The sequence below is a fragment of the Lathyrus oleraceus genome, chromosome 6, assembly GCF_024323335.1.
Source record: "Lathyrus oleraceus cultivar Zhongwan6 chromosome 6, CAAS_Psat_ZW6_1.0, whole genome shotgun sequence".
NCBI lineage: Eukaryota > Viridiplantae > Streptophyta > Magnoliopsida > Fabales > Fabaceae > Lathyrus > Lathyrus oleraceus.
This window is the reverse complement of record NC_066584.1, coordinates 430,534,686-430,606,774: the sequence shown is the minus strand read 5'-3', so window position 1 is coordinate 430,606,774 and position 72,089 is coordinate 430,534,686. Positions and strand designations below refer to the sequence as shown.

At 35.1% G+C, this 72,089-nt stretch overlaps 3 protein-coding genes across 4 annotated transcripts; all 3 read left to right on the top strand.

Moving 5' to 3' along the window:
* Positions 1-36,472: 36,472 nt before the first annotated feature.
* LOC127097466 (pectin acetylesterase 9) lies at positions 36,473-45,137 on the top strand. The gene is made up of 3 exons (XM_051035967.1): positions 36,473-36,715; positions 36,807-36,889; positions 43,669-45,137. The coding sequence occupies exons 1-3, from the start codon at positions 36,562-36,564 to the stop codon at positions 43,834-43,836; spliced, it is 405 nt and encodes a 134-aa protein (XP_050891924.1). The 5' UTR covers positions 36,473-36,561; the 3' UTR covers positions 43,837-45,137.
* Positions 45,138-52,203: 7,066 nt separating this feature from the next.
* Positions 52,204-56,395, top strand: LOC127096087 (pectin acetylesterase 9). Its single transcript, XM_051034707.1, has 10 exons — positions 52,204-52,258; positions 54,171-54,250; positions 54,722-54,808; positions 54,917-55,041; positions 55,127-55,187; positions 55,295-55,351; positions 55,433-55,510; positions 55,605-55,710; positions 55,833-55,981; positions 56,070-56,395. The coding sequence occupies exons 1-10, from the start codon at positions 52,204-52,206 to the stop codon at positions 56,091-56,093; spliced, it is 822 nt and encodes a 273-aa protein (XP_050890664.1). The 3' UTR covers positions 56,094-56,395.
* Positions 56,396-59,586: 3,191 nt separating this feature from the next.
* Positions 59,587-63,291, top strand: LOC127091830 (signal peptide peptidase-like 1). Of its 2 annotated transcripts, none has more exons than XM_051030541.1 (4): positions 59,587-59,816; positions 60,335-61,132; positions 61,762-61,962; positions 63,026-63,291. In XM_051030541.1, exons 2-4 carry the CDS (start codon positions 60,335-60,337, stop codon positions 63,140-63,142), a joined length of 1,116 nt encoding a protein of 371 aa, XP_050886498.1. In that variant the 5' UTR covers positions 59,587-59,816; the 3' UTR covers positions 63,143-63,291. The 2 variants fall into 2 exon arrangements, with proteins under 2 accessions (XP_050886498.1, XP_050886497.1); XM_051030540.1 differs by having other exon boundaries at positions 59,590-59,816; positions 60,200-61,132.
* Positions 63,292-72,089: the final 8,798 nt, after the last annotated feature.

The window sequence follows — 72,089 nt, the reverse complement described above, 5'->3', positions numbered from 1 at the left end:
AGCAAGTAACCCGTTAACACATTTTGGTTAACCCGTTAACACGAAAACATAATTCAATTCCTAGGCAGATTTTCAGCAAGTAACCCGTTAACACATTTTGGTTAACCCGTTAACACGAAAACATAATTCAATTCCTAGGCAGATTTTCAGCAAGTAACCCGTTAACACATTTTGGTTAACCCGTTAACACGAAAACATAATTTCTCTTAACGTTACCATTACTGTAATGAAATTTAATAAACTAAGTGGTTTCTCAATCTATCCCTCAATTCATCCATATATCCATTCCAAACGCAATTAAACATCACAAATCAAAGATTACTCATCAAAACCTAACAATTCCAAAACCATAAAAATTAGGGATTTCAACCTAAACATATTTCTACCTATTGACCCAATTATACTAACCCATAATAATAAGGATTCTCCCCTTTACCTCTTCAATTTTCTGGAAATCCTAGCTTCTCCCTTGTTCTTCCCTTTTTCTCCTTACTTTTTCCTCTTTTTCTTTCTCTCTTGCCTTGAAAATGACCAAATGAGTGCTACTTCTCACTCTCCCCACCTCTTACTATTCCAGTATTATATTTGGGCTTAATAAATAATACCTCTAATTTAATTATTAGGCCCAATAAGACATAGTATTATAATATATCTATTTAGTTCAAATAAATTAAACCAACACAATATACACACCAAGTTAATTAATGTAATCAATTATTATACTACCTAACAACCAATTAATTAATTAACACTCCAAATAAATAAAATAAAATATAATAATAATATAAGAAATAAATACTAAAAATTGGATTGTTACAGGTTACACAATTAAGATCGATCAAGTTATATATATGATATAAGTAATTCTGATGCAAAATACAGTATATATGATATATTGTTTCTATTTCGTTCATTCAAACACTTAATGATTGATATTCCTTTGAGAAATCAATGGTCATTTGCTTCGGAATCCAACATTAGTATGGTGAAGCAATGGCGTGTTGATCAATCATACTGAATTATCAATCGAGGTGTGTTTGACGGTATGAAATTGTTGTATTAGGGTTCATAACGGTACAAGGGTTGTGATGTCAAAGAGTTATGCGATTAGGATTGTGACTGCACAAGAGTTGTGCTTTAAAGTATCAAGTGTTGATCTCTTGCATTGAGTGACCTAGAGTTGTGTGATCAATCACCGAAATTTAATTTGGTTTATTTAATTAACAAAATTTAAATTAATAATAACAATGTGTTTATTATTATTGTTTTGTGGTGATCGGTTATGACCTTAGTTTCTGTTTATTTTGTTTTTGGGATTTTAAAATACGGTCTGCGTGTCGTGCCTCTCTTTTAATCTCTTAATGTAACTTCCTTTCTCATCTCACTCCCTCGTATGTAAAACAAGTTTCTTTTATGTAATGTAATATTATGAAGAAAGAGAAGAATACAATATCAAATGAGGACAACCTTGAAGATATTGCTTGGAGAAGCTTAGATCGTTATTAGGTTAGCTTAGGTTCTCTCATTGGCTTGGGAGAACAATTGCGCAAGGGGTCATAACTGTTTTATTTTGTATGTATATTAATGCATGTGAATGTATGTTGATGCATGTGAGAGACGATTTATATGATAAATAAGTCAGTGAGATCAAAATAATTGCAAAGTTTCTCAAATTAAATATTAAGTTTATGCTTTTCAAGCTTTAGCACTCACCAAGACTAGTATCGAATAATGTAGGTTTAGCCTACGCGAGGTGCATGTTCTAAATTAGTAAGGTGCGGTGAGATAATTGTAATATCCAATTGCTAAAACAATGAGTCAAACTTAACTAAACAAATTATAATAAGATTATATACATTTAGAAGCAAGAGTTGGAAATGACCCATATTATGGATTAGAATAAGGAGTTATTCATCCAACTAAAATATTCGATAGTTGTATTAGATACAATTGGAAGGAGTTCCTACCTAAATAACCTAGTTTTGTATAATCCGCCTACGTGAACTTAAAACAAAGTGAAATATGGATCTCGACCCACTAGAAAATCTTCCAATGGGATTTTCCGAATCAAATGGTGAGGGTCATTTGTTTTGAGAAAAATAGTGGGAGCATATTTAATTAAATGCCTAATTAAATATGTTATTTAGTGATACTTATATTTTCATATTTTTCATGTAGATTACCATGACAATAAACACCTCTAACAACATTTTGTGATCAATCCTTGGTAAGGAAAAATTGTCTGGGACAAATTTTCTGGATTGACACCGAAATCTGAGGATTGTCCTCAAGCATGATTGAAAGCTGCATGTCTTAGAGAAACCTGTTCCTGAAGAGGAACCTCCTAGTTATGCACCTAAGGCAGAAAAAGATACTTATAATAAGCATGTTGATGATGCCAATGAAACTGCTTGCCTCATGCTAGCTACCATGAACTCAGAGTTACAAAAGCAACATGAGAACATGGCAACATTCGATATGATCGGACACCTGAAAATGCTCTATCAAGAGCAGGCAAGGCATGAAAGTTTTGAAGTTTCAAAAGCTCTTTTTCAAGGCAAGTTAGTTGAGGGAGCCCCTGTAGGTCCCCATGTGCTCAAGATGATTGGGTATGTGGAGAAACTTGAGAGGTTGGATTTTCCCCTCGGAAAACTTGCGACTGATTTGATATTGCAATCGTTGCCAGATAGCTTCAGTCAATTTGTCCTTAATTTCAACATGAATGATATGGACAAAACTCTTCCTAACTGATAGGCATGTTAAGAACTGCTGAGCAGAATCTAAAGTCAAAAGGGAAGTCCATTCTGATGATCGGAAATGGAAAGAGACAGAACAAAAGGCCCACAAAACAGGATGGTAAAGGGAAAGGAAAGTAAGTTTCCAAACCCAAACCCACTTCTCCTGCTTTAAAGCCTATCGGAGGCATAACAAAGGAATGCACCTGCTTCCATTGCGGTAAGACCGGACACTGGAACAGAAATTGCCCAAAGTACCTGAAAGATAAGAAGAATGGAGTAAATACTTCAACTTCAGGTATTTTTATTATTGAAATTAATATATCTACTTCTGCATCATGAGTATTAGATACTGGATGCGGTTCTCACATTTTTACCAATGTGTATGGGCTAAAAAGGAGTAGAGATTTGGCAAAAGGTGACGTTGACCTACGAGTTGGCAATGGAGCAAAGGTTGCTGCTTTAGCTGTAGGAACTTATGTATTGACTTTACCCAGTGGTTTCATAATTCAGTTAGAGAACTGTTATTATGTACCTGCAATCATCAGGAATATTATTTATGTTTCTTGTTTGGACAAGTTTGGTTTTTCATTCATAATAAAGAACAATTGTTGCTCGATTTATTTGAATGATATATTCTATGCTACTGCACATATGAACAATGGACTATATGTCATTGATCTTGAAATGCCTATTTATAACATTAATACTAAAAGGATGAAACCCAATGAGTTAAATTCAACTTACCTTTGGCATTGTCGATTAGGCCACATAAATGAGAAACACATTTCCAAACTCCATAAAGATGGACTCTTAGACTCTTTTGATTATGAATCATATGAGACATGCAGATCTTGTTTAATTGGAAAGATGACAAAGTCTCTATTCATAGGAAAAGGTGAAAGAGCTAATGATCTTTTGGCCCTCATACATACTGATGTATGTGGACCACTGAACATACCTGCCAGATGAGGTTTTCAGTACTTCATCACATTTACTGATGATTTCAGCAGATATGGTTATGTGTATTTAATGAAACACAAATCAGTGTCCTTTGAAAAGTTCAAGGAATTCAAGAATGAAGTAAAAAACCAACTAGGTAAGAATATTAAAACTCTTCGATCAGATCGAGGTGGTGAATATTTAAGCCTAGAGTTTGATGACCATCTGAAAGAGTGTGGGATTCTATCCCAACTTACTCCTCTTGGAACACCCCAATGGAATAGTGTATCTGAGAGAAGAAATCGAACCTTGTTAAACATGGTCTGATCCATGACGAGTCACGCCGATCTTCCAAACTCCTTTTGGGGACATGCACTATTGACAGCAGCTTACACACTTAACTGTGTTCCATCCAAAAAGGTTGAGAAGACACCATATGAGATATGGAGTGGTAAGAAACCACATATGTCTTATATGAAGATTTGGGGTTGCGAAGTTTATGTGAAACGAAAAATTTCAACTAAGCTTGAGCCCAAATCTGACAAATGCTTATTTCTGGGGTATCCTAAAGAAACAATAGGGTATTACTTCTACAATCCTTCTGAGGGAAAAATGTTTGTTGCTCGAACTAGAGTCTTCCTAGAATCGAATTTTATTTCAAAAGGAATCAGTGGGAGGAAAGTAGAGCTTGAAGAAATTCAAGAATCACAAAGTATTTATACACCTATGGAGGAATTAGAGTAGGAAACACAAGTAGTTATGGAAGAGCAACCCGCTCAAGTTGAACAAGACCAACGTAGGTCAAGCAGGATATGTCACCTACCTGAGAGATATGAATATCTCATAACTGATCAAGGTGATGTATTACTCATGGATCAAGACGAGCCTGTGACCTACCAAGAGGCCATAACTGGTACTGAGTCTGAGAAGTGACTAGAAGCCATGAAATCTGAAATGGATTCCATGTACACAAACCAAGTTTGGACCTTGGTAGAGCCTCCTGTAGGAGTTAACCCTATAGGATGCAAGTGGATCTTCAAAAAGAAGACTAACATGGATGGTAAGGTACATACCTATAAGGCAAGACTTGTTGCAAAAGGATATAAAAGAATTCATGGGATTGCCTATGATGAAACCTTTTCACCAGTTGCAATGCTTAAATCTATTCGGATTTTACTTGCTATTCTTGAATATCATGATTATGAAATATGGCATATGGATGTTGTAACACCTCAAAATTTGCCCTCCTCTCTTGGGACTAGTTTAACATATTGCATATCATTTTTTAGGTCATTAGGCATTACATATTGCATATCATGTGGTTACATTGTGCAAGTCATCCTCACAAGTCTTGATCAGAAGATGGGAGGTCATGTGCAAGCTACGGTTTTATTGGACTGGTCATTAATCATCTGAGGATGTGGAAGTCCAAATTAGGGTTTTGTGATTCTCAAGGATATTGGTCTTCATCTTGATTACAATGATTCATCATCATCATGGTTTGACATCATCAAGTGTTGAAGCAGATTCCTTGAGATTAGGGTTTTGACCACTGGTCAACCCTAATCAGTTGCATTGGGCCAATCAGGGCATGATCAGGAGATGGGGTCTATGATGTATATGGGGATCATCCCATGGTTTTATTGAGATTATTGAGGCTAGGGTTTCATCCTTGGGCCATTTCATTAGAAGATTGGGGCTCAGATTGATCAGTGCATGGCTAAATTCATCTATCAGTTGAAAAAGTCAACTATGGTCAAATGTGCTTGATTTTATGGATTTGGAGGTGGGATTGAGTTGGATACACTTCATTCATGTTGGAACAAGTGTTATTTGACATTTCAAAGCTCAAGAATGGAGAAAATCAAGTCAGACAAAAAACTGCCAAAAATAGAAAGTGACTTGTAATGGAAGTTTCCAAAATTGGAAAGTTTTTCACCTCAAGACCACGTGTCCAAGAAAGCTTCAAATGAAAATTTGTTCAACATGAAAGTTGTAGATCTTGGTCTCACCTTTCCAAAAAGTCCAAGAACTTGAAATTCCCATGCATGGTTGGCAAGTTATGGTCCATTCAATTTCAAAAATGACTCATAATCAGAAGGGCATAACTTCCACATGGAGTGTCCAAATTGGATGATCTTTTTATGTGAAAACTCCATTTGACATGTACTTTCATGGTGCATAATTGGATTTTATCAAAAATGGTCAATGTAAAAAGTCAATTTTCAAGTGTACAGTTAAAAATCCAAGGGCAAAATGGTCCAAGTTGAGAAATAATGGGAATTTTGGCATGGGGATTTTTGCAACACCTCACAAATGCAAATTAGAAATTGTTTGAATGGTCATAAACTTCCAAGGTGCGATATTTGACCAAGTCATTTTTGAAGTGTACTTGAAAATGCACAATTTAGCATAGCATAGTGAAAATGAGAATTACAAGTCCAATGACCATAAGACCAATGCCAACTCATCATAACTGATATTTGGAGAGTGTGTGAGCTGTCATACAGCTGTTATGGGCCCCGGTGTGAAATGGCATTTTTGCCCTTGCTTTGTAAAATTTCACATGTTGCTAATTACATCATTTTTGTTAATTGGAGATTAAGAGTGGATTAAGCAAGGGTATACAACATTAATCCTAACTAACTTTGGATCAGAACCACAAATCTCAAGAATCCAACAGTTTTTCCCTCCATTTTTCTCCAAAGCTCAAGAACATTCATCAAGCATTTTGGATCCAAACTCTTCCAATTCTTCACCAAAGTGCAAAATTCTTTTTGCTTCATCTTCCATAAGCCTTAAGCTTGGACTGTTTTGGATCATTGGTGCCATAACATTGCGAATTCGTGGCTGTCCAAAGCATGTGCATTCATGGAGTTTTGTGATTTTTTTGCAATTGAAGCATCGTTGAGCTACCACAACTGTTCCAATCACCTTCCTGGACGATAATCTTCACCTGTTTCACACGAACTAAAGCTGGAACGCGCATGATCTCGTTCTGCCATCACAACAAGGTTAGAAATCAAACTCAACGATTCTCAAAATTGTGATGTGGTTTCTGTAGTTCATTCATTGCTGAGCATGCTGCAACTCGTAGTTTTTGATTTGGTTAATTATTGAGAAAGATATATCGATTTGAAGTTTTATGTTCATAACCTTTTTCGATCGATCTCGTGCGTACAGTAGGAATTAGGAAAAGATAATTACATATTCGTTATCCTTGCGGAAAAACGGTTCCAATGACTATAGGCTCGTGGATTTTGGTTGATATTTGTTCTTGAGTGTTGCTGGAGATTTTCTGGATTTTCTTGAGTGAAGAACGTGAACAGTAAGCGCTTTGATCCAAATATTGCCTTGGCGTTTTTGAAAAGTCGTTTACCGCCTGTGTTGACCAATGAGAACATTTCCTGGTCACTTATCAAAGTGACGTCGTTTTGGCCATTGCTTCAAGAATTACGCTTCTGCCATTACGCCTTTAATTAAATATTATTTCATTTTCTTTTTCTTATTTCAATTTCAATTTTGCTACCATAACTTAGAAAATTGATAACTCACTCAAAATTCATCCAAATTTTGTGAAAGTTTTTATGCCATGCTCATGAGAATGTGTAGAATTTTATGATGATTTTTGTGAAATTTTTGCACGTGTGGAAATTTAATTGGCCTATTGATTTTGTTCATGTGTACATTTTGTGTATGTTTCACCATATCCTTCATGAAATGCTCATACTTGTAAAGAAATGATTGAAATTGTTTGTGCTCATTCTAGACATGTTGATGGTGATTTCCATGTAAAGTTTATGATTTTTGGATACCTGATGATTGAGATATGATTTTTTGAATCTAGGTGTGACAATTTGTGTCACACCTAGCTAGGTCAACTTCATGAATTCATTTGCATGACCTATGATTGTTGGATTGGATTGAAATTTTGCATGAATGATTATTGATATGTCAAGATAACATGTGAATTGTTCTGGATTTTTCTATGACATTTTCAAATTGATTGATAATTTTCTTCTCTGTATGCTCATTTTGCAACATTGTGTGACACATGTTTGTATATTGTTTGTGAAATTCTCATATGGTTTTGGATGAAGATGAAATTTGGTGTGCTGATTGTAGACACATTATAGGACATCATAGTTTTGGTCCCATTCATTTCTTAATTGTTCTCACTGTTTTATGAATTTTTGAAGTGAATGCTTGTGTTGATGCTATGAATTGGCTTGAATAATTGTGTCTGGATTTCTTGATTTTCATTGACCTAGTTTCTTTTGTCCAATTGAGCTGAAAATTGACATGCTACTTGTTGATTGTGTCCTGTTTAGGTGTGAATTATTTGAGGATTTTTGGAATTGTTTTGGTATGCTTTTGATTGAAGTCATTCTGTTTGGACTTTTGATGTTGTATTTGACCTAGTTTGTACCAATTTGGTCATGAAATGATTATGGTAAATGATATAAATATGGGAACAATTGCATTTGCTTTCTATTTGCATTAATTTGGTTTTGGTTGAGAATGCTTTGCTGTTTAGAATTTTTTCTCCCTTTTGGACCCTAGGCTTGGCCTAGTGGTCCAGTTTCTCACATTTGGTTTGACTTTTCAGGATGAAATGCATAATGCTCAAGGAGAATGCTTCAAGTCAATTAAATTGAGATTGTTTGTTGTTGAGGAATAACACAACTTTGTTTTGTAGGTTGTGAAGCTTGAGCTTGAGCTTATAGCTTGCCTTTGTGTGCATTAATCTGTATAGTCTGACTGATTAACATTTGTTGTTTACTGTTTGTCTGTCTGAGTACTGATGATGCTTGATTGATTTCAGGTACATTTAGTTGCTTACAGTTCTTTAAGAACTTGCTTGCTGCTGCTTGGTTTTTAAACCACTTGAGGTAGGACTCCTATTCTTCATGTAGTCTGGAGACCCGGCCTGTTACTTGGCCGGGCAAACTGTCTGAAGTCCTCCTTAAGAGGCGATGTTTGTGATTGTTTAATTTTGTGCCTAAGCAGGTGAAGTCCTTAATCAAGGCAATTGGTGGAAGCCAAGGGATATGCAATCTATCCCCCACTACTCTGTGAGTCGTCCCTCTGCTCACACGGCTGTGTGTTGATGCATTGGGGCACAAACCCAAGATCTAGTGTTGTTGCACAATCGAGTCAGAGTCTTTGAGCGTAGAAGGGTCCCTCCATTCTGGACCCACGCTCCTTTGTCAGAAGCTCTCCCTGGTCAGGGATAAGAGCTGTGAGGTCTCATCCTCACTTCACTTTTCATCTGCTTCACCTTAGCCTCGCAATGGCAAGGTTAAGAGCGAGCAATACCCATGTACAGATGACTTGCTTCGGCAGTCAAACCCATTGTTTGAGCCCACTTGACTGGTTATAGTGTGTGCTATGTGGATACTTGCTTGAAATGCTTGTTTTGATCTGTGGATGCTGGTATGCTTGTATGCTTGCTTCTTTCCTGGATAGGATTAGCTTGCAGTTGCGCAAGTAGGTAGAAACCTCAACTTAGGGTAATGATGCATGACAACACTAGGCTCGAGTCCAGCTCCCTGGTAGTGTGTCTTCCCTTGGTTTCTGGCTAGATTTTCTTTCCCTTGAGGGGGAACTACATCGCCCTGATCCTTGTTCCAGACGAGGTATGTAGGCAGGAGGTCGTGCGAGACCTCTCCGGGCACTTTTTTTCTTTTTTGTGGGTGTTTACCTGTTATCTGATTGTGTGTTTTGGTTCGGATGCTGACGTAATTCCATCGAGTGGTTGTCGGGCTCCCCGTTTGCCTTCTGTTGTGTGTTTTGGTTCGGATGCTGACGTAATTCCATCGAGTGGTTGTCGGGCTCCCCGTTTGCCTTCTGGTGTGTGTTTTGGTTCGGATGCTGACATAATTCCATCAAGTGGTTGTCGGGCTCCATGTTTGCCATCTGTTTGTGCGTTTTGTGTTGTTTGGCGTGCGTAAGCCGAACTACAGTGGCTCTGATTCTCGTTCCAGACGAGATATGTAGGCATAGGATGCGATGTCCTATCGAGCTCCCTTCTCTTAACCCCACCTGCGTTCCCCTGTGTGTGTGTGATGTTTAGCAACCTTTTCTTTTCTTAGAACGTGGATCCCGTCGAGTACGACGGACGTGAGGGGTGCTAATACCTTCCCTTTGCGTAACCGACTCCCTTACCCTTTCTCTTTGGTCGCGAGACCATTTCCTTTCCAGGTTTCTCTGAGCGTTTCCTTTCCCTATTTTGGGATAAATAACGCGCAGTGGCGGCTCTGTGTTGTGTTTTTGTTTCAGCCCGCCGGTTGTTTTTTCGCGGATGCACAGCTGGCGACTCCACTAGGGACATAAAAGAATATGCTCAGAGGTGGAGGGAGTTGGCTGCCAGAGTTCAACCTCCACTGGTGGACAGAGAGATGTCTGATCTCTTCATGGGTACCCTGCAAGGGGTTTTTGCTGAAAGAATGGTGGGCTGTCCGGTAACCAACTTTGCAGACATTGTGGTGGCTGGGGAGAGAATTGAAAGTTGGTTGAAAATGGGGAAGATACAAGGAAATGCTTCGTCATCAGGATCGAAGAAGCCATTCGGGAATGGTCAGCGCAAGAATGAGGGTGAATCGAGTGCTGTGTATGCCCAGAGAGGACACGGTAGGGATCGTTACTACCAGCACACTGCTGCTGTAACCATCCCTGCTGGTAATCAGTCGGTCCGACAGCAACGTCAATCACCTCGACAGAGAGCTGGGTACCAGGTGAAAGGAAAAGGGATTGATCGCTATTTTGACAAGCCACCCGTGACATATGCGGTTCTGTTCAAAAAGTTGATGGATCTTGGGTTGGTTCAGCCGAGGGCGATGGTTCCGATGAGATTAGATCAGAGGCCACCCAATTATGATGAGAATGCCCAGTGTGAATTTCATTCTGGAACACCGGGACATAACATTGAGGGTTGTAGAGCATTCAAGAATGTTGTCCAGGACCTGGTGGATTCCAAAGCCATTAATTTTGCACCGTCTCCCAATGTTAATGTTAATCCCATGCCGGCGCATGGTCAGGTGATGGGGGTGTAAGCGCTGAAAATTCAGGTCACACCTGTGTGATGGATGAAGAGAATGACAGTAATTGCAAGTTTGATGGTTGGATAAAGCCGTGCGTACCAGGAAGCTGGAAGGCTTAAAAAGATCAGCACTGACACTCGTCCGGAAGAGTAATGATTTTTGTTTTCAGTTTTATCTGCATGAAAGCCATACGTGTTGCCCGACACGTAATGGTCCATTGTAAGGGCCACCTCATGTTTAAATTTGCATTTCTGCATCATTAATAAATGGATGTTTTTCAGTCAAAAAGCGGTGTTCCCTGTTTTTCATTTATTTTTGCAGTTTAAAAACAAATAAAAACGACAATGTTTGTTTTCATTTTTCTTTTTGTTTTTTTTTTTGATTTGTCTCATTCCGAATTCAAAAAAATAATTCTCCGGATCTCGTTGATAACAATTTGGTTACACCTCATATGACTTCGACAAACCGATCTACCATGCCGAAGAAGAAGGCGAAGAAGATTGTGATCTGCTGGAATTAGCCAGGTTGTCAAAACAAGAGGAGAAGGTGATTCAGCCGCATGAGGAGCGGATTGAGATTGTTATTCCAAGCACCGCCGAGGTCAGGAAAGGGAGTGAAATTTGGGCCGCTTCAGAGGCGAATCGAGAGCAGAATGGTAGCCTTGTTGAAAGAGCATGTGGATGCCTTCACCTGGTCATGTCGGGATATGCCAGGGTCGGATACCGGTGTCATTGCGCACAAGCTGTCATGGAGAGAAGACTGTCCTCTAAAGAAGCAGAACGCCAATGCCTGTATCAGAGAGCCATGGTGACTTTGTTTCATGATATGATTCATCATGAAGTTGAATGCTATGCTATGACATGATAGCAAAGTCCCAAACAGAAGAGGGGCATCTGGCAGATCTGGCCAAGTTATTTGACAGATTGAGACAGTTCAAACTGAGGTTGAATTCAGATAAGTGCACTATCAGAGTGCGGTCCGGTAAGATGATTGGGGTTCATTGTAAGGGAGGAATCGAGGTTCATCCTGCAAAAAAAAAAAAAAAAAAAAAAAAAAAAAAAAAAAAAACAAGAGAAAAAAAAAGAAATAAGAGAAACGCCTGAACCGAGAAAGAAAAAAAGAGGTTCGTGGTTCCTTAGAAAGATTGAACTACCTGTCATGGTTCACATCTCATCTAACAGCCACGTGGGAACCCATTCAAGAAAAAAAAACAAACGGTCAGGTGGAATAATGATTGCCAAGGGGTATTGAAAAAATAAAAGAATCAATTGCAGGAACCTCTGATTCTAATGCCTCCTGTGGAAGGAACAATTAGCAATTCTGTACTTGACGGCCTTCGAGGGGTCTATGAGGTGTATTGGGGCAGCATGACTAGTCTTGTTGAAAAGAGCATGCAATTTACCTTAGCAAAAAGTTTACCGACAGTGAAACAATACATTCACTGTTCGAGAAAACTTGATGTACTTTGGCATAGGCTGCTCGCCGACTGAGACAGTATGTGCTGGTTCATATCACTTTGTGGATTTCAAGATGGATCTGATCAGGTACATTCCTGAGAAACCAGCGTTAACCGGACAAGTTGCGAGAGTGCAAAAGAATGTTGACTGACCAGTATACTCTCAGAAAGCCATCAAAGGGGTATTGTCTGATTACATAGTCCCGCAACCCATTGAGGATTATCAACCAATGAAGTTTGAGTTCCCTGATGAGGACATCTCGAGGTACTCTAATCGAAAGATTGAGAGTAACCGATCCCGGAGGAGGGGCCTGACCCTGAATCCGAACGGATTCTGATGTCTGATGGGGAGGTTAAGGTGGATAAGCTTTCGTTGCCCGGATAACGTTTGAATGCACCGACGGTGTGATTGTGCAGAAAATGGTGGTAACTTACAAAGACTGGCATGAGATGTTGCCGTTTGCCTTGCATGGGTATTGAACGTCGATGCGCACATCTACTGGGGCAACTCCTTTCTCATTGGTGTATGGGATGGAGGTTGTATTACCAGTTGAGGTTCAGATTCCCTCTTTGAGAGTCCTGATGGACGTCAAGTTGCAAGAGGCTGAATGGGTAAGGACCCGGTATGAAGAGTTAAGCCTGATTGAAGAAAAGAGGCTAGCGGCCATCTGTCATGGGCAGTTATATCAGCAACGGATGAAACGTGCCTTTGACAAGAAGGTGCGACCTCGGGTATATCATGTTGGTGATATAGTGCTGAAAAGGATCCTTCCTCCTCAAAACGATCGAAGGGGCAAATGGACACCGAATTATGAAGGTCCATTCGTGGTCAAGAAGGTTTTCTCTGGCGGAGCCTTGTTGTTAACGACCATGGATGGCGAGGATTTTCCATCCCCTGGGAATGCGGACGCAGTTAAAAAATACTTCGTGTAAATATACCCGCTGGACGAAAAGAACAAAATAGTCCAGGCAAAAAAGGGCATCCCGGCGAACCAAAAAACAGAAAGAAAGGTTCGGGCAAAAATTAGGGATAAGAAGAAAAACTGTACACCCGGCAAGTCGAAAACCTGAAAAGGCGACTTGGGCAAAAAAGGGTATCCCGGTGGACTGAAAACCCGAAAGGGCGGTCCAGGCAAAAGAGGGATTGAAACGAACAACTGCGTCTAGCATGATCGTTTGCGCTTCAGTTAAAGCATCATGGATGATACCCGGTAGGGATCAATCAGAAACGTCTTGTTCAGAAGGCAGAAAGCATGGAGAGTCTGAGGACATATGGGGTGTAACCGAGTTGAAACTCGATGAGATCACGGGTTTCACTTTGCCATTAGGATAGATTTTTCTTTTGTGCGCAATTACCTCTTTTCAGGAATTGCTTCCTTTGTATTGCTCAATTTGAGCCACACTTTTCCAATCAATAAAATGCATATTCAGTCAAATAATTTTGTTTTTGTTTTCATTACCGCTTTGATTGCAAAAGCATCCAGATATTTTTGATAAAGAATCTTGCATTTTAAAACGTACAGGTCCCTTCCAATGCATGTTTATAAGATTGAAAGCTTGAAATCTTATTCGGAAGGTTGGGTGACCCAAGTGTTGAAATCTTGACACGCCTGGGGCACGGTTTTATCTAATGATCTGTTTGGCAGGTGCTGTTAGTTATTTTCACTCACTTGCAGGTTGTGATGTGGAAGCTGTTGACAAAACAATCCCCATGAGAGTCCAATCCGGGACGAATGTATGAAGGAATGACGAAGAGACGTCGAGACGTACGACGATCCTTGAATGATATCAAGAAGACTCTTCAAAATCGGAAGATTGGAAAGTCTGTAGAAATTCCCCGCAGGGTCCAATCAGGGACGAATGATGGGTAGAGAAGCGACGAAGAGACGTTGAGACGTCCGACGACCTTTGGAATTAATCAAGAAGACTCTTCAAAGGCGGAAAATTGAAAGTATGTATAAATCCCAGGAGTACGTTTCCGTCGAGCGCGGAATGATTGGGAATACAAGATGATGGAGCAGAAAAGGTCCAGACGAGTCTGGGAATTCTCAAAAGTGGAAAGTCGGTACGAGATTGGGAGGTGGATACCATGGTTCGACGAGTCGACAGGTGTTCGGTACCAACTTTTCTCATTTCCCCAGCTAGGTCCCCAAGCAGAATTAGAGGACCAAATCCCCTGCAGATCCGAGGTCTGTGGTTCCCAGCCGAGTCAGGATGGTTATCCCCGGCAGGTAAAACGGTATTTCCTCAGCAACTAGGCCTGAAGGTTGCTATTCCCCGAGTGGAGCGGGTTTCAATGAAATATATCTCCAGCAGTGTTCATCCTACCAGTGGATTGGACGAGTTTCCGTAGCAGACGGATTTTTGCATCCCCAGCTGAGTTGATTCTACCTATGGATTGCATGGGTTGTCCCCAGCGGAGTAGCATTCGCTTCCCTAGCAGGGTCAGGATGGTTATCCCCAGCAGGTGTCAGATCGGTGCTTCCCCAGTTGCCAGGCCTGGAGGTGGCTGTTTTCCCAGCAGAGTATCTGTGAGCATTTTCCCAGTGAAGTCGGCAGGTATCTGTGAGGGTTCTCCAAGCAGAGTCGGGATTGATGTCCCCAGCAAATCAAAGATTGTTGTATCCCCACAGAGCGTTGGTGGTGCTTATCCCCAGCAGTTTCTCGAGCGGATTGGGTGCAAAGGAGATTCTTCCCCAGCAAGGGTTACCTTTTCCCAGAAGCAGTGTTTTTCCCCAGCAGGGCGGAATCGGAGTATTGACGAGTTCCTCAGCAGAGTGTCTCGTGTTCCTCAGAAGAGTCCCTTGAGGGGGATACCTTTTATACATTCATCATGTAAAAAAATAGCATAGCATGTTGCATAGAAAAATAATAAAGCGCGTAGCATTTCCATAATTGTGGAGCATTACGCAGAAAAATCAATCATGCATCATTGCAAGCATAGGCTAGTCTCAGGCCGTGGATACCGTTTGAGAGGCGGTTTCGACAGAAGTTGGAAGATGTTACTCCGAGGAGTTTGGCCTCATGATTTGATCAAAGGTATTTCCCCAGTAGTGCGATACTGGAGGAGTTTTTCCGTCGGGCAGAGATGGAAAGGTTACGCGATCAGCGCGATTCAAGCCGTGGTTACCGCTTGAGGATTGGTTTTGCCGGACAGTGAAGACGATACTCCGAGGAGTTCAGCAGCGGGATTTTGGAGCAGCAGTATTTCCCAGTCATTGTTAAGTGTCTGGTCGAGTTTTCTTTGGTGTCAGTAAACATCATCATTCGATGTCCAGTAAACGTCAAGTTATTTCCCAGTCATTGTTTAATGTCTGGTCGATACTTGTTTGATGTCCTGTCAACATCCTTGTTTGATGTCTTGTCAACATCCTTGTTTGATGTCTTGTCAACATCCTTGTTTGATGTCCTGTCAACATCCTTGTTTGATGTCCTGTCAACATCATTGTTAGATGTCCTGTCAACATCATTGTTCGATGTCCTGTCAACATCATTGTTTGATGCCTGTAAACATCATTGCGTGATGCCTGTAAACATCATTGTTCGATGTCCTGTCAACATCCTTGTTCGATGTCCCGTCAACATCATTGTCCGATGTCCAGTAAACATCGAGTTTTCTCTCAGTCATTGTTTAATGTTTGGTCGAGTTTTCTTTGGTGTCCTGTAAAACATCATCGTTTGATGTCCAGTAAACGTCGAGTTTCTTCTCAGTCATCAGTCATTGTCTGGTTGAAAGTGTTACTCTGAGGAGTTCAGCATCATGACGTCAGATCAACAATGTTCCCCAGTAGTGCGATATTGGAGGAAATGTTTCCGTCGGACAGAGATGGAAATAATATCAGAAGACGTTACGCGATCAGCGCGATTCCGGGGTTCAAATGGAGAAAAGGAGATGTTGAGGCATTTTCTGGGGTTCAAATGGAGAAAAGGAGATGTTGCGACATTTTCTGGAGATCGGGGTTCAATCAGAGAAGAGTATATGCTGAGGCATTTTCTGGGGTTCAAATGAAGATTGGAGTTGAAGATTGTATCCAGGATGAGGTCCTCAGGATTATCTTCTGTTCATGTGTCACCTTAGACTCTGGCTGAGGCCGATGGAGGTCGTTATAGGTGTCTTCTGAGGAAGAGATACACATGCTACCTTCCTTTTGTGAAGGTATACCCTCTGACATGTCGCCCTCAAAGTGGTGTTGGTGTTATTTCCGGCGTTGCCAGCGGAATTATCACAAGAGATTGGAGACGGGGTTCAAATGGAGAAAAGGAAATGTTGAGGCATTTTCTGGAGACGGGGTTCAAATGGAGAAAGGGAAATGTTGCGACATTTTCTGGAGAGCGGGGTTCACATTGGCGATCGTGAGTTATCGTCAGGCGACTGGGGTTCAAATCGGAGAATGGGGTTCATTATTTGGCAAACGGGAGAGTGGGGTTCAAATGCAAAGGTCCGAGGATCGTTTGCGTAGGAAAATTTCGGGGTCCAAGAAAAGAAAAAATAGAGAAAATTTCGGGGTTCAAGCATAAAAAAGAAGAGAGATGATAATCCCAAGCGGATGTGGTGTTCAGGCCATGGTTATCCCTGCGTTACCATTTATTTTGGTATCCAGGTCGACGTTGTTTCGGTGATCAGGCCGACTTTCTCCGTACCAGACGGATTTTTCCTTCAAGATTGTTTCTTTGCCGGTTCTGACAGGCATTGATTAATTATTTTCCCATCAGAGTGCAAATTGTTCGTCTGTTCTTGGTATTCAATCACTCTTCATCCTGATCATCTGAAAGCCGAGGTTGTTCATATCGACAGGTTCACAGTGGATTGAATAGGGGCAGCTGTAACACCTCAAAATTTGCCCTCCTCTCTTGGGACTAGTTTAACATATTGCATATCATTTTTTAGGTCATTAGGAATTACATATTGCATATCATGTGGTTACATTGTGCAAGTCATCCTCACAAGTCTTGATCAGAAGATGGGAGGTCATGTGCAAGCTACGGTTTTATTGGACTGGTCATTAATCATCTGAGTATGTGGAAGTCCAAATTAGGGTTTTGTGATTCTCAAGGATATTGGTCTTCATCTTGATTACAATGATTCATCATCATCATGGTTTGACATCATCAAGTGTTGAAGCAGATTCCTTGAGATTAGGGTTTTGACCACTGGTCAACCCTAATCAGTTGCATTGGGCCAATCAGGGCATGATCAGGAGATGGGGTCTATGATGTATATGGGGATCATCCCATGGTTTTATTGAGATTATTGAGGCTAGGGTTTCATCCTTGGGCCATTTCATTAGAAGATTGGGGCTCAGATTGATCAGTGCATGGCTAAATTCATCTATCAGTTGAAAAAGTCAACTATGGTCAAATGTGCTTGATTTTATGGATTTGGAGGTGGGATTGAGTTGGATACACTTCATTCATGTTGGAACAAGTGTTATTTGACATTTCAAAGCTCAAGAATGGAGAAAATCAAGTCAGACAAAAAACTGCCAAAAATAGAAAGTGACTTGTAATGGAAGTTTCCAAAATTGGAAAGTTTTTCACCTCAAGACCACGTGTCCAAGGAAGCTTCAAATGAAAATTTGTTCAACATGAAAGTTGTAGATCTTGGTCTCACCTTTCCAAAAAGTCCAAGAACTTGAAATTCCCATGCATGGTTGGCAAGTTATGGTCCATTCAATTTCAAAAATGACTCATAATCAGAAGGGCATAACTTCCACATGGAGTGTCCAAATTGGATGATCTTTTTATGTGAAAACTCCATTTGACATGTACTTTCATGGTGTATAATTGGATTTCATCAAAAATGGTCAATGTAAAAAGTCAATTTTCAAGTGTACAGTTAAAAATCCAAGGGCAAAATGGTCCAAGTTGAGAAATAATGGGAATTTTGGCATGGGGATTTTTGCAACACCTCACAAATGCAAATTAGAAATTGTTTGAATGGTCATAAACTTCCAAGGTGCGATATTTGACCAAGTCATTTTTGAAGTGTACTTGAAAATGCACAATTTAGCATAGCATAGTGAAAATGAGAATTACAAGTCCAATGACCATAAGACCAATGCCAACTCATCATAACTGATATTTGGAGAGTGTGTGAGCTGTCATACAGCTGTCATGGGCCCCGGTGTGAAATGGCATTTTTGCCCTTGCTTTGTAAAATTTCACATGTTGCTAATTACATCATTTTTGTTAATTGGAGATTAAGAGTGGATTAAGCAAGGGTATACAACATTAATCCTAACTAACTTTGGATCAGAACCACAAATCTCAAGAATCCAACAGTTTTTCCCTCCATTTTTCTCCAAAGCTCAAGAACATTCATCAAGCATTTTGGATCCAAACTCTTCCAATTCTTCACCAAAGTGCAAAATTCTTTTTGCTTCATCTTCCATAAGCCTTAAGCTTGGACTGTTTTGGATCATTGGTGCCATAACATTGCGAATTCGTGACTGTCCAAAGCATGTGCATTCATGGAGTTTTGTGATTTTTTTGCAATTGAAGCATCGTTGAGCTACCACAACTGTTCCAATCACCTTCCTGGACGGTAATCTTCACCTGTTTCACACGAACTAAAGCTGGAACGCGCATGATCTCGTTCTGCCATCACAACAAGGTTAGAAATCAAACTCAACGATTCTCAAAATTGTGATGTGGTTTCTGTAGTTCATTCATTGTTGAGCATGCTGCAACTCGTAGTTTTTGATTTGGTTAATTATTGAGAAAGATATATCGATTTGAAGTTTTATGTTCATAACCTTTTTCGATCGATCCCGTGCGTACAGTAGGAATTAGGAAAAGATAATTACATATTCGTTATCCTTGCGTAAAAACGGTTCCAATGACTATAGGCTCGTGGATTTTGGTTGATATTTGTTCTTGAGTGTTGCTGGAGATTTTCTGGATTTTCTTGAGTGAAGAACGTGAACAGTAAGCGCTTTGATCCAAATATTGCCTTGGCGTTTTTGAAAAGTCGTTTACCGCCTGTGTTGACCAATGAGAACATTTCCTGGTCACTTATCAAAGTGACGTCGTTTTGGCCATTGCTTCAAGAATTACGCTTCTGCCATTACGCCTTTAATTAAATATTATTTCATTTTCTTTTTCTTATTTCAATTTCAATTTTGCTACCATAACTTAGAAAATTGATAACTCACTCAAAATTCATCCAAATTTTGTGAAAGTTTTTATGCCATGCTCATGAGAATGTGTAGAATTTTATGATGATTTTTGTGAAATTTTTGCACGTGTGGAAATTTAATTGGCCTATTGATTTTGTTCATGTGTACATTTTGTGTATGTTTCACCATATCCTTCATGAAATGCTCATACTTGTAAAGAAATGATTGAAATTTTTTGTGCTCATTCTAGACATGTTGATGGTGATTTCCATGTAAAGTTTATGATTTTTGGATACCTGATGATTGAGATATGATTTTTTGAATCTAGGTGTGACAATTTGTGTCACACCTAGCTAGGTCAACTTCATGAATTCATTTGCATGACCTATGATTGTTGGATTGGATTGAAATTTTGCATGAATGATTATTGATATGTCAAGATAACATGTGAGTTGTTCTGGATTTTTCTATGACATTTTCAAATTGATTGATAATTTTCTTCTCTGTATGCTCATTTTGCAACATTGTGTGACACGTGTTTGTATATTGTTTGTGAAATTCTCATATGGTTTTGGATGAAGATGAAATTTGGTGTGCTGATTGTAGACACATTATAGGACATCATAGTTTTAGTCCCATTCATTTCTTAATTGTTCTCACTGTTTTATGAATTTTTGAAGTGAATGCTTGTGTTGATGCTATGAATTGGCTTGAATAATTGTGTCTGGATTTCTTGATTTTCATTGACCTAGTTTCTTTTGTCCAATTGAGCTGAAAATTGACATGCTACTTGTTGATTGTGTCCTGTTTAGGTGTGAATTATTTGAGGATTTTTGGAATTGTTTTGGTATGCTTTTGATTGAAGTCATTCTGTTTGGACTTTTGATGTTGTATTTGACCTAGTTTGTACCAATTTGGTCATGAAATGTTTATGGTAAATGATATAAATATGGGAACAATTGCATTTGCTTTCTATTTGCATTAATTTGGTTTTGGTTGAGAATGCTTTGCTGTTTAGAATTTTTTCTCCCTTTTGGACCCTAGGCTTGGCCTAGTGGTCCAGTTTCTCACATTTGGTTTGACTTTTCAGGATGAAATGCATAATGCTCAAGGAGAATGCTTCAAGTCAATTAAATTGAGATTGTTTGTTGTTGAGGAATAACACAACTTTGTTTTGTAGGTTGTGAAGCTTGAGCTTGAGCTTATAGCTTGCCTTTGTGTGCATTAATCTGTATAGTCTGACTGATTAACATTTGCTGTTTACTGTTTGTCTGTCTGAGTACTGATGATGCTTGATTGATTTCAGGTACATTTAGTTGCTTACAGTTCTTTAAGAACTTGCTTGCTGCTGCTTGGTTTTTAAACCACTTGAGGTAGGACTCCTATTCTTCATGTAGTCTGGAGACCCGGCCTGTTACTTGGCCGGGCAAACTGTCTGAAGTCCTCCTTAAGAGGTGATGTTTGTGATTGTTTAATTTTGTGCCTAAGCAGGTGAAGTCCTTAATCAAGGCAATTGGTGGAAGCCAAGGGATATGCAATCTATCCCCCACTACTCTGTGAGTCATCCCTCTGCTCACACGGCTGTGTGTTGATGCATTGGGGCACAAACCCAAGATCTAGTGTTGTTGCACAATCGAGTCAGAGTCTTTGAGCGTAGAAGGGTCCCTCCATTCTGGACCCACGCTCCTTTGTCAGAAGCTCTCCCTGGTCAGGGATAAGAGCTGTGAGGTCTCATCCTCACTTCACTTTTCATCTGCTTCACCTTAGCCTCGCAATGGCAAGGTTAAGAGCGAGCAATACCCATGTACAGATGACTTGCTTCGGCAGTCAAACCCATTGTTTGAGCCCACTTGACTGGTTATAGTGTGTGCTATGTGGATACTTGCTTGAAATGCTTGTTTTGATCTGTGGATGCTGGTATGCTTGTATGCTTGCTTCTTTCCTGGATAGGATTAGCTTGCAGTTGCGCAAGTAGGTAGAAACCTCAACTTAGGGTAATGATGCATGACAACACTAGGCTCGAGTCCAGCTCCCTGGTAGTGTGTCTTCCCTTGGTTTCTGGCTAGATTTTCTTTCCCTTGAGGGGGAACTACATCGCCCTGATCCTTGTTCCAGACGAGGTATGTAGGCAGGAGGTCGTGCGAGACCTCTCCGGGCACTTTTTTTCTTTTTTGTGGGTGTTTACCTGTTATCTGATTGTGTGTTTTGGTTCGGATGCTGACGTAATTCCATCGAGTGGTTGTCGGGCTCCCCGTTTGCCTTCTGTTGTGTGTTTTGGTTCGGATGCTGACGTAATTCCATCGAGTGGTTGTCGGGCTCCCCGTTTGCCTTCTGGTGTGTGTTTTGGTTCGGATGCTGACATAATTCCATCAAGTGGTTGTCGGGCTCCATGTTTGCCATCTGTTTGTGCGTTTTGTGTTGTTTGGCGTGCGTAAGCCGAACTACAGTGGCTCTGATTCTCGTTCCAGACGAGATATGTAGGCATAGGATGCGATGTCCTATCGAGCTCCCTTCTCTTAACCCCACCTGCGTTCCCCTGTGTGTGTGTGATGTTTAGCAACCTTTTCTTTTCTTAGAACGTGGATCCCGTCGAGTACGACGGACGTGAGGGGTGCTAATACCTTCCCTTTGCGTAACCGACTCCCTTACCCTTTCTCTTTGGTCGCGAGACCATTTCCTTTCCAGGTTTCTCTGAGCGTTTCCTTTCCCTATTTTGGGATAAATAACGCGCAGTGGCGGCTCTGTGTTGTGTTTTTGTTTCAGCCTGCCGGTTGTTTTTTCGCGGATGCGACAGATGTCAAAACTGCTTTCCTTAATGGGAATCTTCTTGAGGATGTGTACATGACACAACCTGAAGGATTTGGCATACTAGAAGAAGCCCAAAAGATATGCAAGTTACATAAATCAGTCTATGGATTGAAGCAAGCTTCCAGAAAATGGAATCTTCGTTTTGATGAAACAGTAAAGCAATATGGATTCATCAAGAATGAAGATGAGCCTTGTGTTTACAAGAAGGTTATTAGAAGCATGATCGTCTTTCTGGTATTATATGTAGATGACATATTACTCATTGGAAATGATGTCCCTACCCTGCAACAAGTAAATACTTGGTTGGGGAAATGCTTTTCTATGAAGGACCTAGGTGAAGCAGCCTATATATTAGGAATCGGGATCTATAGAGATAGATCACAAAAACTGCTTGCCCTAAGTCAGAGTACATACATAGACAAAGTGCTGAGACGCTTTAATATGCATGATTCTAAGAAAGGGTTCATACCTATGCAACATGGCCCATGTCTATCAAAAACACAATCCCCTTCAACTAAGGAAGAAAGGAATCGCATGAATAAGATTCCATATGCATCTGCAATAGGATTTATCATGTATGTCATGTTATGTACTCGACCAAATGTCTCGTATGCTTTAAGTGCAACGAGTAGGTACCAATCTAATCCCGGTGATGCTCATTGGGTAGCTGTCAAGAATATCCTTAAGTATTTGAGAACACTAAGGACTCATTCTTGATATATGGAGGTCAGGAAGAGCTTGATGTAATTGGATACACCGATGCTAGCTTCCAGACAGATAAGGATGACTTTAGATCGCAATCTGGTTATGTGTTCTGCTTAAACGGTGGTGCTGTGAGATGGAAAAGTTTAAAGCAAGATACAGTTGTTGATTCTACAACCGGGGCCAAGTATATTGTTTCCTCAAGTGCAGCAAAAGGAGCTGTTTGGATCAAAAAGTTCATTAGTGAACTTGGTATAGTTCCTAGCATTGTGGATCCCATTGATCTCTATTGTGATAACAATGTTGCTATCGCACAAGCTAAGGAGCCTAGATATCACCAACGATCCAAACATATACTTAGGCCTTATCACCTTATTCATGAGATAATAGATAGAGGATATGTGAAAATATGTTGAGTACCTACACTTGACAATATTACTGACCCACTGACAAAGCCTCTTGCACAGCAGAAGCATGATGGTCATACTAGATCTATGGGTATTAGGGGTATGCCTGATTGACTCCAGTGCTGGTGGGAGATTGTTGGTGTAATCCCTAGAGGCCAATACTTTTGGTACTTGTATCGAATTATTTATTAATAATAAAAGGCTTTTTTCTTTATTATGTTTGTTTAATAAAGTCCCTAGAATAGCTAGTCCGTTTAATGTATCAAGTGTGACTTAATCATGAGATCCCATTAAACATAAGGACACTATTCTTAAAGTATTTGTAGTCGAGCTTTGTTGTGAAATGGAATAACATTAAAGCATTAAGACTATTATGTATATAGATTGATGATCTCATCTCATGGATCATGGATAAGGAGTTATCAATTCTTAAACATGGGTATGAATATTAGGAGTAATATTTATACTGGATTGACCCGCTATGAGAATATTATTTAGAATGTTATGCAAAGTGTCATAAGTTATTATCATGGTGATAGTGGTGTATACCACCCTTCGACCTGAAACCACTATGGACCCTAGATGTATAGTCGAGTGCTTTATTGCTGATCAAACATTGTCCGTAACTGGATGACCATAAAGATAGTTGATGGGTACTCCACGAAGCATGCTGAGGGACATGAGTGACCTAGATGGAATTTTCCCATCCTGCGTAACAGGATAAATGTCTAAGGGCCCAATATTGAATTGGACAAGGATGACACGGTCTATGCCTTGTGTTCAATATAAACATAAGAGCAAAAGGATAATTGTACACACAAGTATTATCACAAAAAGGAATTTGTTAGTTCACATGACATTTTTGTGCCTTGGGTAGCAGTGGCGTGTTTCTAGATACTGCTCACTGTTTATTATGTTAAATACGTGATTTAATATAATTGTCAATATCGCAAAAACCTACAGGGTCACACACAAAAGGACGGATTGATGAGAGATAGAGTAAATAAGGAACGCAGTAAGGTACAATGCACTTAAGTGAATTATGGAACATCGTAAGGTACGGTGCAGTTAAGTAGAATACAAAATATGGTAAGGTACCACGCGCTTAAGTGATTTTTTGGTATACCATAAGATATGAGCCACATACACTTAAATGAGCTTTTTAGCGTGCAACCCACACAAGTGGTTCTATAAATAGAACCCTTGTGCAGGAGTATTTCATTAGATGAAATTTCGTTTATCTCTCTCTTTCACTCAAAGCCTTCATTCGTAGCAGCTAGCACTGAGACCGAAGGAATCCGTTCATGTGGACTGAGTTGATGCGTTGTCACCATTCAATGTTCGTGATCACTCCTTAGATTTGCATCAAAGGTTTCAATCACCACAAGAGGTAACGTTTTCTATCATTGATCATGCCCATTCGTAAGGATCACTAAAGGAGAAAATTTTAATTTTCGTTGCGTTTTGGATCGCCACTCTCCTTCAGTTTTAAGTAGAGGAATTACCAACTTAGTAACTAATGGAGAGGTAAAGCTCATGGATAGTACTAGAAATTACAAGATCCCTTCCCACTCTCTTTTCGCATATGACGTTATGGGTTTTTGTAAAGGGGATAACCAGTCCATTAAACCATTTCATCATCTTCTCAAAAAATATGAAGATTTCTCTGGCAAAGTCTGCAACCCTAACAAATCTATAATATATGCAAGAGCTATAAACCATGAGAGACATAACTTATTGGCTTATATTATTGGTTTTGAAAAGAATAGTATTTCATCATTTACCTTGGAGTGACAATTTTTAGGGGAAATCCAAGAGTTAAACACTTGTAGTTTCTAGTTGACATGATAAAGCATACATTGTCCCGTTAGAAGGCTTCTCTTGTATACTTGGCAAGTAGGTTATACCTAGATAAATCACTTGTGAAAAATATGATCCTTTGCTTTATGAAAATAAATTATTGGTCAGTGAAGCTATTGAAAGACAATGAAAGATGGATAAGAAATTTCTTATTGAGTGGTGATGTTGACAAAAGAAAGAGCATTACATCCGCTTGGCACAAATGTTACAAGCCTTTAAAGAAATGAGGGCTTGGATTGAGGTCTCTTATTTCTTTCAACAAGGTATCTAAGTTGAAACTTTTTTGGGAGTTTCTCAGTCATGACGGTAGTTGGGGAAAGATTCTTAAGGCTAGAGTGTTAAGCAATGACATACCTATAATTAACAATATTTTATCCTCTATCTGGTCTGGCATGAAAGATCAACACTCCTCAATCATGGATAAATATTCTTGGTTGATTGGCAATGGAAGGGAAGCTAGCTTCTGGCTGGACCACTGGTGTGGCTCGAATCTAGCTTATAAGTTCAACATCCCACTCATGTATCATAAACATCTCAAAGTTAAAGTTAGTAGCTAAATCAAAAATGGCAGATGATCAATACCTCATAATATTTTAATAGACTTCCCTAATATGAGTTACATTACTAGTTCTTTTGGCATTCCTTTGAAGAACATATAAGACTTGAGAACTTGTAATCATATTGAAAATGGAATTCTCACTCTTAAGCGAGCACATCTTTTTATCCATGGCCACTCTCACAATGTTTCCTGGAACAAACACTTATGGCACTCTCTCACTCCTCTATCAAAATATACTCTTATTTGGAGAATTATTCATAAGGCCATCCCTTCTGATGACATCTTTCATATTTGTGGTTTTTAACTTCCTTCTCAATGCAATCTATGCCTTAAGCATGTGGAAACCATAAATCATCTTTTATTTCATTGCAACTTTGCTTCTCACATTTGGAACTAGTTATCTTATATCATTAACTTCAGGATATGAAGTCTTATAGACAGTTGGAAAGTTATTTATAGAGGATGGTCCCCTCAATGCAATGTTGTCATTACTACAGCGATCCAAATTAGCTTGGTTGAGATTTGGTTAGTAAGGAATCTAGCTAGGTTTGAGGATCAGAAACATGTTGCTTTGTAAAAGTGCATCAAATTAATTATTGAGGTTGTTAGATTGGTTGGCAACAACACCAAAAAGACTGCTAGAGCATCTCCTTTTGAGTTCTCCATCATGAAGGCCCTCAACATTTCGATTCATCCGACCAAGCTGAGATCTTGCATTGTGGTTCTTTGGGAGCCACCTCCTTTAGGTTGGTTAAAAGTGAATGTTGATAGAGTCTAACGGTATTCCCTCTATGTGCTTGTGGTACAATCTTTAAAAATGATAATAGCAATCACATTGGTAGCTTCTCTCACTTTATTGGTGAGGGCAATGCTTTGTTAGATGAGTTTATGGGGGAAGCCATGGCTATGAAGGTTGCCATTGAGAGGAGTTTGGACAAAATCTAGATTGAAACGAATTCGTTAATGGTTGTTAAATCTCTATCCAATCCAAATAGTGTCCCAATTTCTATTAAATATCATTGGATTAATTGTCTCTAGGAGATACACGGCTTAAACTTCTTGATCATCATATTTATCGTGAGGACAACATGCGTGCAGACGATCTAACAAGCATTAGTTCGAAGAATAGAACCTCGTTTAATCATTTAAAGGTGGTGATTAGAAATGATTTCTTATATAACAAGAATGGATTTCCTATATTTAGATGGATTTCTTTTTTAGGAGGATACGTCCTAGCATCAATTTTTTATCGATTAATTTCTAAAAAAATATTAAAATGGTAAAGTGTAAAAAATGTAACTAAAATATTTTAATTATTTTGTGCTACAATAAAGTTCAAATTTTAAATAATATTTTATGAGATTCACTTGTTGAACTACAACATTTATAGTAAATAAGAATTGATTTAATTATTCTTATTTTTTAAAATAAAAAATCAACTTAATTAACTTACTAAAGATAAGTATGTCTTCGATTTATAATATTATATTATTTAACAATTTTTTAAACTTAATTGTATAAAATAACGTGTCAACCAAAAAATATTTATAGAATAATTATATTATAAAATAAATGTATTGAAATTTTTCTATTAAAATGATTTTATAAAAGAACAAGTGTCAATGAGTTAGAAGAGTGTATTATGATATTTATGATGGTTATACATTTTCTAAGTTATATATATATATATATATATATATATATATATATATATATATATATATATATATATATATATATATATATATATAAAAGTTGTATGCTTCAGCCACTTTTTTTAATAACTCAATTCTAAATAAAATGATGTTGAAAATTTGAAGTCCGAAAGAAATAGATTAAATTGCAATTTTAGTTTCTATTTTAAATTTAAATAATTTTATTTTTTATTTAAAAATTAAAAAGTCTTAATCCATTCCTCATATTTTTTATAGAAAATTGATGAAATTTTTGTTTCTGAATTTATATTTTCATCTATAAAATTTAATAATAAATTTATATACGATGATTTATCATATTTTACAATAAATTATTATTTAAAAAATAAAAAAAATTATTTAAATTTAAAATTGATGGACCAATTTTTTGAATAAAATAAAATAGGTGGACACAACTGTAGTCAAACCAAAAAAATATTATATTCAATGTTTTATAATAATTACATTTTTATGTTAACAATTTAAGAAAAAAGTACTACTTTTATTCTTTAGTCACTAATATTTGACTCATATATAATTTTATAATATATAATAAATAATATAATAATGTTATACTTATTTTTATTTAAAAGATATATAAATTTAATTTAACTAATTAATTTATGACAATCGATACTTCCATATATAAATTTTATGTCCTACGTCATTCTTATCGACTAATTTCTAAAAAAGATAATATTAAATGAGATTAATTATTATACACGGCCAATGTAAAAGTTTTATACCGTCGATTCATCACCATCATCCGTTTGTATTACTTTATAAATTTTTAAAATAAAAGTCAAACTTCTTTTAATATCTGACGTCTATGATTAACTGACGGTGTAAATATCTTTTATACTGTGTCAATGTATTTCAATTAAACTCATATTAAAATATAAAAAATTGTAACTAAAATATTTCATTATTTATGGATTTCTTATGCTTAGATGAATTATTTTAGGGGTTTTTGGTTTTGTCTCCCTTGTATCTTCTTTTCATTAATATATGGCATGAGCCTGAGTTTATTAAAAAAAAAAGACTTCTTTAAGAACACAATTCTAAATAAAAATGTGTTGAAATTTTAAAATACAAAAAATAATATAACTAATGTTTCATAGTTATTTACATTTTTAAGTTTACAATTTAAGAAAACAAACGTTATTTTAATCTTTAGTTATAAATACTTGACTTTAATATAATTTTATAATAGATAATACATAATATATTAAAGTCATTCTGATTTTAATTTATAAGATACAAAAATTTAATTTAATTAGAATTTGTGAAAGTCGGTACTGCCATGTATAAATTGAACGTTCTAGTATTATTAATTAGAATTTTTTTATCAAAATAACCCAAATCTTCAAGAAAATTTTCAAAATGACTTTGTTTTAATTTTTTTTCTTCAAAATATCCCATTTTTGGGAGGAGGCGTCAATTCAATTAGCGACTCCTCTTAAAAATTGAATGGAGGCGTCAATTGGATTGGCTAGGGCACATGGTGCAGTCAATCCAATTGACGCCTATGTGTATTTTTACAAAGGAGACGTCAATTTGATTGACACCTCAGTGTAAAATACAATTTTTTTTGTTATAAATAGATGTGACATCAATTTGATTGTTGTAATTAGTTAAAAATATTTCTGTTTTCAGTTAGCTTATTTTGTACTGATGTTTGTTGTGAACCTCGTTTATCAAAAACTTTATGATATATAATGATTGAAGGTTACAAAAATACAATGTTACAAAAAGTTTATGGTCTAGATGATGCTCCTCGATTGAGACAGTTGTTCTTGTTGTGTCCTGGTTGACGACATCTACTACATAATCTTATCATTTTATCCGTCGAATCCAATTCTGTCCTGATACGTGTGCTATTTGACCTTCCTTTTTCCTTTCTACGCATCTCATTGTTGTGCCAAACTATATCACCTTCGTATGGAGGTCAGTATTCCTCCATTGGTAGCACCGATAAGCTTTTATTATATACATTCATGACGGCGACAGCCTTGTACATATCAGATAAATGGTTGTAAGCGTCTTGACGAGTCTATGTGCATGCTGCAATGACATGGGAGCAAGGAATGCGGAAGGCCTGAAATTTTCCACAGTCGCACAAACTTCTGTTTAGTCTAACAGCATAGGCTAAATTTGGTCTGCTCGTTGTGGTCAATCGTTTCCTGGACGCTGAAATTTTGCCTATGACGGTAAAGACAATTATAGCGTGTGTGCTAGCTTTGATGTTCTCCTCTTTCATGACTTTCATGCAACACTCACTAAATATTTTCCCAGACATTAACACCGCACTCCATCTTTCACCTCTGATTGCGAACATAGAAGCCAACCTATAATAGGTCGATCTTACCAAGGCGGTTATTGGCAGATTTCTAATTCCTTTGAATACCCCGTTCATGCATTCCACAAGGTTTGTCGTCATGTGACCCTATCGACAATCTCCGTCAAATGCCTTTGTCCACTGCTCTACTGATATGTTATTCAGCCATCTTTATGCGTCTTCATTAGACAGTCTAATTTCATCACGATAATATTGAAATGACGGCTGAGATATAACATACCTATCATTCACAACCTTCTTGCAAAGATTCTTATCTTTTATTGCACGCATGAAGTTTTGTGCAATATGTCTAATGCAATAGACATGGGTAGAAGGAGGATCATGCCATCCATTGTCATGGTTGTTGTAGGCACTCTCAATGACAGCATGTCTATCAAAGATTCTTATCTTTTATTGCACGTATGAAGTTTTGTGCAATATGTCTAATGCAATAGACATGGGTAGAAGGAGGATCATGCCATCCATTGTCATGGTTGTTGTAGGCACTCTCAATGACAGCATGTCTATCAGAAATCAAATAGAGATTAGCTTGTGGAGCCACATGCGTTCTTAGATGTCGAAGAAAGAAACCCCATCCAGTGTCCGCTTCACCTTCAACCAGGGCAAAGGCAATGGGAAAAACATTGTTGTTGTCGTCTTGTGCAACTGCCATAAGCAAAGTACCCTTGTATTTTCCGTATAACCAAACGCCATCAATTTGAATAATAGGTTTGCAGAATGCGAAACCTTTGATGCACGGGTCAAACTCCCAAAAGAGACGGTGAAATATTCCATTACCTGTAACACAGGTTCCGTTTGGCATCATTGATGGCAATGTTTCCATAATTGCCACAGTTCCTGGGACATATGTTTTTAGTGCCTATAAAAACTGTGGCAATTCTTTGTATGAATCCTCCCAGTTGCCGAATACTATTCAACAGCCTTTGAACTCACAATCCAGGCTTTCTTGTAAGATGAAGTATAATTATATCTTATTCTGATATGGGATATAATTATACTCACCTTCATTGATGGGTCTTTATTAACCAACGGCAGAATGTCTTGACATATCAATGCAACGCTTAGTTTACAGTGATTTTGTTCAACATTAGTTGCAATGCAACTGTGAGGTGGGTCTATTGAAGCTATCTCCCAATAGTCGCTATTCTTTTTGTAAGATGCAACCAACCGAAACTTACAAAGGATGTTACGACATTCGATGACATACCTTCTCGAATTAGTGTGTTTCACTGTAAAATCAGCAGAGTTGTTCATGTGGAATTTTTTGATAGCTCGCACACATTCTTCTTTGGTACGAAGCATGTCTCCCACCTTTAATTCGCCTTATGATCATGGATACGGGTTATAGAAAACACTGTTGGATGTTTCATCGTCATGCAGATGCATGTTTGTCATATGTTGAGGCGAATTATAGACATGACTAGGAGGTATTGGTGGTGCTTGATCATCATCTTTAATGTCGTTGTTCAGCATGTGATCGACCTGTATCTCGGTCTCCTCTTCTTCTTCATCAACGATGTTCACTTCTGCTTCTTCTTCTGGGTTGACGTCATTTGAGCATTGTGGATCAAAATCACCAGATTCATCCTGACTGGTTATTTGAGACTGTTGAGATGGTATACATGGTTGAAGAGTAATATACAACTCAATACAATTGCAACCTGAATGTTCATGACTAACAAACATGTGTTTAATAGAGTACCTTTTAATAACATATCAACTTAGTAAAGTTTTTTGTTTTTTATTTTATAGGATGTTTCAAGGTTCCGTACTCGGGTCCACGAATATGTCCACATGGCCCCGACGATTCAACCTTATGTTGAACTCGCCGATTTTGGACATATAAGCAAAATCATGTCTTGGTCGGTGGATAATAAATTCATTCTTACTTTATGCAAAAGATGGCGTCCCGAGACACACACATTCTGGTTCCCAACCGGTGAGTGTACTGTGATGTTAGAAGACATGTACATGCTTTTAGGACTGCCCATTGAAGGTAAGGTTGTAAATGGTAAAACCAACTATGCAAATTCAATTTGCATGGACCTCTTGGAGACTGATTTGTTAGATGATAACTCAAGAGGTCAATGTATACTCCTTTCGCGCCTTAAGTCATACTATAACAGTTTATACTTAGATGAGCATTCTAGCGAAGATGCTCGAATAATAAAAATTAGGTGTTACATTATGCTTTTAATTGGTTCTTTTTTATTTCCCAAAAATAGTGGTTATAGTATACATATTATGTATTTACCTTTACTTAGACATGTAGATAGAATATGAAGTTACAGTTGGGGATCTGTTTGTCTGGCATATCTCTATAGCTCTTTGTGCAAAAACTCACACAAAGACACATTTACCTTTTCTGAATGTGTTGTTTTGCTCCAAGCATGAGGTTGGTCAAGACTACCATCCCTAGCACCCATCAACAACAACCCTTTCACATTCGCGTATGCACAAAAGTAAGTTGTTTAAATTGCTATATATTTACTTACTTCTTTAAAGATTACTATCTCTAACTAATATTTTACCTTTTTGGTGCAGATGGTCGGCACGTGGTTCGAGTTATAACAGATGTCCTAGACACTGTATTACTCAGTATTGCAATCTATTGGATCACCTTCGACCGACAGACGTAAGGATAATAACCTCATTATTTTGTTATAATTTGTTAACTTCTTCTACCAAGATTATAATCCAAGTTACTTTCACATTTCAGTTCATTTCAGTTCATTTGGCGTCCATACCTAAATTTGGATCATGACCATGAGGTCAACACTGAAGACGCGGCCGTATGGACTGCATGCACACCGATAATAAGATTCATAAATGTGGAGATGCACAACAGTGATCGTGTGAAGTTGTAGTTCGGTATGCCCCAAAACATCCCAGATCCCCCAGCAAGCTTAGGATAATGGCATATGTGCAAAGTTAACGATCAATGGAACTTCAATCCATGGCAAAGCTTCGCAAGATCTGAGTGTCGCAAATGGAAGCACTGCCATGACCATGTCTTAGCTGACGCAGACATGCCAAATGAAGAAAATCCAAGTCGTACTTATATGGCTTGGTAGAGATCGGTTGATTTTCAGTTCATCGCCGAGGATATGTACCTGTACGACCCACGCCAACGAACTTACACACTAAACACCTCAACATCTAACCCCTAACAACATTGTCAGATCGGATACACACAACCCCCTGCCCGTCAAACTTTCCGTTCCACCAACACACAAACATACAACCAAAATATGTCATACACCCAACCCCAATACCAAGAGCATACCCCATACCACCACCAACAAATTGATCATCAACCTGAGATCCAACATCACTTCGTACCCAACACATCACCCTACCAAAGCCGCCTTAGCCAGAACACCCAACAACCATTCAACACCAACCGCCCCTCCTCCTACCATAGCCAAGAAGCACAAACCTCACAAAACCAAAACCTTTAACAACCATATCTCTACCAAACACCCCAACAATCTTTCCAACATTTCCTCGACGCATCATTCACACCCATATCTTCCTTCAATTGTCCTGGTCGCCCACCAATGAGTCAAACACAACCCAATTGCTTTGGCATGGGTCATGAACTCAACTGAGGCGGTACACCCTCGATGCATACTAAAGACTATGCCGATTTGTCTGACTATCTCAACATGCCATCTCCTGTAGTTGGTAGTGACGCTCCTGGCCCCTCAGATGCTCAAACACCAGTGATGAATCATCAACGTGGGTTAGGCCACGGGTTAAAGTAGCTAGGGGATGTGGGACCGGAGGTCGGTTAGGTGATCCCGATCATCACCATTAGGATTTTTTGTGTAAACCAGAATTTTTATTAATATCAATTGATCCTATTTCAAAATTATGTATCACGTAGACCGTTTAACAAAAAAATTGCATTTTACACTAAGGTGTCAATCCAATTGACGTCTCCTCTCAAGTGATACACATGGGCACCAATTGAATTGACTACACCATGTGCCCTAGCCAATCCAATTGGCGTCTCCATTCAATTTTTAAGAGGAGTCACCAATCCAATTGACGATTCCTCCTAAAAGTGGGGTACTTTGAGATTTTTTTTATAACCAGGGTTATTTTGGAAATTTTATTGAAAAACAAAGTTATTTTCGTAAAAATTTCTCATTCTTTATCAACTAATTTCTAAAAAAAAAATATTAAAATGGTAAAGTGTAAAAAATGTAACTAAAATATTTTGATTATTTTATACCGACGACATTCAATAAAATCCAAGTTTTAAATGATATTTTAGTGAGCTGCATTTGTCTGAACTACAATACTTATAGTAAATAAGAATTAATTTAATTATTCTTATTTTTTAAAGAGATTAATTACTATAAACTGTCAGTGAAAAAAGTTTTACACCGTCGATTCATCACCATCACCCGTTTGTATTACTTTATAGATTTTTAAAATAAAAGTTAAACTTCTTTTAATATCCAACGTTTATAATTAACTGATGGTGTAAAACCCTTTTACACAGACAGTGTATTTCAATTAATTTCTTTTTTAAAATAAAAAATCAACTTAGTTAACTTACTAAAGATACATATGTCTTCAATTTATATATTATATCATTTAACAATTTTTTAAACTTAATTGTATAAATAAGGTGTCAAAAAAATACTTAGAAGATAATTAAATTATAGAATAAATGTATTAAATTTTTCCATTAATATAATTTTCTAAAAGTAACCGGTGTCGAAAAGTTAGACAAGGATAATACGATATTTATAGTGATTATTTATTTTCTAAGTTATATATATATATATATATATATATATATATATATATATATATATATATAATATATATATATATATATATATATATATATATATATATATATATATATATATATATATTATATATATATATATATATATATAATATATATATATATATATATATATAATATATATATATATATATATATATATATATATATTATATATATATATATATATATATATATATATATATATATATATATAAATAAAAGTATGCTTCAACAACAATTCTTTAATAATTCAACTTTAAATAAAATAATGTTGAAAATTTAAAATATGAAAAAGATTAGGTTAAATTGCATTTTTGGTCTCTCAATTTTGTTTGATTCATAAAATTAAACTCTCTATTTTAAAATTAAATAGTTTTGTTTTTCTATTTTAAAATTCAAACAATTTTAGTCAATCTCTCTTGTTTTTTCATAAAAAATTGATGAGATATTTTTTTTTAACTTATACTTTTATCTACAAAATTCAGTAATATATTTATATACGATAATTTTTTATCATATTTTATAAGTAAATTAGCGTTTAAAAAAATAAAAAAAATAATAGTTTTAAGTGAAAAATATAAGAAAGAATAAAAAATGTTTAAATTTTAAAAAAATAAGGCTGAATTTATTTAAATTTGAAATAGAGGAAATAATTTTTTAAATAAAGTAAAATAGGAGGACAAAATTATAATAAAACCTAAAAAATATTATAACTAATGTTTTATAATTAATTACATTTGAAAAAAAAATTACTTTTATTCCTTAATCACAAATATTTGACTCATATATGTATAATTTTATAATAGATAATAAATAATATATTAATATTTTATTTTTTTTATTTATAAGATACATAAATTAAATTTAACTTATTAATTTGTAACAATCGGTACTCCCGTGTATAAATTTTACGCCCCAGTGTCATTCTTTATTGACTAATTTCTAGAAAAATAACATTAAATGATAAATTATAAAAAACTGTAACTAAAATATTTCAATTATTTTTTGTTAACGGCAATAAAAAAATTTCAAATTTTAAATAATATTTTAGTGAGATGCATTTGTCATATTTAGATTATTTATAGTAAATACTAATTAATTTATGAGATTAATTAAAATATAATCTAATGTAAAATCTTTTTAAACGGTCGTTTAATTAAAATTAATTATTTTAATGTATCAAAATAAAAAATAAAATAAAATTTTATAATTTAATTATTCTAATAACTACTTCACATCTTTCATGTTTATATTTCAAAATAATTAATTTTAATTAAATTACCGTGTAAAATAGTTTAATTTTTGTTTTTTGTTTTTTTGTTAAATAAAAAATCAACTTAGTTAACATATTAAAGACATATATGTGTTCTGTTTATAAATTATATGATTTAACAACTTTTTAAAACTTATTTGTTTAAAATAATATTTCAACAAAAACAAAATTAGATTATAGAATAAAAGTATATGAATTTTTTTAATAATTTGATAAAAGAACAAATGAAAGTAATATGGTATTTATGGTGGTTATTTATTTTAAGTTATATATACAAACAGAAATTTAACTATAAATTTGTATATGTTTTGAATGACTTCTTTGACAACTCAATTCTAAATAAAAAGTGTTGAAAATTTAGAGTATGAAAAAATTAATTACATTTTTATGTTATAAAATTGAAAGAAAAAAAACACTACTTTTATTCTTTAGTCACAAATATTTGACCATATATAATTTTATAATATATTATTAATAATATTTTAAAGTTATTTTTATTTTTATTTATAAGATACAAAAATTAAATTAAATTAATTAATTTGTGACAATTGGTACTCTTATTTATAAATTTGATGTTCTAGCGACATTCTTTATTAGACATTCTTTATTGACTAATTTCTAAAAAAATCATATTAAATAGTAAAGTATAAAAAAATGTAACTAAAATATTTCCATTTTTTTATGTTGAACGCATTTTAAAAAAATCAAATAGAAAAATAACACCAGAGCACTGACATCTCGCTTTCTTCTTGAATTTGTTTTATCTTTAGAGATTTGTTTTTGAGTTGAGAAAATATGATTCAATCGTTTTTGGTGACGATGAACTTCGTCGTGACCTTTGCATTGTTGTATCTAATCATGGTGATGCCATGGCACGTTAACTCACAAGAAGAGCAGAGGCTTCTAGTGAACATGACGCTTGTTACGAATGCACGTGATATTGATGCTCGTAAGCTCAATTTTAATTTATTTACTTTATTTTCTCTTCGGTTTATTATTTGTTTTTATTAATTAAAATTTGATGTGTTGTGAATTTGTAGTTTGTTTGGATGGAAGTTTACCGGCTTATCATTTGCACAGAGGTTATGGAGCAGGGGAGAATAACTGGCTTCTACAGTATGAGGTATATTCATATTTTTTTCATTTAAAAAAATGAATAATTAGTTTAAAAATCAAGTTAAATGATTTATAGTGATTTTAAATCATAAGTCATATAATTGATGTTTGTAACACCCCAACATAATACACGCCTAGATTCGCATTACGTTAAGTGTTACTAAAGTGTTAGTTTAGTACTAAGTGCATATATTTAATGTCTAGATGATATCTTAAACATGTACCATACGATATATAATAAAATATTATACCTGAATTGCAAAGATGTTTGCATAATAATCATACAAAAAATCACACAGCGGAACAAAACATGATAAAATGGAACTTCAAGTTTTCATGTCGCCTTGCTCTTACCCTTGTCATTCTTTGAGGTACCCGAAAATCAACAACATGAAAGAGGTGAGATATTATATCTTAGTAGAGTATTCCCATCTTATGAATCTCCTCGACTCTAAAGGGTTTCCGTCCATAATCTTATTCCACTAGTACTACATACTACGTTAGAAATAACGGACTCCAAGCTCAATCTCGCTTCATACAATACGTGAAAGTTGATGTCCTATGTACACTTTCCATATAAAACAAAAGAAGATACGAATCTTAGCCAAGTTAAATTGAATCCACAAACAACTAAATTCGATGCCCACACATGTAAGATTTTATGAATGTTTCTGCCCCTTCTAATTGATCATGACCATTAAGTTGGTTTCCGAAATTACCTGCCCTATTCTCTTAGGATCATGTCTAGTAAGGCAATATACATAGTCTTTTCTACATTTCCTCTCATCGGGTCTTACTCTCCAACATTCTGAATTACGAATTAGGAAAGCCCTATGAATCACACTTTAACCTATTAGATCCTAAGGTATCCTCATTACTAAGTAGTTGCCACTAGGTAAGCACACACATGAATCTATAGGATTACTATGATGATCCATCCTAATTGATTAACCTACGAGACATTCGTCTTTAATCCTCCTTAGTTGATTATCGTACATGATTATCGAGTGTTTCCGATCCCATTAAACCGCACTCGACCTCTCATGACACTGCAATACAAGGATGTTTCGGCTAAACCAACTAGGGTTCATCTAGCTTACTTATACTCTGTGAGTTTCTCAATGGTTTACGTCCTTTCGGATTTTCCATCTAATTGAGGATGCTTTGATGTTCTTAGGTTCAAATCCGTCCCCATAGCATGATGAAATGCTCTTCAAATATCAAAGTAAAATTTGGATCTCAGTCAAAGACGATACTAGAATAAACACCATGCGACCATATAATTTCTACATCAAACAATCTTGTGAGATTGATAACCTTATACATGGCCTTCATGACCAAGAAAGGGGCTTATTTAGTTATCATGTCCACAATCACCTAGATCGAGATGTGACCACCGAGTGTACGAGGTAACACTATAAAGAAGTCCAACCAAACACTTTCCCATTTCCATTATAAACCTCCAATGGCTCCAGTATGCCACCCAACCTTTGATATTCAATCTTTACCTGCTGACACACTAAATAGTAGGACACATACTCAACAATATGTTTCTTCATTCCATACCACCAATATTTATTCTTCATATCATGGTAAATCTTCTAAGAAGCAAGATGAATGGTGAACCCACTCTTATGCATTTTCTCTAGGATTTCTCTTCTCAATTTCGAATCATTATGTATATAAACCCTCTAATTAAACGTGAGAATTGCATTCATGGCTTGAGTGAATCCAGGATGACCAACCCTAGATTGCAACTCCAAATCCGGCAACTACATTTTTCGAATTCTTTTCCCGATATTACTTACTCAAGTTACTAATATACACACCAACTTGATTCCATGCAAACTGAAGATCAATATTTTGAAATCTTTCCAACACCTCGTGTTCTAACACCATCAACTCATTCGTACGCATCTCTTTCTATCATAGCGCATCTGCCACTTTATTTGCCTTCCCTGGATGGTACTTCAACTCGAAGTCATAATCTTTCAGATATTCCATCCATCTCCTCTTCCACATATTTAATTCCTTTTTTATCAAAGAGATATTTCAGACTCTTATGATTGCAGAACATCTCAAAGTGCATGTTATACAAGTAAAGTCACCACACCTTGAGTGCAAAGATGATTGCAGCCAACTCGAGATCATGTGTTGGATAATTCTCTTCACGAGGATTCATCTGCTGAGACGCATAAGCTACAACCTGACTATTTCACATTAGAAATCCTCTTAACCATTTCTTCGAAGCATCACAAAACACCTCAAAAGAAAGATTAGGGTTGGGAATTATCAAGACAAGAGCGGTAGTTAATTTCTTTCTTAACATGCATGAGAAAACTACATTGATATTTTGAATCCCAGCATAATAGAACTTCCTTTCGAGTGAGTCTGGTAATCAGAAATGTTAAATGAGATAATCCCTTAATGAGCCACCGATAATATCCAGCTAGCCCTAATAAGCTTCTAACCTCTGACGTATTCTTAGGCATTTCCCAACTAATCACAACCTTCACTTTAGAGGGATCCACTACCACACTTCTTTAAGATATAATATGACCAAGCAATCTCACCTCTGACATCCAGAACTCGCACTTGCAAAGAGTTGCTTTTCTCGAAAAATTGATCACAATCCTAAGATGCTTCTCATGCTCTTGTGAAGTATGGAAGTAAATCAAGATATTGTCTATAAAGATTACCACAAATTGATTCAGATAAGGTTAGAAAGCATGGTTCATGTAGTCCATAAAGACAACAAAAGCATTTGTCACTTTGAACAGTATCACAAGAAATTCGTAATGACCATATTGAGTCTTGAAGGAGGTCTATGGTGAGTCAGATCTTTTTACTCAAAATTAATGATACCTTGACCGTAAAATTATCTTCAATAATACACACACTCCTTTCAATTTATCTAGTAGGTCATCAATTCAAGGCAAGGAAGGGGTATTTTTTCTTGATAGTGACCTTGTTCAACTGACGGTAGTAAATGCATAGGCACATACCACCATCCTTCTTCTTCACTAACAAGATCGGAGCTTCTCAATGAGACACGCTCGGGCTGATAAAATTCTTTTCTAATAACTCTAACAATTGTCTATGTAATTCCCTTAGCTCAATCGGGGGCATAAGATACATAGAAATGGAAACTGGAGCACTTCCAAGAACGAGATCAATGAAGAATTCAACTTCCCTCTCAAGAGGTAAAGAAGTGACATCCTTTGAGAATACTTCTGGAAATTCACACACGACTGAAATTTGTGAGGTATCCTTTTTTCACTTGAATCCATGGTGAGAGTCAAAAGAAAAGTTCTATCTTTCTCAAATAAACAATTGATCAAATTATATGTACCTTCCAATAAAGTGGTAAACACATAATCCAAAGTAGTTTCTTCGGTCGGAATGAAAATAGTATTCTTCTAACAACCAATATACACACAATTGGAGGAGAGCTAATCCATCCCTATAACTACGTCAATTTTCTTGAACGACACAAAAATCAAGTCAATTAAGAAGACACGACCATTTACAGATATTTGGCACTACTCACAAATCCATTAGGTCTCCACGGTGTTACCTGTCACGAGGGTGACTACCATCGCGAAGGACAAAGAAATAACTTTTAATCTAAGTTGTTGCACACACTTGGTCAAAATAAACGAATGAGATGCTCCACAATGAAACAGAGCAAACAAAGGAGAATTATTCAAATAACATGTATCGGTTATCAAATCATTGTTACCCTTGGCCTTTTTAGCATACAAGTTGTACACCCGACTCACTCATTTTCCCACATCTTCTTAAGCCTTCCAATTTTGACAATCTTTTACCATGTGGTATATCTCGTCACAGTGGTAACACTTCCACAATCCACTTCTACACTCGCTAAAGTGTAATCTCTTACAACTAGCACATTTTGAGACTTGATATTGTCTTCAACCTTAAGTTTTCTTTCCCTTGGATGGGGAGCTCTTAGGTTTCAACTGATGACCCACTCTTTCATGTTCCCTTACACCTTTCTTGTATTGCTCTTTCTCAGATCTAATCTTCTTAAGCTATTATCTGCTACATAACATTGCTGCAATAATTTGGCATAAGTATCAAACCGTTTTTGCACAACATTATGCTTAATTTATCCTTGCAAACCAAACATGAATTGGATTATCTTCCGTTTTTCATCAAGTGCATACACAACTTGGTTGGAGTAAGCAGACGTATATTAGAATTTTCCGCATACTCAGCTACAAACATATTTCCTTGACGAAGTTACTGGAATTCATACTCTTTATGTTCCCTTAAGCTATCCGAAAAATACTTGTCAAGGAACACTACTATGAAACTTTTCCATACTTTCTGAATTCCTTAAGTAAGCATGGAAGCTGAAGCACTAACCCACCATCTGTCTGTCGGACCTCTCCGCATGTGGGTAGCAAAAGCAACCTTCTCTTCTTCACTACAGGGAACCACTTGAAATACCCCATCCATACCAATTAACCAGCATGTTCCATGAAAGGATCAAGATTACCTCCAAACTCATGAGGTTTCATCCTGTAGAAATCCTGGAAACCTTCACTTCCCACATTCTGAGGAGTGGGTTGAGGTTGCGACTGACCCCACATCCTCTACATCATCTGCATCATAAACTATTGTTGTATATACTGTATCTGCTGCATGAATTAGGGACATTGGTTTCTTTAATTTCCCATTTATGATTCCAATTTTACATTCTAGGCTCTAGGCCTCCCACGTCCATTACGTCTCTCAGCCATAACCTGTATGTCATACATATAGAAACCAAGTTGACCATGTATATCACTATATACTATGACATTATGGATTATACCTACAAGATTCATAAAATAATTTACTAATGATACTTCTTGGTTGGGTCGAGGATGAACTTGCTCCGATACTAACTGTAACGCCCTAACATAATACGTGTCTAGAATTGCATTGCATTGAGTGTTAACTTGTTAATGAATGCATATATTTAATGTCTAGATGGAATCTCAAACATGTACAATATGAAATATAACAAAACATTATACATGAATTACAAATATGTCTTCATAATAATTCTAAACAAGATCACACAACAAAACAAAACACGATAAAACAAAACTTCAAGTCTTCATGTCGCCTTGCCTTTACCCTTGTCCATCTTTGAGCTACCTAAGAATAAAAATCTTGAATGGGGTGAGATATTATATCTTAGTGGAGTTTTCCTATTTTATGGGTTCACTCAGCTCTAAAGGGTTATTTTCCATATTCCATTAGTAGTACACTCGCGTACTACGGTAGAAATAGCATACTCGAATCTCAATCCCGCTTCATATATCACATGAAAGTTGATGTCTTATGTACACTTTCTATGTAGAACAATAGAAGTTATGTATCTTGGCCAATTTGAAATAGTTGTTATATTGTTGGACTCTTCAGTGGAACACACAACATAGTTGAATTTTACTGACATCGATCTCAAGATCATCTCAACAAATGCTACTTGCTTCAATTTCTCTCCACGTGTAGTCATTCTATTGGAAATTGCAAGTGTTATTGCAAAGTACTCGTTAATAATTCCAGTTTCTCTCATGCCAATAACTTCAATTTCTCTTTGCAAAGATTGCAAGTGTGCTCTTTTGATCTTCAAGGAACCATGATACTTGCGGCGCATTGCATCCCGAATGTTCTTGGTTGTGTTGTGCACGAGGATAGTTTCCAAGATCGACATATCAATGGATTGTAACAGATAATTATTGGACTTCAAGTCCTTAAATTTACTCTTCCCCACATTCTTCAATTGTTCTTGAGTCGCATATGGAGAAGCCATTGTGATATCATTTTTGATCAATTCCCAATACTCCTTTTATCGAAGCAAATTCTCCATTAGCATGGACTAGTAATCATAGAAGCCATCAAATATTGGAATTGTTGGCTGAGTGAATCTTTCGTGTGAGGATTCAATCATGGTAAAGGGGTAAAAAACACACAGGGTTCAAGAATGAGAGGAAAAGGAGAAGCATTGGTGTAAGATAAATAAGCAGTTCTAACTGAAAAGTTGTTGTTTTTCAGTTGCACAATATGAAGATCTCAACCAGGGTGATGATACCACTTGTTGAGTTAGAATGTCAAAGTTCTCATTAACTTGCCATGAGTACTAAACCTTATACATGAAACACATAGAATATCAAGCATTACTTGGGAAGCAAGCAATGTTCCAACTAACTCTTAACTAACTAACAATACTAAAACAAAGCTTAACAACTATATACAACAATGAAGACCCATATCATATCGATTCAAAGTTTGTTAACTTTTTTAGTATATTGTGGGTTCTAATTTAAATTAATATATTACATAGTTAAAGTATTATTGTAAATTAAATTTAAATACTATGATATTATATATAGGTTTATTTTCTAAAATTTTAAATAATAAATAGAGTCTATTCTAATTTATTTATTATTTAAATATTTAAATATGTATGTATCAAATATGCATTTAAGTAGATTCAAAGATCAAACCAAATTCTCAAAAATGTTAGCTTCAAATAGAAAATTAAGTTTACAATAGACAACAACCAAGCTTAGAACTTGAAAAAAAAAATTCAATAAAATTCTTGCAAAATCTAATTCAGTTTAGTCTATTCTCACTTATAATAATCATTCTACACCTTCATAAATTATTATTCGAGTTAGCTTGGGGGAGCCCCCAAACCTCAATCGAAGATATTACCCTTTAATCATAAATTATTATTAATGAGCAACAATTTATGGTACTTGGTAGGGTGGTGGATGGTGCAATGACTTGCAATCATGCTTGGAGAGAGCACCAACTTACAGGGGTTCAACAAAGCACATGAACATGTCTGAGGTTTTCTCGGGTATTCTAAGCAACAATGCCACCCTTAATCCCGGTAAGCCAAGCGTGTCAAATAATGAATTTCCAAAATAACTAGCTTTTATTTTCCTTCAGATTCCCTTTCACGTGCTCTTGTTATTTCCATGTAGCTACCTCTTGATTTTATACCTTATTTATGATTTTCACTTAGCTTTTATCGCGCTCTATTATGTATAAAACCTTCCAATCATGTATCTGAAGTGTGTTTTGATTCTCCATTTCACATGCGACAGTGTGATATCTAATTTGAGACAAAAGATGTAATATTGTTCTCTACTTCACTAGTTCATTTTCACACTTTTTTGTTATTGTTCTTGAAATGTTGAAGATTAATTAGTGCATATTGCATAACTTAACTACTTTTCTATTTTGGTATCTTTTCAAATATTGGTTAGATTAGTTTTCATATTTATAAAGTAGTTTGTTAGAGTTAGTTAACCAAATTGAAGTTAGTTATATTAGTTGATAGCTTCTTTTCATGTTTTATACACATTGATCTTGTGTCATTAGGCATTTAAGCACAACAATGAGAATGCATGCTTCAATCAATCATTTTTCTTCTTCTTCTTCCTTGAGTTTTTAAAGTTTCAAGCTTCCTTTCACGGAGTTTTAACTTCTTAACATGGTATCACATGCCTTCATCGATCTAACTTCACTTTTCCATCTCTGATTCATTCTTTTCTTTCATCTTCTACCATGCCACCTCGTCTTGCTCCATTGGATCCACACACGGATCAAAGTAGTCCTATTATGTTCATCATAGTGATGGACCTTCTTCAGTAAAAGTAACACCCGTTCTTGAATGTTTTAATTACCATTCATGGGAAGGATCTATGCATAGAGAGCTCTTTGTGGTAAAATGAAGCTCAATTTTGTAGACGGATCCATGCCAATTCTGATTGATGATCTTGATCCCTCCTTCCACTTGTGGAACAGATGCAACATGTTTGTTTATTCTTGGTTACTTAATTTTGTTTCTGAATCAATTGCATAATATGTTGTTTTCATGGAAAGTGTCATTGATGTTTGGAATGAATCAATTTCACAATATATTGTTTTCAGAATTGCAACTAAAGATTTAGGTTTTAAAGCAAGATTCCAAAATAATCACTAAACTTTACTCCACAAGGAAAGTTCTTTGGGAAGAATTATAAATCTATATGCCAATTCCTAATTTCACATGCAGGATCAATTGTTCATCTGAAGCTATGAGACAAGCAAGAAAGAATCATCACTTGCTCCATGCTATTCAGTTTTTGACTGGCCTAAATGACAATTTTGTTCTAGTTATATCACAAACTTTTCTCATGGATCCCTTACCTGACATGAACAAAATAGAAATATGGTTTTTCAACACGAGAGACAATGTAATTTTGCATATGTTGAAGATTCTAAAGCATTAATCAATGTTGTGGGATTCAAGAAACCTAATCCCAAGCATGGAAATTCAACCCCTTCATAATATACTTCAAAGTCCAAGATTTGCACTCATTGTGGTAGGACTGGCCACACAATTGAGGTTTTCTATCGCAAACATGGATTTCCACCATATTTTGGCAAAGTTTCTATGGCCAACAATGATAACGCAAATGATGGTGATGATGGTGGTATAGTTTTTCCATCCTCAACTATTAACAATGACTCTTCTCTAGTTACTTAAGGCCAATTTTAGAAACTAGTGAAGCTGCTTCATAACTCATCCCTTAATAAAGGTATTATCCATGCAGTTTCTAATCAAGTTGGATCATATTCATGCACATGTCATTCACCTTTAAATGAAAAAGGTAGATCTCATTCTTTGGCTTATAAATGTTGTTCTTAAGACTCTTGGATCATGGATTCAGGATCTAGTAATCACATATGCTCCTCCAATTCTTGGTTTCATTCTTAGAATGAAATTTAACCTATAAACGTTAGACTACCTAATGGTCGATTTGCTTATCCAAACACATAGGTACAATCATGTTTTCTCATAATTATATCATCACAGATGTGCTATATATACCTGATTTTTTGTCAAATTAATTTTAGTATCTAAGTTATTTAAACAGTTAGTCATATAAAATGAGTTTAAGGGAAAGAGAAGAATACCATAAATTATACAGGTTCAGTAAAAAACGACTTAGTCATGTCCCCAAGATTTGATCTTGAGAGTATTCAACAAACTTAAGAGCTTTTAGTAAACTGACTCTCGAACCCACTTATACAAGGAAATGAAGTTTGTGGCTAACTTCCAACTAAAAAGAAAAACAAGGAGGGAAACGGTGAGTCTTTCTTGCATCTTTAACCGCTTTATGTCTGACTTTAGTTATTGTCATCAAATAATAGTTGTCATCATAAAAATTAGTTGTTATCATTAAAGACATATTTCCATTGGATCTTCATAGAAGTAACATGCAAAACAAGGTTTCACATTCTCCCATTTTTTGATGATAACACCGTATCTCTCAGAGAGGTGGTAAAAAAATAAACAAGCGTATTTTTGAGTAATCAAAATACCCCTTAATTAAGTAAAGAGTATACTTTACTCATCTTGAGAGTATCATTCTCCCCCTTTGTCGAAATCACAAAGGCGAGTACAAATGCATTGCAACAATTTAAATATGCAAAAATGTTGGCAAATACACATTTAGGAAAGAAAAACATCACTCTTTTTATTAATTGAAATTTCTAGGAATTCAAATTACAAAAGGGAAATTACTGAATTAAAATATTATGGAAAGTAGAAAATAATTGAAGAAACTAAGAATTCTAAGACTCATAGGTAAGACCATTAAATGTCATAAGCATCACCATCCTTTCCATGATTTTATTCATCTTCTTTATATCTTGGGCTAAGTTCTTACATATTTTCATAACTTTGTCAATCTTTGTGTCTTCTATTTCTTCTATCTTCGCTTCTTCTTCTTCCTTGATTGTTGAGTCATCTTGTATCTCTCCATGCTTGATGAGAATTTTAATTTCTCTAAGGGCATTATAGATGATCTTATGGTTGGTTGAGTCTTTAGATTCCCCCATGGTATCAATATTGAATTTTTCTAATAGCCTAATGATGATTGACCCATAGGGAAGTCCCGTTGCTTGGATCTCTCTTTGCAACGAATCATGTGGTTGAAAATTCCCTCTACCCAATTAATTAGAATTTATTGGGTCAAACGCCATATGGTACTACATCTTCTTTAATGACATAACTCTGATTTATGTTCCCATGAAAAAGAATCCTAGTTTGAATGTAGTGAAGGATCTTAACCTTTGGTTTTAAGTGAATGGATTTGAAATGGACTTTCCTTTTCTCCACAGGATTGATGACAATGTTGTTTGGGATTGTGGAGTGTTTGAAGTTTCTAAGTCCTATGGGCCTATCGAGACTATAGAAATTTCCTACATAAGATAGCTTAAGGATTCTTCCAAAGTGATCTTTATGGAGGGCTATCTCTACTCCCCTCACATATGTTATTAGTAAGGTTCCTAAAAGTTTTAGGTTTAGGTAGAATACTCTTACTAGATTTGGGAATGATCTATATGGTATATGGGTGAAGAAATCTTTTAGGGAGGCTTGATAGATTTGATGATATGGTTTGTGTCTTTTTAAGAGGTTTGTCTCCATGTACCAAGGTTAAATCACCTTCTTCCCTAGGGTTATCATCTTCTCTACTTGTTTCTTATTTATCAACCTAACAGCAAATACATCCATACTTGGTGTTTCTATGGGTTTTTGGCTTTAGGAGGCCATGATGATGCTTACATCAAGAGAACTTACAAGAAATATTCTAAAAGAGATGATTTTGAGATGCAAGAGATAATGAAAGGAGCATACTTTTTTATAGCATGCCATTTGATGATTTGACATTGTATTTGACGCAAGCAATAAATGGAGATTATGCTGATTGAAAATCAAGGAGAAATCATTCCAAATTTGGAGTGTCAATCGATTGGCTAATGGTTCTAACCATTTGGTTTATAAAATCTTTTAGGTTTTTGAGCGAACATCATTAATACTGGGATTTTATTGCCTTTGAGCACACATTTGGCTTGGATTTGATTAGAAAATATGCATGCCAATCCTTTCCAATCAATTGCCATAAAGTGCATATTGATTGGGCATTTGTTGGTCATCCTCCTTGGGGAATTTTGGGCCTTGTGCTGGATTTTATGTCTTTTTTGCACCCATGTTCAACTTATTTGTACCTCATTTCTATAAAGCACTAGGAGACTCATATTTTTTGGTTAGTAAAAATAATTTATTAAGATGAGAAAAATTAAATCCACTATTTTAAAGGATTAATCATATTTTTACGATCATTTCAACCTTAAAGGGGAATACCAGACATATCATGGTGTGTCCTTCTCTACACATTATTGGATGCAAGATTTGGAAAAAGTAATAAGATGAATATGTCAATTCCAACCGTATCCATTCAATTGATCACTGAGGATCATAAACTTTGATATATTCTCAAAACACTTGCTTTGATCACTATGATTGATATTTGACATCATCGTACAATGGATCAAAGAATTCATATTGTATACTTGGAAGTATACTATTTACTTTATACAACTCCATTAATAATTATTAAAGTTTTGAGCTGCCAAACATACTTGCAAAACACTAAAGTTTAACCTTTGGTACCCAAATCTTCTTGGGCCCAGGTGCATTAGTTCGAGAAGATCTAAGGTTGTTACCTTTAGATCTTTTCAGTTGGTCAAACAAAAAAGCTCTAAATGGCTAACTCTTTTACAGTTTGTTCACTTATAAACTCTACGATTATTTTTCTTATGATATATACCTTTACTAGGTTTTATATCATTTTTGAGTCCTAGTCCATTCTTGATTAAGGAAGATCTTTGACTCGATAGAATCAAGTCAAGCTTTTCTTTCCCTTGGGTAAACTCGTCTAAGGTTTCATGCAAATCATTGACTTCCTTTTTCATGGAGACACAGGTCTCACAAGTTTCTCTTAAGTTTCTAATTTTAGTTATTTTTATCTTGAGTGATTTATTACTTTCTTCATGAGATCTTAAATGCTCCTTAAGAACTAAGTTGCGTTCTCCAAATTTATCATTGTCATTAACCAACTCAGCATTCATTCTAAAAATTGTTTGTAAGATGGTTTAGTTACCTTAACATTATCTTCCTCATAGGATGCCTTTAAGAAGACTTCAACTTATTTGTTGGAAGAAGGTTCTTCTATGTTTCTCCCCGTGGTTGATGTCCATCCTCATTTTCTTCTTTCGAAGATTCCACTTGAGGATACTTAATCTTCATAGTTTCTTAAACATTAGGTTCCTTCATTCAATGTTGAATCTTTTGAAGATCGTTCAACTACTGAGTATGTTCTCTCGAAAGAGTTTGATGAGGAGTTTGATGAATTTGATGATTTAGTTTTTGGTTCTTCATCTTTGACTAATTGAACTAGTTCGTTCAATTTCTCTATGATTTCCTTCTTTCTTAATTTTTCCTAAAATTCATGAAGACTCGCATCTTTTGATTTAAGAGTTAGATTAAACTTCTAATTCTTAACTCTTAGACATTTCTTAGTGACAAACATTCCAATATAATTTATAATATTTCTAAATTTTAAAAAACATTTGAAGGTAACATCTTCATCTTCTTCGCCTCGTGTGTTCATCTCCTTTTAATGAATACTTAGAGAAAGTCCATATATCATCTCAAGAGTATCCCACATTTCCTTGGCAGTTTTGCAATGGTGAACATAGTAAATTATATTATCATCTAAAGACATTATTATAAAGCTTTTAGTTTTTAAATCTATTTCAAATTTTCTCTTTTCTTCTTTGGTCCAAAAGGGAATCAGGTTTATTTACTACTTGTTTATTTACTTGATAAGTAGGAATAAATGGACCACTGGTTATAGTTTCCCATCATTCATGATTAATACTTTGAATAAAGATTATAAACCTAGATTGCCAAATTCAAACCTAATACTATTAAAAGGTGGTTGTGTTTTTAGCAAAGATCCCATTAAAGATGCATTGAAAGTCATACTTAAATAGGAGTTAGGATTTGATGCCACTTGTTGGACATGTGATTCCAAACACAAGAGAGGGGTAAGTTGTGTGTTTCGTAGAAACTTGAGTTTAGAAAAATATTCGGAACAAAATCAGAGTTTGAAAACATCTATAGAAAATATCATGAATTAAGTAGTGGAAAATTAAAATGTGAAAATGTAAAGAATTTAAGGGAAAAAGAAGAACACCATAAATTATACAGGTTTAGTAAAAAATAACTTAGTCGTGTCCCCATGTTTTCATCTTGAGAGTATCTAACAAAATTAAGATCTTTGAGTAGGTTGAACTCTCAAACCTCTTTTATACAAGGAAATGAAGTTTGTGTCTTACTTCCATCCAAACAACAAAACAATGAGTGATGCGATGAGTCTTCCTTCCAAATGATGGATTGAAGCAGTTAGTCACCTTTCCACAAGAAACTTGGAGTGGTTAGCCTTCAAGATTCAAACGAAGATTTTATCACGGGCTGGTCTTGAACATGAGAGAGCTTTTAACACTGGGATGAGACTTGGTTTTATTGCGGGCTAACTAAGAACCTATGAGATTTTACCACCGGGGTGATCTTGAAATGAATCAAGCTTTTATGACGGGTTGACCTTTAACCAGAACTTGGTTTTATCATGGGCTAACCAATAACCTATGAGATTTTACCACCAGGCTGATCTCGAATCATTAAAAGCTTTTGAGTGGGCAGAGCTTTTGAACCTTAACAGAGACTTGGTCACATGATCCTCAAACCAAAGCTTTTTACGAGTTTAGCTTCGAATTCCAACAAATTATCCCTAAATGGATGAAATGTTCAACCAAGGTAAAAGTAAAACTTCATTGGTGAACTTACAAAACTACCCTTCTAGAATTATAACTTCCTCACTCACAAAACGACTTTCTCGAAAGCGCTACGAATAAACTTTTAGTAAGAGTTGATATCATTAAAGATTATGTGCTTTATATGCTTTTACCTAAACTTTTAACCACTCTAAGTTCTTTATGCTTGACTTTACTTGTTGTCATCAAAGATTAGGTGTCATCATTAAACACTAGTTGTTATCATTAAATGCGTATCTCCATTGAATCTTCCTAGAAGTAGCCTTCAAAACAAGGTTCCACATCTTCATAATAATTTTCCCTTTCTTGTAGTTGATCAAAAAGCTTCTTATGATGTTTTTCATTATGCTAAACATAAGAGACTTCACTATAATGCAAGTTTCAATAAATCAAAACAGACTTTTAATATTGTTCGCTTTGATGTTTGGGGACCTTTAGCTATAAAATCTTGTCATGATCATTCATATTTTTTAATTGTTGTCGATGAATTTAGCATATACACTTGGATCATTCTTATGAGAAGAAAATCTAAAACTAGATAAAATGTCATCAATTTTGTTAAGATGGTTGAAATTCAACATAGTTTTCATGTTAAAATCATTAGAAGTGACAATGGTCATGAATTCTTAATGCTATGATTTTATCCTTCCAAAGCCATTCTTAATCAAAAAATTTGTGTTGAATCCACCAACTAAATGGGAAGTGGAAAGAAATTATCAACACATTCTTAACATTACTAGAGCTCTTATTTTCCAAGCCAATGTCCCTAAATCATTTTGGTCATATGTTGTCAATCACACAGTATACATTATGAATAGAGTTACCATCCCCATTTTGAATAACAAACCACCTCATTATCTTATATTAAAGGAAGAAACTGACTTACATATTTTGAAAATCTTTGGTACCATCCACATTGCGTTCCCATAGAACCAAACTTGACCATAGAGGTAGGAAATGCATTTTCTTGGGATTCAAGCAAGGTGCCAAATGAGTGATTCTATTAGACATTAACAATAAATATATTTTAATTTCAAGGATTGTTATTATCATGATCATGTTTTTCCATATCAGCCAAATTGGAAATATCACACATACCCTAACAATAAAACTCAAACATATGAAATTTCACCATTTGCGCCTGATACTCCCAAATCAATGAATGACATTGATGACACACAACTTGAATCTTCACAAAATGACCCCACCTATAGAGAATGAGTTTTTAAAACCATACAACCTAATAACGAAGTCCCTTATTATGTCGACCAACAAACCAACCTCAACCAAGAAATTTCACAAAGACCTATTAGAACAAGGAACTCTCAGACACACACCTTAAGGATTATGTGTGCAATAATTCAAACATTCAATCCCAGTCATCATATTCAGGTATACCTTATCCAATTTCTTCTTTTCATTCCTTTAATTTTTTGTCACCTTGTCATAAATCCTTTTGTAACTCATTCACACTAGATTTTGAGCTACAAACTTATGAGGAAGCTTGCAAGGATGATAATTAGTTAAGGGATATAAAACCTGGAATATAGGAACTATCTATCAATGGCACTTGGAAATTGGTTGGTTTGTCACCAAACATTAAACCTATTAGAAGCAGGTGGGCTTATAAGATCACACATAAAGCTTATGGCTCAGTATAGAGTTACAAGTCAAAGTTGGTTACTAAAGGCTATAGTCAAATTGAAGGTCTGGATTTATTTGACACATTTCCACCTGTAGCCAAGTTGTCCATAATTAGAGTATTGCTTGCAGTGCCATCCATCATCAGCATTTACATCAGTTGGATGTAAATAATGCATTCTTACACGGTGACTTGGAAGAAGATGTATACATGAGTATTCCACAAGGCATTACATCCAGCAAACCAAACCAAGTTTGCAAACTTGTCAAGAGCCTTTATGTTGAAAAAAGATAGCAGAAAATGATATGAGAAGCTCACCTCTTTACTTCTCAAACATGGCTACACTCAATCAAATTCAGATTACTCAATGTTCACACTTTTGAAGGATGGCCACATCACAGTCCTACTGGTTTATGTTGATGGTGTTATTTTGGAAGGCACATCTATGTCTGAGTTTTATCACATCGAATAGATTATACGCACCACTTTCAAAATCAAAGACCTAAGAACCTTGAAATATTTCATTGGTCTTGAGGTGGCCCATTCAAATGAAGGAATTGTCTACTGAAGGACACTTGATTATTTGCATCCAAGCCTGTTGATACACCTTTAAATCCTTCAATAAGACTCCATCAAGATAAGTGCAAGCCTTTTGATGATGTTACTTCATGCAAAAGACTTGTTGGAAGATTATTGTATCTGAATAATACCAGACCAGAGATAACACATGCAACACAATAATTGAGCAAGTTCCTTCAAAATCCTAGCCAAGTACATTATCATGCAGTTTGTAAGGTCATCGAATACCTAAAAGGAAATCCTGACAAGGGTTTATTGTTTCCTAGATCATTAAATATGCAAATATTGTATTCTTATGCAGACCAGGCATGTTGTCTTGACTTTATGAAGTCTACATCAGGCTATTGCTTTTTCATAGGTTCATCTCTTGTATATTAGAAGGCAAAGAAGCAACAAACCATTGCTAGATCTTCACCTGAAGCAAAGTACAAAGCTTTTGGATCAGTAATTTGTCTTCTCTACATCTTAAGAGATCTACACATCTTATGTTGCAAACCATCCGTTCTTTATTGTGACAATCAAAGTGTCATGCTTTGAATCTTGTTTTTTATGAAAGGACAAAACATCTTAAGATTGATTGTCACTTTGTGAGAGAGGAAATTAAGCAAGGTGTTTTAAAGTTGTTACATATATCATCACAGGAACAATTGGTTGATTTTCTCACAAAACCCTCAGCCATAAGCAAGTTTCAAAGCTTCATTTTCAAGCTTGACATGTTAGACATCTACCATGTTTAAGATTGAGGGAGGATGTTGAAATATTGAAGATTAATTAGTTCATATTGCATAATGTAACTACTTTCCTGTTTTGGTTACTTTTCAAAAGTTAGTTAGATTAGTTTCCATATTGGAAAGTAGTTTGTTGGAGGTAGTTAACCAAGTTGAAGTTAGTTAGATTAATTGATAGATTTTTTTCATGTTATTTATACATTGCTCTTGTATCATTTGATGGTTATGCACAACAATGATATATATACTTCAATCAATCATTTTTCTTCTTCTTCCTTAAATTTCTAAAGTTTCAATTTTTCTTTCCTGAAGTTTTAACTTCTTAATAATTATTGTTATTAAAAAATATATTTTTATTTTATTGAACAAATCTGTTATATTAATTAGATAAATTTAAAAGATAAATTTTTGTTTATAATAATTTATACAATATTGTTACTTCTCCAACATATCACTCACTTTAAAAACACAATTCTTAAAAATCTTGATGTGGTTATAAAATTTAATAAATTATATTCACTCTTTGATAAGAGTTTGCTCTTTATCTTTTTAATTAAATTTGTGCATCTGTGCTGTACCAGACTTTTACAATTGGAACCGGGTGAAACTGAGATACTGTGATGGAGCTTCATTTACTGGAAACCGAATCTTCAAAAATGAGGTAATTTTTTTAGTCCATCTCTAACTTAATCAAATCTTGAAAATGTAATATATTTAGTCACATTTAACATAACCTTTCTTTTACAAAAGCTGAAGTTCTAGTTTGTTTTTTAGTTTAGTTCTATTTTGCAAGAAAAATATAATTGTTTTTTAGTGTATGTTTAGATGAGTGGTATGTGATCATATTTTATTTTGATATAAATTGGTACCTTCTGCATGCAATTGCAAAGACTAATCCTCAAGTCGAGGAAGACTATAATAGACGATTATAATAGGCGACAAAGCTCTCCCTCAAGAGATTTAACACCTTTGCGTGCCCTGAGTTGGATTCAAACTCTAGAAGAGACATATGTCATCTTAACCAAATGCTTTTAGGTGTATATGGTGTATATGATAATATTAAGTGAAACTGAAATGAAATAGGGCAACATAAAATTTCAATTATATTTTACTGAATTGTGATGAAAACCAGACAACAACGCTTTACTTCAAAGGGCAAAAGATTTGGGAAGCCATTATTGAGGATCTTCTACCAAAAGGTTTAGGAAAAGCATACAAGGTATAGTTACTCTTTCATCAAAAGTTTAGGTTCATTTCATTGATTATATTATGTTTTATGATTCGAATGAAGTTCATAGTACCTACTATGGTTATGAATGTTGTATAGGCATTGCTTTCTGGCTGTTCAGCAGGAGGTTTAGCCACCTTTCACCATTGTGACAACTTCACTAAGTATTTGCCAACAAATGCTTCTGTTAAATGCTTGAGTGATGCAGGTTTTTTCCTCGATGAGTATGTTCGTTTAATTTACTCTATCTTTCACTCATTTCAGCAATATCTCAATTTTAACATTACTTTTTACACCTTTTTTTTTCAGAAGAGATGTCAGTTTGAATCACACTATGAGGTACTTTTTCAAAAGTCTAGTTACATTGCAGGTAATTATCAACATATTATTACCTATATTGAATTTTCAAGTTGCATAACAGAAACAAAATTGCTTAACAGTAAACAAACTTACTTGACAACTTTTTGTTTACACCAGGGAATAGAGCAGAACCTTAATGAAAACTGCACGAGTGCGCTTTCGGATCCAGACTTGGTATGTTTTCTTATGATCTGACACCATTGTCTCAGGAAGATTTTACAAGATTCTGATATAGTCGTTTTTTTTTTCATGCAGTGCTTCTTTCCGCAATATGCGTTGAAATATATATCAACGCCGTATTTTATCTTGAACTCTGCCTATGATGTATTCCAAGTAATAGTTTTTGATGCTTAACTTTCTATGTTGCACATTCAACTAAACTCATGGTTGCTGAACTATGAAATTAATAGACTTAAAATTTCAACAGTTTCATCATATATTGGCGCCACCTTCAGCTGATCCCCTCGGGTACTGGAGTCACTGCAGGGTGAACAAATCGGCATGCACACCAGCCCAAATTAATACATTGCAAGGTTCCTCTTTCAACTTTTCTGCCATCAATTTCACATTTTTCAGTGTTTGTAAACATGTTCAAATTCCATCCTTCTAGCGGTAAATAGAACTGACTTTTCTTAATCCAATGCACTCTGCTCAGGTTTTAGGCTCAGCATGCTAGCAGCTTTGAAACCGTTCTACTTTTATTCGAAAAGAGGGGGAATGTTCATAAATTCATGTTTTGCTCATTGCCAAAGTGAATCGCAAGAAACATGGTTTGGAGACGATTCTCCTAGAATAAACAAAAAGGTAGCAATCTCTTTGACAACTTAGACATGATGATAATCTTATCTGGTTCATTGTATGTAATCAGACTAAACTGCTCTACCTTTTACAGACTATTCCCAGAAGCAGTTGGTGACTGGTATTTTAGTAGAAACAGAAGCAAGCAAATAGACTGTCCGTATCCGTGTGATAAAACTTGTCGTAACTTAATACCATAAGCTCAGGTAATGAGTTATATATAGAGAGAGAATGCTAGGACGATAGAAAAATCATGATAAAGAAATGAGAAAGAGAAATTGTGATTGGAATGATACTTTTTAATGGTGTTATAGTTAAATATGAGAAATTGTTGTCGGGGTTTTCTGTTTTGGGAAGAAAATGGAGCTAGTAGTTTAGCGGTTCCTTTCTATAAATGATTAGATAATGCTTCTAGATGGTATGAGGGAAACATTTTTCTTATAGTATTTCAAACATTCTCGAATGTTTTAGAGTTTTTATGCAGAAATATTCAAGATAATTTAGCCTATACTCGAGTTTGCACAAGACAGATGAAAACACGAATATAAGGAATTTTTCTGAAGAGAATATGTGTTTTGTGATGTGATTTCTGAATTCGGAATGATTTATTTATATGTCATGTCTGTATTGTTTCAAAAGATTGCGACCCTTTTATGAAACAACATCCTTTCAACAACACTTTTACCAAAAGTAGTGTTGTTTCGCCTACAACATCATTTTCCAAGAGTTGCATGTCATCATTCAGCAACACTTCAAAAAGTGTTGTCTATTTTCGAATTCAAAATTCAAACTTAAGCAACGATAAAAAAATAAGAGCACTAGAAGGTCGATCGTTGGATGCCGGAACATCATTGGCGCTGCCGTGAGTAGCCCAAATGCTCTGATGCATCGTACACAAGTGTCATCTACAAGTCACCACTAGCGCCTCTACGCCCACACCCTCAGACCCGATCACAGAGTCGAAGTCGGTGTCATCGATGAAAGAGACAAGTGACATAATGCTTGAGACCACCATACTAGTCCATGTGACTTTATTCTCTTTTGTCCTTTTCTTGAGTTAATGAACATAACTCTTTATAAAGATTTTTAATGTGAGCGTCACTTTCATTTTTCTTGTCATTTTGGAACATACCCATGGATATTTATTGTTCATAAATTACAATAATCCTTCAATTGTTCTAATAATGACAATACCAAATCGAGAAAAGAGAAAACAAAGAATGTTAATGCAATTAAGTATCTTTCGATTTGAACTTAACCTTAATAAAGATAACTCAAAGTCTAATCGGAATGTTAGGTAACAATGTTTTAAACTGTTATCCCTTGTGATTATACTGTCATTATCTTACACACACTCTTTAATGGTTCTTCGCCTACATCTCTCGCCTGACATTATTTATGGTCGTGTGTTTTTCCTGTTTTCGTGATTTTTTCATGAGAGAAATTTCAACTCTCACTTTGAGACGACACTATCTCGAAATTCACATAGGTGAAGTTCATATTGTATCTATTTTCTTGAGATACTTATCCTCGATAAAGAATTTCATTAAGAGTTTTGAAAAAACTCAACCCTTAATATGTCACATCCCGATATTATTTGTCTGAATTTATTAAAGTTATTTAATTTCGTCTCACCCATTCTTAATTGATTCGCCTTAGATAATCACCGTAACAATTAGAAACGATAGATTGATAGTTAGGTCTTTGTAGGATCGATATCTTTTAAAACTACGTGATAGACTCTACACTTGCAGTTAGTTATTCCGATAGACTCATAATCTCGCGAACATCGTACAAAGAGCTTTCGAAATACTAGGTGACACTTAAGCATTATGCTCTAGGGACTATTGTCAATTTGGAAACGTTGCCGCCATATACCCCAGACGAGACTTATGTTAGTGGAAATGACATATTCCACCGACTCTTCTAGGCGTATGAACCATGCATCAAAGGTTTTACTTTCTGTAAATCTATTATAAAAATTGATGAAACGTGGTGGTACGAGAAATATAAAGGAACGATACTCATGACAATGTCATAAGATGGAAACAACAATACTTTTCCATCCGCTTTTGCACTGATGGTTTAGTGTTTAACCGTACTAAATGTTGGTTCAGTGTTGCTGAGTCAATGGATCACAATGAAGGCAGACCGAGGGGACACTATCGAGTGAAACTAGATAGAGGTTGGTGTGAATGCGGAAAGTTCCAAGCCTTTCGTATGCCCTGCTCCTATGTCATAGCGACATGTTCAAAGGTTCAACAAGATTCTTCCAACTTACTATCCGCCGTTTACAAAATCATAAACCTATGCAATGTTTACAACATTAGCTTTTATGTGGTAGCAAAAGAGGATTATTGGTCTGCATATCAAGGGAACATACTCTGACACAATGAAATAATGCGAATAAAGAAAAATGATCGCCCAAATAACACTCGTATTCGAACCAAAATGGATACGACGAACAAAATGGTGAGACTATGTAGTTCATGTCGTCATCCCGAACATAATGGTACAAACTGCCCCAGTGTTGGACCAAACACAACAACATAATTTTAAATGTAAACCTTTTGCTTTATATTAAAAATAACTTTCATTTCATAAATATCATGAGATTCAAATACAATAACTTAAAAACAACAACTAAACAATAATTTAAACAACAATTAAACTACAACACAAACAACTACAACAATTAAACAACATCACAAACAAATACAACAACTAAATAACATAATTATGCGATTACAACCATCAAAACAATTTTGTGAGAGATATACATCATCATGTGAACATCTCTGTCAGTTTTAACATTCATCCAGAAACGAACTTCTCCATTTTAGTTGAACGTGGTATAAAGCCTTTGAATTCTTCTACTCTTTTCATCTCTGCAATGTCTTTATCTAACCAACAGATCAAAGTCCTGTTAAGATGTTCGAACTTCTCTATATTCCATAGTCGGATCTTCATCGGAGGCTTAGTGCCGAATAAATTAAATCAACATTTCTCTTGTGAATATAAGGACACATATATGAAGATATTTTGAAGAAAAATTGAAGGAGATTGAAGAAAAATGGAAGAAGATTGGAAGAAGATGCGTGAAAAACAATGGTAGGTAATGTTGTATTTATAGGTGCGAAAACAAAAGCAGTAGCCACATGGAATAATGCATGCACTATGTATGCATGCATGCACCACATGCAATGACGTCACAGTTCAACATCCCAAAATATGCGGCACATACAATGGCGCCGCCGTTCAATATTTCAAAGCATGCGTCAATTGCATTGGCTTGAACTGCATGCGGGAGTCACTAAGCATGACGTCTTAGTTCAATTGTCTAAAGGATGCGCAATTTGATATGACGTCTGTTTTACTCATATAATTTTTTTTATTTAAAAAATAATTATATTAATAATTTTTTTAAAAAAATATATTATTTTGGTATTTTTTTGAAAATAGTAGTTATTTAAAAAAGATTTCATTTCATAATATAAATAAGGTATTTTATAAAGTAACATAATAAAAGGAAATTACGGTATGATTTAATTGATGCGTAGATAGAAACGTTTAATAAGTTGTTCTTAACAGCAATATATTAATATTTTTTTTTGTCTAATCACACCGCCCTTCATAGACACAGGAGGAGGCGAGTTTGTTACAACAAAATAATACGTATAAGAGAGAGAACCAAAAAGGGAAACTTTTGGAAAGAAAGTAAAGTCGAGGGTGCGAAAATGAAAATGGGTATATAACATTCACTTCACTCTCAGCAAAAAGGGTGTTATCATTCTCCATTTCATCACAGAGAGGTTTCTCAAACCACTTTGAACAGTCCAAGGTTAGTCTTTCCCCAAAACCCTAATCTCCCACTTTCACTCTCTTCCGTTTTTCAGATCACACTTTAATCTCCCTGTTTAATTTTGATCGTTTCTTGTTAAATCTTTTACTCGGCGATTCGAAATGTTTAGTGCGCGTTATTTATTTGTTTAATCCATGTACGTGTTGATTGATTAGAGTTTTTGCTTACATTATTCGGTTTAATTGCTCCGTAGAAAGAAAAATTAGATCATCAATTTAGGTTAAATGAAACTATAATTTCAATTTTTTCTGTTGATTTCGTTTGCATCAAATAGTCCAGGATTCAGAAAGATGTTCAATTGGTTAAACAAAATTATGATTTCAATTTTTATATATTTTACAAGCTTGATTTTCTATATGCAGGTTGCATTGTTTTAACTGTTGAGGTTTTTACCTTGCAAAAGAAAAATTAAAAACTGTGCAGCTTTGGTTGCAAAGTTATCTGTGCTTGGTTTTTACCTTACATTGCATGAAAGTTTGATTTAAAGATAATTGTAGATGGAATCCCTTTGGAGACTTGTGTATTTGCTAGAGCCTGCGCCGGTTACGCTTATCACAACTGCTGTAGCTGTGACATTTGGATCTGCTTTTCGAGCATTAAATTATGGGAAAGAAATGGAGCGGAATCGGGATATGTCGGAAGCATCCATTACATTGGATAGGTCTCAAGCATTGATGATCCCGGTTATGAGTTCTTGTAGCTTGCTTCTGATGTTCTACTTGTTCACAACAGTCTCGCAGCTTCTCACGATATTCACTTCCATTGCTGCTGCGACGTCCCTTTTCTTCTGCCTTTCTCCTCATGCTGCCTATCTGAAGTCGCAGTTTGGTTTGGCTGATCCTTTTGTTTCACGCTGTTGCGCTAAATCTTTTACACGGATCCAAGTATTGCTATTGTTTACATGCACTTTTACTGTGGCTGCTTGGCTTGTTTCTGGTCATTGGATACTGAACAATTTGTTAGGCATATCTATATGCATCGCATTTGTAAGCCATGTGCGTCTTCCAAACATCAAGATTTGTGCTATGCTCCTCCTTTGTCTATTTGTATATGATATTTTCTGGGTTTTCTACTCTGAAAGATTTTTCGGGGCAAATGTTATGGTATCAGTGGCAACGCAGCAAGCATCAAATCCTATGCACACAGTTGCTAGTAGTTTAAGTCTTCCGGGGTTGCAACTAATAACAAAGAAATTGGAGTTACCTGTGAAGATTATCTTTCCAAGAAATTTGTTGGGCCGTGTTATTCCAGGAACGAGTGCATCAGAATTCATGATGCTTGGTTTAGGGGACATGGTATCTCATTCTTACCCTCTGAGATTTATTACTATATCTGTCTATGTGTCAACTATTTCTAAAACTTAGATTATACTTTTATTGCTTACAATCCATGTAATAGTATGTTGCATTGCATTTACTGATGTGTACGTTTCTTTCTAAGCGATGTTTTGTTAAGTACCATGCAGGTTGTGTAGATTGTCACTTATTTTGATTTTTTGAGTGCCTTCATGAGAAATATTCTGTAATATATCATGCAAGAACAGTGTTAAAAGAATATGAAAAAGAAGAGATTGTCGTTGTTCACTATACTGAAGTTTTACTGTAACCTCCTCACCTTCTCCTATTTTCGGACTTTTTATGCATTCAATAGGTTGAACAGGGTGTATTCTGTCAAATTGGTTGGATTTGAGTGAAATTTCTCCTTTGAGTTGTGCAATAGTTAAATAGGGCATATTGTGATCAAAGTGTTCTGTGTGTGGAAGTGTGTCACATGCATTTGCGTACACACTATCAAATACCGAATTCAAAATACCATTACAGCTCTGTGTCGACCTAAGCTTATCCAGAATTCATAAAACTTTGATAGTCTTGGTTCGTCTACACTTATGTATTTGGTGTTAATGACTTTTGCTTATCTCTTGTAGGCTATCCCAGGTATGCTCCTGGCTTTGGTCCTCTGCTTTGATTATCGCAAGAGCAGGGATACAATAAAACTCAGTGAGTTACACTCTTCAAAGGGGCACAAATACATATGGTATGCGCTGCCTGGATATGCCATTGGTCTGGTTACTGCTTTGGCAGCTGGTATCTTGACTCACTCACCTCAACCAGCACTCCTCTATCTGGTAATTATGTTTTTTCAATTTTTTATCATCGGATAAGTGTTATTGGCAACTCTACTAACCAATACTGGTTAATAATTCATTCTATAGCTTTTGTTAGTAGTCTCAATTATCATATTTTGTGTATTACTTTGAGAAAAGTTTAGTTTATAGAACAGGTTAATGAAAGTAGTCACAATTATTTCTTAATCTATATAACTTTTTACTATTTACTTCTCTTTCTCACTATCTATTCATGCTGAAATACTGCATTATAGTCTAAAGTACATTATTTTGTAGGAATGAATAAGTCTAAATTTACTATTTTTGTTGTATGAGGACTGGAGATTCATTCATCCATTCATTATCTATGTGAATCTGTTTCTTCCATTCTCTTTCAATAGTAGCATATATTGCTATGATGTTGAGGCCTTGTGCAAACTCCTGATCCTCTTGTTGTAAAAATGGACGCGAATGTGGTGTTTGCCAAACTTTGGATTGGAGCAATAAATTGAAATTGTTGGAACATTTTTTTACTAACAGATTCTGTATTAGTAGGGAGAGGTTCTTTGATATATGTGTATTGACTGACTGTCGAGTCTGTACACTGCTGAAGCACTGCCATTTGATACATACAATTTGTTTGTCAAAATCTGTTTACTTGGAGTCTTGGACCCAAATTAGATATATTGTCAAAACAATTGTCCCCAGTGGATAAACTACATATAAAATTACATACTTCATATTTATCTATACCCAAATGTCTATAGTTATTTGTTTGGTTGAGTTTCAAAATTCAAATGCAACTTTACACAATTGAGTCTCATGATTGTCAAATTGAGCTGTGTTTTCAAGAGTCAAGAATATTTTTCATTTACTTGTCCACCTTATGCAATATCCTGTATTAATATTAATAAAATATATGGAGGAATTCCCATTTTGCATCCTATATTAAGTTTGTATAAATTTTTAATTTTGCAAATCATTGTACAGGTAGCTTCGGAAATTTTAATTTCTAGTGTGGGGCCTCCAAAACCCAACTGTTTGGTTTCTCCCTTAACAAAGTTCTCTGTCTTTGTCTGTGCAGGTGCCTTCTACTTTGGGACCTGTAGTTGTGATCTCTTGGATGAAGAATGAGTTACTCGAGTTCTGGGAAGGAAACATTCCAAAGCTCAATGATAAGAACCGCGGAGTCGAAGTTTAGCATGTTAACTGGTAGTTTATAGCCAAAAAGAAAGTTGTAAATTCACTTGAGAATCTTAACTGATGCGACTCACCGTGAAAATTGACATTTTGTTATGTCTTGATGTCTTTATTCATACACCATAAAATAAAAGGAAATAAGTTACATCACTGCACTGCATTGGAAAAGATAAAATCGAAGTCTTATTTTTCAAATGAATTATTGGTTTAATATTCCCATATCTATTGGTCGGTGTTTCTCTTGATTTTAAAAACGATCAATTTATTTTTGGCCAAAAAATTTATCCTTCGTAGTCAGTAGGATGTTGTTGTCACGTAAATTACATGTTATAAATCTAGACTTGTTTTTTTGGAATCACTAGAATTCTATTTTGCAATTCTTCTTCTGAGTTACTAATTAGGGTTCATACTATTTTTTCTTCAATCTCATCAAACAAATTAGGATTCATAGTATGAAATAGGTTCATTTCATTTTGAGGACGAAGAAAACGAATGACGTCCGTAAATTCGTTCACGTTTTCAAAAGTTTATGGTAATGATGGAGAAGACATTAACTTTTTTTTAAATTGAGGATTTAATCATCTTTTCCGAAGAAGCAACAGAGTCTTAGTTGCCGATGTGGAAACTTGGCCATGCTTAAACAATCAAGAATTTTGGCAATGTTTGGTATTATGTTGAAGTGAAAGATGATAAGTTATCATGAAGAAAAAAGTGGTTGGAAATTTTAGAAAAAAGAAATGAAGATCAACTTCATAAATTAGTTTAATGTGGAGGAAGAATTGAAAGATAAAGATGCAAAATTGATGCACAAAAGCAATAGTTAAATCAACTTAAAATGACTCTTAAGAACACAATGAAATGGAAGAATTTTGAAAAAAAATATGTTTCGTAGTTTTAAGTGTTTTTATGTACAATTTGATATTTTAGTCTATGTTAATTTATATGTGAATTGATTATGTAATGTAATTTTAGATGAATGAAATGGAATTCAAGTTTTAATCTTTATTTTTTGGTACATGTTTATGGTATACTCTTTTTGTTTGGACATCAAATTGACATTAACTTGACGTACAAAATATGTTTGTCTTTTGATTTAAACATCAATTTGATTGACCAAATATGTTTATGTTATATATCTGGTTTGTTTTTAATGTCAATTTGATAGACCAATTTGACATCATTTTAGTTGAATTGAATGCATCATTCTTTTATTGAATGCATCGTTATTAAATTAGTAACAATAATCGGTAAACATTCTTGTATCAGGAAACGAAAATCATTAAACATATAATAACAAAACATTGAACTTCATTAGTTAATTAGCAAACCCATCAAGGACAAAAAGTGTCAATACAGAGTATCAAAAGTTAACTCAATACATAAAAAAGATAACCCAATACATCGTAACAGAGTTCCAAAAGGCATCTAACTAAACATTACAACAATGCTAAACCAAAACAGAGTTCCAAAAGACATCTAACTTAACATCACAACTATCGCAAACCAAAATAGAGTTCCAAAAAAAATCTAATTTATCTTCTTGCTTGTTTGAGATAAACTGAGACATTCCTTGTTGCACTTAACCTGGTTGTAGGACCTGGAAATTCAACACTTCTGGTTGGTCTCCTTATGCTCAACTTCTTGACATTAGTTATTGATCCACTTGGTCCACTTTCCTTAGCAAGTCTTGATCCACTTTCCTTAACAGGTCTTGACCCACTTGCCTAAGTTGACTGACTTTTCTAGGATTGACTAGGCTGAGGTTGAGCTTGAGTTTCCTATGATTGTTTTAGCTGGGGTGGAGCTTGAGTTGCATGTGATTGACTTGGTTGAGGTTGAGGTTGAGTTATTTGAGTAGACTAGTCCTAACTGAAGGAGAAGGGTGATCCAAAACGCAGCGAAATTTAAAATTTCTCCTTTAATGATCCTTACGAATGGGCATGATCAGTGATAGAATCGTTACCTCTTGTGGCGATCACGAACGTTGAACGATCAACGCCTCTACTCAGTCCACACGAACGGATTCCTTCAATCTCAGTGCTAGCTGCTACGAATGAAGGCTTTGAGTGAGAGAGAGAGAGAAAAACGAAATTGCAAGTGTGACAATGCTTCTACACAAGGGTTCTATTTATAGAACCACTTGTGTGGGCTGCAATCTAAAAAGCCCACTCAAGTGTATATGGCCCATATCTTATAATATGCCAAAATCACTTAAGCGCGTGGTATCTTACCATATTTCGTATTCTACTTAAGTACACCGTACCTTACGATGTTCTACAATTCACTTAAGGGAACCGTACATTACAGTATTCCTTAATTACTCTATCTCTCATCAATCCGTCCTTTGTGTGTGACCCTATAGGTTTTCGCGGCATTGACAATTATATTAAATCACGTATTTAACATAATAAACAGTGAGCGGTATCTAGCAACACATCACTGCTACCAAAGACACGAAAATGTCATGTGATCTGACAAATCCTCCTGTGATAATAATTATATGTATAATTACCCTTTTGCCCTTATGTCTATATTGAACACAAGGCATATACCGTGTCATCCTTGTCCAGTTCAATGTTTGGCCCATAGACATTTATCCTGTTACGCAGGATGGGCAAATTCCATTTAGGTCACTTATGTCCCTTAGCATGCTTCGTGGAGTACCCATAAACTGTCTTTATGGTCATCCAGTTACGGACAACGTTTGATCAGCAATAAGACACTCGACTCTACATCTAGGGTCCATAGTGGTTTCAGGTCGAAAGGTGGTATACACCATTATCACCATGAGAATAAGTTATGACACTTTGCATAACATTCTATATAGTATTCTCATAGCGGGTCAATCCAGTATAAATATTACTCTTAATATTCATACCTATGTTTGAGACTTGATAACTCCTTATCCATGATCCATAAGATGTGATCATCAGTCTATAAACATAATAGTCTTCATGCTTTAATGTTATCCCACTTCACAATAAAGTTCGACTACAGATACTTTAAGAATAGTGTCCTTATGTTTAATGTGATCTCATGATTAAGTCACACTTGATACATTAAACGGACTATCTATTCTAGGGACTTTATTAAACAAACATAATAAAGAAAAAACCTTTTATTATTAATAAACAATTCGATACAAGTACCAAACGTATTGGCCTCTAGGGCTTACACCAACACTAACTTGCCTAATGTGGAACCTTACAAGTTGCCTTGTTATGATCATTTTTCTCGCACCTACTGCATTTAACATATAATCATGTCTTCCTCATTTTGCGATCAGAGCCATCAATTTCTCCTTGCTCTAGATTTCATTTTTTTGTCTACTTGATATTTTTTAAAGATATGTGGTTGTACATCAGGATAACTTGTCCTTTCTCATAGGTTAGACCCATTAAAAGGGTAAATAACAAGTGTGTATACCTACTGATATTTGTTTTTTGTTGTTGTAAATATCAAGAATGTATTCCTATATCCTTAAGTTCTTGCTCTTCATGGAATATATGACATGAACACAATCGACCAACAAACAAATATTTTCTATCCAGAACTACGTATGCCTTGAGTTCTCCATCACCCACAAAGATACGTAGGAGCAAGACCCGCAATCTTGTTAGACACATTAATAAAAGATATTTTGTGACCCCTTTCTTTTTCTCTTTAATCTTTTTATAATTTGAAGAAAACAAATGACATAAGCTAACATTCAAATTGCAAAATTTAACTAAAAAGTTTCCGTTGAGTACAACGGACACGAGGGATGCTAATACCTTCCCTTTGCATAATCGACTCCCGAACCCAAACATGATTGCGATGACCATGTTTTTTTCAAAAGGTTTTATCGATATTTTCCTATTCCTTCATTGAAATAAATAAAGTTGGCGACGACATTGTTCGAAAGATAACATGACAACGTTAACATGACAACGTTAACATGACAACGTTATAAGTTGCGATAACATGACAACGTTATAAGTTGCCATTTCCTGCATGTGCATCTATGGTCTTGCAAGTTGACAGGAAATTTATCTCCAAAATTTTCAATGTGCCTAACTTCAAAAATATGCTTAGCTGAAATTCTGCAATATGAGCAAAGTATACTAGTGAATAAAGACTACATTACCTAACAACATAAGTGAAGACAAAATAATATACCTAACAACCCATAAGTTTGTGTATCCACTAACTCTCTCAATCCTAGTCATAAAAAAGTACACATAGGTATTAATGAATATATTACCAAAACAAATTATGTAAAATAGAAATATAGGAAAGATATGTGTTAGTGAGTATATTACATCCTTATGGTGTTAGACAAGATATCATAATCATTATAATTTTCAAATCTTATTCTATTTGATGTCTACCTTTCCATCATGTATGTTCTGATTTCTTATAACATAGTCACTATTGACTTAGATCTTGCTTCAATAATAACTTAAAGGCCTCTGGTTCAACAAGCTATCATACTTGGTGACTGTCCTAAACTGTAATTTTATCCAGAATATATGAGGTGTCTTCATCATATGATTAAAGGTTTCTTGATTGACATCTTTCATTTCTCTCATGTTCCTTTCCAAATATTATGTATGTTGACTTAATAGTTTTCTACATAATCTCTTTCAATTTCTTTCCAAAAAACTTCTCCCTAAAGTTGTTGTACAAATGACTTACACAAAACATTTATTACACACCAGGTAAAAGCTCATTCATAGCTGGTAAAAGACCATACCAATAATACAAACAAAGTCATTAACAAAACATAATAAATAACATACATAAAGATAACTTAAATAATATACATATATCTTTTGTTGATATGATATGAATGTATATATATGAAATTAACTTCTACCTCAAAGATTATCAATGAGTAGTTCCAAAAATCATGTACAACCGTCCTTTGTTTCACCTTTAACAACTGTAAAGGCTATTGAAATCATTTGATCATTTGGATATCTTCCCATAGTTTCCAATATTTACCTTCCACATAGCAAATTTAAAAAACATCCACCAAGTCCAATAATAGGTCTATAGTTTGAAACTCTCTTTACATGCTTCATAACAAATGTATAATCTTTGGAAATGAGGCCTCTTGTTAACTGCATTATTTGGACCAGGTTGAAAATTCACATTAATTGTTTAACTAAGATATATTCTAAGAATTTCATGACAATAGTCATAAATTCTATTGTATTGTTATAAGAAGGAACCACCAACCATTCTTCTAGCTGCACATCTAGCCCTATCTGCCTTGATCTTGTTTACATCAACATTCCATTTCCTTTGAGACTTTTCTTTGATGTCCTTGATTTTCATTTTAGGATTATCTTTCAATGCGTTTCAAATTCTCTTACTTAACCATTTTGTAGTCATCATCTTCACATTGTAAGCCCTACTACATTTATGCACATCCACTATTTTCCTCAATTGCTAAGAATATTCACTTGGTATTTTGGCATAATAGACATTTCACTCACACCCTTCTTTACATATAACCCCAACCCTTTGTTTTTCGTTTTTATAAAACATAAGATCCATGTCTGCCTAGACTCCACATGTAGTGATTGCTTCCTTAAAATCAGACTTGGTAGCAAAAAAAGTCCCTAATTCCCATTTATAGCCGACCATGTTTTTTTTGGAAATTTGAAAATTGGGTATTTATTCCTATTGCATCCACTTTCTTCATCAATTTCAAACCTACTTTCCAATTCCTCACTATCATCATCACCTTTAACCTTATTAAAATCCCCTTTTTGTTTATGTTTTTTTTGCTAGTACCCTTAGTGTCATTAGAATAACTAACAAATTTTCCATACCCTCTTCCATTAAACCATCACTACCACTACCTTCACATGAGTTATCAAAGGTAACATCTAAGGTAATGTCATAATGAAAGCTCACATAATCACTATCATAATATATTTAGTACCAATGATTCAAACATCATTTACCTCAACATTTGTCAACTCAACATCATTAACTTCACCATCATTCATATCAACCCCAATCTCATTTTTCTTAATAGATTTGCCTCAAACTACACCATAAATCACCTCAACCCCATTCATCCCAATTCCATTCACCTTAACATAATTGTATCTAACTACACCATCACTTATCTTTGTCCCGTTCATCTCAATATCATTACCTCCAACTACACCCTCACTAACCATAGCCCCATTAACCTCATTAATTCCAAGTTCATCCATATTAACTACACCCTCATTCACCTCAACCCCATTCAACTTAGTTGCATCACCCGATACCGAATGTACCTTTGACAAATTCCTCATACACTTTTTCAATCTCATCTTCTTCATCAAGAATAACAACATCTTCTGGATTTTTGGTCTCATCCTCTATAGGACCATCATGATACTCAAGTTGAGAAAGTGGATGTTGTACATACATATGAACACTCAAATGCACTTTACATAAATCAACTATATCTTGGGCTCCTTTGTCATCACTTAAAGTAAACATACCAATTGTGGGATCCTTGTATAATATTGTTCCAAATTTCTTATATCATAGGTCGTTAATTATCCCTACCACCTAAAAATAGGCCCACTTATGTGTCGTACCCTAAATTTGACTTGCTTTTTTTTTATTACCTTTTATTTTTAACATTTAAAAAAAGAAAAAAAAATTAAAAGTATCAGTCAGTTCAATTGGTAAAAGTGTACATGAATGTCAAATACATGGTCACGGGTTTGAAACTTATTGTTTTCCTTTTTATTTTGGTTATTTATTTAAAAAATGTGAAAAAGTAAAATGTCGACTTTTTTGAGTCTTTTAATATGATTTTCATTTTTTTAGGAATTAATTTTTTTAATTTTCCATTTAATTCATTGTTTAATGCACAAAATAGACAAAAAAATCATAAAAATATCTCACAATTTGTCATTTCCGTTTTTTGATTGGTCATACTTTGGCAAGCATGCTTCTAATTGGTCATGCTTTGTCATAATGACTTCTGATTGTTCAAAGTTTGTCAACATGTTGATCAAGAAAAATTAGATAATATATGATATTATTAGATTTTTTTTCTTCATTTTTTGTCTTTTAACATAGTTTTTTCACATTACAAATAGACACCAGTTTCTACACATTTTTTTCATCCACGATTCACAGAGAAATCACATACAAAAACCCTAATTTGATTGTCCTCATACTGAAGAAAATCAACATCTAAACTCTAAGCATCAATAATCCAGATAGAAGCAAAATCTTGCACCAGAGAAGGCAGAGAAAGAAAAGAAGTGAGGGAACAGTCTGCATTGGTTACGACACCCGAGGTTAGTAACTTCGTCTTCTTTTATATCTCATGAATATTGTATTTGATGTAAGTTTGAGTTTTTGTTGTCTGAGTTTTGATTCAATTGCATATTCGGTCTTTTAGAATTTCAGTTTTATATGGTACATGATTTTTCTGCTTGTTGCCTGCACATGTTTTTAAATTTTTATTTTCTCCGGTTTATCACTCTTTTTTTAATTTTTGTTTTAAATACTCCATTTTAATTGTAATTAGAAATTATAAGAATAATTTTACAAAAAAAGAACCACAAATATAGTAAAAAAACAAAACGTGATTCAATACCATCTTCTCCATCATATTGCAACATTATAATTTTTCTCTATTTTTTTGTATTTTATTATTTTGATTTAATATTTAATTATGTAAAATCAAAATTATGGTTAGATTTTGTATTGGACTTATGCCCTCATCTTTTATGGTTCACACCCTTTCTATGTTTCTACTACATCCCTTTAGGGTTTTTTATTTTCATAATTTTATTTAATTTATTTTCTTAATCATTATTCAATACACAAAAAATAGTTTATTTACTAAGTTCATTTAACCTAGTTTTTCTTAACCAATATTCAAAAATACCAAAAACATGTCCCTTTCATTAGGTTATTCTATTTAATTAGTATTTTTAAAATTATTTTAGTTTATTACGTTAGTTAATCTTGTTTATTAGAAAAATATTTATATATAAAAAAGAAAAAATATTTAATTAATCGAAAAACACAAAAACATGTTTTTTTATCTCTTTTAAGTGAAATATTAATTTAATTGTACAATCTCTAGGTTTTGCCCGATTAAAATGTTCACTTGTATATAAACTCGTAAATATTTCACAATACCTGTACATAGGTCACTAACACAGCCAATTCCAAAGATAAAAAAAGATTTTTTTTTTCACAACTAAAATTCATCTTAATCCATCAAATCATTTTTTTTTGCACTTGCGCATTTAAACCGAACTTTTTCATAAAAGAACAGTCTGATTCATTTAACGCGAATAAAAACAATGTCTAAGTCTCCAGCGCAAGCATACAGACAAATGTTTAACCACTAAAATGAGACCTAACACTATTCTCTAAAATCGATCAGCCCACAAATATTTTTTACACAAACTACAAAGCTCAGACTTTCTCATTGCACTTTGGGAATACATAGGCACATGGTTTTGAAACCCCAACGAGCGCAATAGTACATTAAATATTTTGTAAATATCCATAATAATAAATAAACAAAACGATTGCAAACATTACCTTAAGAACACTTAAACTTAGCCTATTATGAGGTTCCCGTTGAGTATAACTAATGTGAGAGATGTTAATACTTTCCCCTCACATAAACGACTCTCGAACCCTTAACTGGTTGCGATGACCATGTTTTCTTCCTTTAAAGATTTTATCGATGTTTTCCTCAAATAAAAACTTTGGTGGCGACCATGTGTCTATTTTGAGCGTTTAGACGCTCAGGTATTTTTTGCGTCGCGACAACAGACAACTCTGTCGGGGAAGCCTCCCTAAAGAGAGTCAAGCTTATCCTTTAGTTCTAGGGTTGTTGGTTTGTTTGCTTGTTTTTATTTTATTCTTTGTTTTTTTTTCTACTTTAATTTTATTTTTCTTCTTTATTTTTATCTTGT

Coding starts and splice junctions, on each gene's coding strand:
- LOC127097466 (XM_051035967.1), top strand. CDS start 36,562: ATGATTCAATCGTTTTTGGTGACGATGAACTTCGTCGTGACCTTTGCA. Junction 36,716..36,806: donor TGCACGTGATATTGATGCTC/GTAAGCTCAATT, acceptor GTGAATTTGTAG/TTTGTTTGGATGGAAGTTTA. Junction 36,890..43,668: donor ACTGGCTTCTACAGTATGAG/GTATATTCATAT, acceptor GGTACTTGGTAG/GGTGGTGGATGGTGCAATGA.
- LOC127096087 (XM_051034707.1), top strand. CDS start 52,204: ATGGCACTTGGAAATTGGTTGGTTTGTCACCAAACATTAAACCTATTA. Junction 55,042..55,126: donor GCAGGTTTTTTCCTCGATGA/GTATGTTCGTTT, acceptor TTTTTTTTTCAG/AAGAGATGTCAGTTTGAATC. Junction 55,511..55,604: donor CTGCCTATGATGTATTCCAA/GTAATAGTTTTT, acceptor AAATTTCAACAG/TTTCATCATATATTGGCGCC.
- LOC127091830 (XM_051030541.1), top strand. CDS start 60,335: ATGGAATCCCTTTGGAGACTTGTGTATTTGCTAGAGCCTGCGCCGGTT. Junction 61,133..61,761: donor TGCTTGGTTTAGGGGACATG/GTATCTCATTCT, acceptor TATCTCTTGTAG/GCTATCCCAGGTATGCTCCT. Junction 61,963..63,025: donor AACCAGCACTCCTCTATCTG/GTAATTATGTTT, acceptor TTGTCTGTGCAG/GTGCCTTCTACTTTGGGACC.